Raw genomic sequence first — 72089 nt, forward strand, 5'->3', positions numbered from 1 at the left:
CAAGCGATGCTGAGTGTGCGACCGTGGAGATGCCGAATGTGAAACAAAAACATCTTTGCAAGCGATGACGATGCTGGGCACACAACACCGAAGATGCTGAACGTATGATCGGAATGATGTCAATCGGACGGATAGATGTCGGGCGGACGATGCCGAGCGTGCGATCGGGATGATGTCGATCGGACGGATAGATGCTGGGCGGACGATGCCGAGCGTGTGACCGGAACGATGGCGATCGATCGAATAAATGTCAGGCGGACGATGCCGCGCGTGTGACCGGAATGATGTCGATCGGTCGAATAGATGCCGGGCGGACGATGCCGCGCGTGCGATCGGGATGATGTCGATCGGACGGATAGATGCCGGGCGGACGATGCCACGCGATACCGGTCGGACGGCTATGAAAGTGCTGACTGCGCAGCCCATAGGATATCGAACGAACGATCGTGAAATGTCGACCTGGCAATTGCGTGGTACTGAATAGGACGATGCCGAGTGGATAGAATATCTGAAGCTGGTCCTCAACCAGTGCCGACCGCTCGACCCCGAACGGGGGAGATAGAATATCTAAAGCTGGTCCTCGACCCCGAACGGGGGAGATGAAATAACTGATGCGCTCAACCCCGAACGGGGGAGATAGAATATCTGATAAACTCGTCCATGTAGCGGTCTTCAAGCCGAGGTTTTATAGTCGCCGGTTCGACTCTCGATATTTAACGTCGGAGCTCGACAGTCTTCAAGCCGGGGTTTTTATAGTCGCCGGTTCGACTCTATGGTTTAACGTTTGGGCTAGACGGTCTTCAAGCCGGGGTTTTTATAGTCGTCGATTCGACTCTACGGTTTAACGTCTGGGCTAGACGGTCTTCAAGCCGGGGTTTTTATAGTCGCCGGTTCGACTCTACGGTTTAACGTCTGGGCTAGACGGCCCTAAGGGCTAATTCAAACCCGGCCGATCGGCTCGGGGGTCTTCACTATCGAGCCCGTGGCAGCCACGGGCTCGTATATAATCCTCCTGGCCGATCGGCTCGGGGGTCTTCTCCATCGAGCCTGTGGCTCGTATATAATCCGCCCGGCCGATCGGCTCGGGGGTCCTCTCCATCAAGCCTGTGGCTCGTATATAATCCGCCCGGCCGATCGGCTCGGGGGTCTTCGCTATCGAGCCTGCAGCTCGGATATAAACCTCCCGGCCGATCGGCTCGGGGGCCTTCGGCTTCGAGCCCTTGGCTCGGATATAAACCTCCCGGCCGATCGGCTCGGGGGCCTTCGGCTTCGAGCCCCTGGCTCGGATATAAACCTCCCGGCCGATCGGCTCGGGGGCCTTCGGCTTCGAGCCCCTGGCTCGGATATAAACCTCCCGGCCGATCGGCTCCGGGGCCTCGCTATTCGAGCGCTTGGTTCGGATAATTTATATGCCCCGGCCGAACGGCAAGGGGTCTTCACGCAGTAAGCCGTTCGGCGGAGAATGCTCAATGTGCATCTTTTTGCTTCCTGCATCACAAGTACATAGGCGACCCAAATGTATATAAATTTACATTTAGCGCACCTTTCACCCAGCCCGGATAACGTACTCCCGGCCGAACGGCTCGGGGTCTGCTTCGTCGAGCGCTTGGCTCGGATATTATACCTCCCCGATCGGCGCGGGGTCTGCCGATCAGCCTGGCTCTGATATAAATCTCAACTCCCGATTCCGGAGCCTGAGGTGGATAAACCTCCCGCGATCGGCTCGGGGGCCTTCGACTTCGAGCCCCTGGCTCGGATATAAACCTCCCGGCCGATCGGCTCGGGGGCCTTCGGCTTCGAGCCCCTGGCTCGGATATAAACCTCCCGGCCGATCGGCTCGGGGGCCTTCGGCTTCGAGCCCTTGGCTCGGATATAAACCTCCCGGCCGATCGGCTCGGGGGCCTTCGGGTTCGAGCCCTTGGCTCGGATATAAACCTCCCGGCCGATCGGCTCGGGGGCCTTCGGGACTAGTACAGATCATATAACTGACAGAACAAATAACAGAAAAACTGACCGTGGTCATGAGGATGGCAGAACTATCCGGCGTCGTTCATCTTCACGTTCCAGATCAGGCGCGTTCCCACAGACGACGCCAATTTGATCCTGTCTAGAAGCTAAGAAGACAAACCTGCCGGTGTGACGTGTCTGGAAGGTTGACCGCATCCCCATGACCCAGTTGATGATCTGTCCGCTGCGTTGACCAAGTCGTCTGAAGTCCTCCTCCGGTCAACTGTACCTGTATCCAGCGACCGGGTTCCCCCGGTCTCTGGTACCTCGGTGCTCGAGGCGAATCCCACAAATGTATGAGTAACCACATAATAGTATAGCAGAATAATTAACTAAATGCAGAAAAGGTACGAGAACGTACCCTGGCCCAGGGGGCGCCCTCGGATGGATGAATGAGTTGGTCGGGCTACCGATCGAGTCGTCGCGGCTCTGAATAGTAGATAAATGTCCGCTCGGTGAGTAGCTGGCTCCAGTGGCTCGGAGTCGGACGCGATATGGATCCGTAGGATGATGCACTGTCCGACTACCACCTCGGCTCGCAGGCCGAAATACGACAATGGCTCGCAAGCCGGAACACGACACGCAGGCCGGATAAACCCAATAACCCACCATGATGATAACGATGCAAAGAGTAAAATACCTCGGCGCGATGGCCAGAATTACCCAAATAGTACCGAGCTGCGGCTATCTGGAAGGTGACGATATCCACTAAAGATAGCAGCAGTAGATGCGAGAGGAGGAGGCTACGGCTGTCGGCAGCGGCTGTGGCCGCGGGAAAAGGCAGCGTTGGCTGCCGGTGGCGGCTATGGCCGCGGGGGAAGGCAGCAGTGGCTGCCGGCGGCGGCTGTGGCCGCGGGGGAAGGTAGCAGTGGCTGCCGGCGACGATGGTCGCAAGAGATGATGGCGGAGCCCGCTGGGGGCGGCGGCGCACGCTAGCGGCAGCGGTGGCGGTGCTCCTCGTCGCTGTCCGCCGGGAGACCGAAGGAGGAGAAGGTTCGACTCCGGTAAATCAACGTCCTTCTGCTCGCCAGCGGTTGAAAACTCAGTCACGAGGAAACACTTCCTCCTCATGACGGCGGCGGCGACGCTAAGAGGCTAGAGGAAAGGAATAGTGGAGAGGAGGAGGGCGGCGGCTGTCCGTCGGCGCCGGCGCCGGAAAGACACGCGAGAGGAAGGGGGAGAAGAAATGCAGTGGCGGCGGGCCCCAAAAAAACACGAACCGCAGAAAAAACCCCCTGCCCCTTTTTCACGAACCGGCTCCCAAATGTCCCCCTAACCCTCCACCTCCTAAATGACGCATATGCCCCCTCTCTTCTCCCTAATCCCATCTATGCCCTCTCTTGTGATCCGGATCAATAGTCAATACCATGAATCTGCTTGAAACATTTAGCTACCAAGCGACCCTTATAGATAAGTCCATCCATGTCAGTCTTTCTCTTAAAGACCCACTTACACCCTATGGGTTTTACCCCTTTAGGTGGATCAACCAAAGTCCATACTTGGTTGGTGTACATGGATTCCATTTCGGATCTCATGGCTTCTAGCCATTTCTCATAATCTGGTCTCATCATAGCTTCCTGATAGGTGGTAGGCTCATCCTCTATGAGCACAACGTCATCATGGTCAGACAAGAGAAATGAGTATCTCTCAGGCTGACGACGTACCCTATCAGACCTGCGAAGAGGTATGTCTACTTGAACTGGTTGTTGCTCCTCAACTCTTTGTGGAACAACATCATCCACAACACTTTGTGGTTCCAGTTCAACTTCCATCGAGGCTTCAGTGCTAGGATCCGCATCTTGAACTTCTTCAAGATCGAATGTACTCCCACTAGTCTTTCTAGAAACAAAGTCCCTTTCTAGAAAGACCCCAGTCTTTGCCACAACTACCTTGTGCTGACTGGGAATGTAGAAGTAATATCCCTTAGTTTCCTTGGGATATCCAATAAAGTAGCATTTGTCGGATTTGGGTCCTAATTTGTCTGAGACTTGACGTCTAACGTAAGCCTCACAACCCCAAATCCTCATAAAAGACACCTGGGCATCTCTCCCAGTCCATATCCTATATGGTGTCTTTATCACGGCCTTGGATGAAACTCGGTTGAGTATAAAAGCTGCCGTGTCTAGAGCATAGCCCCAAAGAAATGTAGGAAGATCAGTGTGACTCATCATAGATCGCACCATATCTAATAGGGTACGATTCCTCCTTTCGGATACACCATTCCATTGTGGCGTTCCAGGAGGAGTGAGTTGGGATAGGATCCCACACTCTTCTAGATAGTCACGAAACTCATGGCTAAGGTATTCTCCACCTCGATCTGATCGAAGTATCTTAATACTCTTGCTAAGCTGGTTCTGTACTTCATTCTTGAATTCTTTGAACTTTTCAAAGGATTCAGACTTATGTGTCATTAAGTACACATAACCATATCTACTGAAGTCATCAGTAAATGTGATGAAGTACCTATAATCGCCTCTAGCAGCGACATTGAAAGGGCCACATACATCACTATGTATGAGTCCTAACAAATCAATCGCTCTCTCACTGTGCCCACTAAAGGGAGTCTTGGTCATCTTGCCTAGTAGGCATGACTCACACGTCTCATAAGATTCAAAATCAAATGAGTTCAGCAAACATCCTTATGGAGCTGGGATAAGTGTTTGTTATTTATATGACCTAAGCGACAGTGCCAGAGATAGGTTTGGTTCAGGTCATTTGACTTGAACCTCTTGGTATTTATGTTATAAATAGGGTTTTCAAGATCTAGAATATAGAGTCCGTTTATCATAGGTGCACTACAATAGAACATATCGTTTAAATAGACGGAACAACATTTGTTCTTTATTGTAAACAAGAAACCTTTCTTGTCCAAAAAAGAAACTGATATAATGTTCTTAGTTAATGCAGGCACAAAACAATAATCATCTAATTCTAGTACAAGCCTAGAGGGCAAAGATAGATGATAAGTTCCTACAGCAACAGCAGCAACCCGTGCTCCATTGCCTACTCGTAGGTCTATCTCACCCTTCGTCAATGCCCTGCTATTTATCAGTGCTTGTACATTAGTACAAATGTGCGAAGCACATCCGGTATCTAATACCCACGATGAAGAAATAGAGAGGTTGACTTCTATAACATGTATACCTGAAGTAGAAATCTTATTTCTCTTCTTCTTAAGATCTTCCAGGTATTCTTTGGAGTTCCTCTTCCAATGCCTTGCTTGTCCTTGATATAGGTGACAAAGATGTTCAACCATATCATAAGCACTCATCAACTCATGTTGCTTCTGAAGCTCAGAGTTCATGGTCGCGAGCATAAGATAGGACACATCTAATGCGTCATCTTGATGTTTCTTATTAGCATCTTTGTCAGCTCGCGTGGCAGTGGTAGGAGGTGCCTCCGGAATGGGCTGCCTTGAGTGAGAACTATTCTCAGATTCCTGTACCAGTCCAGGAAATTTGCTTCGTTGAGCTTGTCCTTCTTAAGGAAAGAACGCAGAGAGAAGATGTTCGTGTTTGACGTCATGGCAATTCTACAACAGAAAAATACAGAAAATAAATATCATATTCTTTTAAATCATTTAATTAGGCCTTCAACTAAATGATGCTCCCACTGAACTCTATAATTCATGTGGGACAAGATCCACATCATACTAACCCTTGAGTTAGCTTTGGCTAATATGCCCAAGATTTAGTATGATCGGTAGGTAACGATTACCAATTACATCTCTATGCAACTCTTGTTTATAGGATCATTATCCGCAGTTATATTAAAACTTGAGTTAGCTTTGGCTAATATGCCCAAGAATTAATATAAATGTGATTTATGTCCTATCTTTCCAACCGTTGGAAGAATGCCTATAGTTGTACTCGATCCAACCGAGTTAACTAGTTACTCAATCTAATTGAGTTGTACTCACCCATGCGTTGATAGGCGGGACCAAGATTGTCCCTCCGTACCCTACCAAGATAATATGTGTTGCTCTGCTTTGGCAGATTCAACAACACATGTGATCGAGGTAGTGATAGGTATCACGGCACGGTAGGCATTAGAGTTGACGTGATTTAGATCTAATCTAAACGTCGATGTTGTATCATATACTCGATATAGATCTAATCTAATCGATAGGATGCATCTTGTACACGATGTAGATCTAATCTAATCGTAAGGGTGCATCTTGTGCACGATTTAGATCTAATCTTAATCGTTAGGCACTAATTAATTACTTAATTAAACATGCATCACATACACAAGTAATTAACTAAATTTTGTGATTATGTCATAGCCCTACTACGATATTCTCAAGCCAATGAGAAGATCGGATGGTCAACCTAAGGTCAACAATTTCTCAAGCTCCTTCCTTTGACCACCTCGTGTTGCTCGCGCCCTCCTCGTAACTTCGTCTCGAGTGGACCTTCCACCGCTTCAAAATTTACATTACAATTTTGAAACTCGAGTTACATTCGAGTCTAAATCTAATTTACAACCGGAATATAAATAGGGAGGCACGACGCGTAGGTCGCGTATCAAATACAGCACACACAAACACATGACGGCACGCAGACCGTATTATAAATTACAATACAAATCCAATCATAGTGGGTCTTTTTGGGCCATGACTATCACAAAAATAATAGATAATTCAAAATTACATATTTTCATAATTTTCTGTAATTTTTCATAATTTTTACAATTTTTATGAGTAAAATTTTCCGACGATCCCGTTTAAAGGTTTTCGGGCGCAATCGCGGAACGAATCCCCTTGCGGGGCCAGGGGCAGCGCCTCTACCCACGATCTAACCATCGCAAGGGTTCCTTTGTGATCCAAGAGCGCCTTAGCCCGCTGTCCCAAAAAGTTTTGGTGTGAAACTTTGCCGTTTTGGAAAATTCTTCTCGGTAGTCGAAGCCTACAAGTGTCGAAACACTTGTGCTTCGCTTCTACAAGAAAAATACTCATAAAAACCATTAAAAACTTAAAATTACAGAAATTCACAGAATGTTTATTTTTCATAAAAACCAAAATAAACTCGTATTCGTCTTCGCACGTGGCTCTGATACCACTGTTGGGATTTTCGGGCCGCGGAAACCCCGAAACTCCCTAGCCAACGGATCCGTGCAAAGAAATTTTTTTTTCGAAAAACAAAGAGTACGAGTTTACCTAGATCTACACTTAGATCTACAAGGGAAAAAGGTTATACCTTTGAAGCGAAGCCCTTCGCAATCCCGCAAGTCCAAGGTACGCCGGATCTCAAGATTGTCAACGTAGACAATCCTCTAGAAGTATCCACACGAGCAAGATGTGTTCTCTAACACACAAGGATGGAGAAGAGAGCACCACAAGTGTGCTAGCACTTTCTAGGGCTCTCGGATGGGAATGAAAAGGAAAAAGGATAGAGAAGAGAAATAGAATGGATCTTATGAACACTCTTCTTCTTCTTCTTCTATGTGACAATCACTCTACCTTTTTCTTTATGAAACTCAAAATCATTCACCTTCTTTCTTGCTTGAAAACTTTCGGCCAAGAGAAGAGGAGAGGGAGAGCTTGAGGAAAGCTTGAGGAAGAAGAAGATGCAATTAGCCTTGAATGAAAAATAATGAATCCCATTCATTTTGAGTGGCCGGCCACATCAAGAGTAACTCCTCTCATTAATGTGGCCGGCCACATTAAAGCAAAGGAGAAGATGTAACTTCCATTAGGTGGCACAATCATGTATTAACTATGATGATGTGGCACATCATCATTGGCCACTTAATGCCAAGTCACACATATGATGTGGCATAAAGTCAAGTCAAACTTGACTCTTCCTCTTCCTCTCAAGTCAAGTCAAACTTGACTTAATCTCTCTCATGGTTGATCTAATCCAATCATTTAATTCAAGCCAATTTAATATAATGAATCTAATTCATTTAATTAAATTGATTCAATGAGTCATAATCTAAATTAGACTCATTGAACACGTGAATCAACTTGAGTCCAACCCAATTAGCCCAATTAGGATTACTCTTAATCCAATTTGATTCATCAAATGAATCTAATCCTCTTGGTTCATCATATAAACCTAATCTCCATCCACTTGTTCTTTGTGTGTGACCCAATAGGTTCTTGTAACATTCATATGAACCTAATCATAGCCCTAGCACAGTCGGTGATTCTTCTTCTTCTCTTGATTCTTTCTAAACCATGCCCTAGGTTCGTTGCCAGTGCTTTGCATTCAGATCACTGCTTCGTGTGAGCAGATCTTCGATCAGGAAGGGGGTCCTAGCCCTATCCCTAGCCCTAGCCTCGAATCTCCTCTGTTCTTGATGTCGTGCCCTAGCTCCAAACTTCGCCTCCTCTTTAGAGCAATGGGGTTCCGACAGTGAGACAGCGAGGTAAGATTAAGGTGTTGATTGATTAGTGATCTCCATTCCTTGTTTGATTTGTGATCTCCTCATCTTGATCCAATCCAGTGAGGTGAGGTTCTGTGATCGTGAGGTGAATCCATCAATGAGGATCTGTTGAAGGTGATCTTGGTTCCTATGGTGTTTCCTTGCCGGCAGTACTCCAACCAGCAACCCCTTCCAGCATCAACAGTAGCTGGGAATTGAGGTATGGTGTAGGGATTTGATACGTGTTGTGGATAATAGATTGATTTAGGTATGATTTGATTACATGATCATGTGTAGTGTTGAATTAGGGTTATGTTTAGTTGTTTATGTGTAGAATTATTTAGTATAGAATTAATCTAATGGAATGATTAGGGTTAAGGTAATTAACCCTAGTCAACCGTTGGATTTCTAATCTAATGGGTGATTAGGGATTAGGTAACTAACCCCAATTGACCGTTAGATTTAATTAGGTAGGTTGTGATTGTGTTTGATTAGGGTTTTGCCCTAATTTAGTTTTGGAGATTTTATTTAGCTATTCATTTGGATTTAGCTAAATAAAATATATATATATTGTTTGACGCAGGATTCTGATTCGAGACAGGCGTCTCGACTTCGGATTGGATTGATACTACCTTCTATTTGAGGCGGGTACCCTTTGACTTATCTTTTTGATATTGTCTTATGATATGTGTAGTATATATATAACTAGTGGTAATTGGTAGATTTATCTCTTCCCTGGTTATAGTTTATTTGATACTTGATGCATGCTTCTTCTGTTATCTGCTTTACATTAGTCTGCTATGTGTTTTGTCTTGCCATGCGTATCTGTGTTCATAGAGATAGATGTATTTATAGTGCTTCTTTATACAGGATTAGTTGCTAGACATTCTTATTATGTGTTCTTGGATTTATGTTGCTTATATCATTGTTATATATGTGGATATCTTTCTGGAACATATATCTCGGCGAGGATATGTTCAGGTATGACATACTGTAGCATCATGCACCATTCCACATGATTGCATGCTTAGCGATTGACGACTCCATTATTTTTGAGCTCGTCGGCCGACTACATGGGCCTACATACAACGTGACCACTGCATGGGTAGTGGCACAGCACCCAGGGTGTGTATGGCAGTTGCTCTGTAGTGCTCCGCTGGTATGCTCATGGGTAGTGTGACTGCAACGTGGTAGGAGGCAGGGATCCCTCCCCATCATGGCGTACCGGGAGATGAGAGCATTGTACTCTCTCACTATGTTTGAGGTAGGAGGATATGTGTACTTCGACAGTATCCCGTCCACTCGGTCACTCTTCAGAGGTAGTGATTGTTGGTTAGTCCTAGGAAGATCGTACCGGTTTCACTGTACAAAAATTTTATACAAGTGTCGAACCTTTCCTAAATAACCTATTGTGTTCTTTAGAAGTTAAATTAGGAATCGCAGACGGAACTTAACATCATTGATTCTAAATTTAAATTATCTGTTCTTAATGGTTTAGATTTGGACCGCAAGCGGAACTTAACACTATTGATCCAAATCCACCTATGTTATAAATTCAATTAAATATTAATTTCTAAAATTGGCTTCCAGGTTAAACATGGCGAGGCACTAGGCCTTCTTGGATATGTGAGCAACCACCACTTCCTAGACAAAGCCTTTTAAGGAAAGCTAATATTTAATTTCCTTATATAACTCTAGGTTTAACCAAAAAGAACAATCGAATCACAAATTCGAAAAACAAAAAAAAACACAAGTTCGAAACAAATCCGAAAAACTAGAATCTAATGCCTCTTGTGTTTAGAATTCTTACAAAGAAAAATAACTAGTATGATGCGGAAAATAATTGCTAATTATACCTTCTCTTTGTATGCTAATAACCTCGAGATCTTCTGCCGTATTCCTTGCCTCGTCTTGGACGTCGTGTGGGTGACAATCCTCCAAGATGAACACCACCCAAAAGAGCTTCTCCTCCTTCTAGTATTCGGCCACCACCACCAAAGAGCAAAAGACAGCAAAGGGAAAAGAGAGGGAGAGAGGGTCGGCCACCAAAGAGATCACCAACAAGAGAATAAGAATTGTTATCTCATGTGGCCTCTCCTCCCCTTCTTTTATAATACTTGCCCAAGGCAAATAAGGAAAGACTTTTTACAAAAATTAAAATCTGCCTCTTGTTTTTCCTTTTCCCCTTTTATTTTTCCTTTTCTTTCCTCTTGATTGAATCAATCACCAAATCATGGATTGATTGGATAATGATTTGATTTAAACTTTGATTGGTCGGCCCCTTGCTTGGGCACCAAGCAAGGGTGGCCGGACACATCATCAAGGAGAGAAGAAAATAATTTTTATAAAATTTTACAAGAAGAAATCCTCTTATAAAATTTTACAAGCTCTCTTTCCTAAAGTGGATGTTAAAAAAGGAAAGTTTTAAAAAATTTAAAACTTCTCTTCTAAAAATTTCCTTTTTTAACATGGTTACAAAAATAGAAAATTTAATTTTAAAACTTCTCTTCCTTTTTTCTAAAACCATGAGGATAGTTAAAAAAGAAAAGTTTTAAAACTTTTAAAACTCTCTATTAAACTATGTGACCTAATTCAAATAAGGAAAGTTTTATATTTTAAAAACTCTCTTTTAAAACTTGTAGTTTTCTACAAAAGAGAAGATTTTAAAAATTCAAAACACCCCTCCTATTTGAATTAATCATGGCCGGCCCCTACTTGCTTGGTCACCAAGCAAAAGGGTCGGCCCCCATAGAGGATGATGTGGCAGGCCCTTGCTTGGTCACCAAGCATTGGACCGGCCCCTTCTTGGACACCAAGATGGGTTTATATTCGAATGGACTTGAGGCTTTAATGAGGCTACGACAGGGACCTAGAGGAGAAATTAGTTTTGGCCTTCCGATGAGCTTGAGTATCCCGTGTTCGCCCCGAACACACAACTCAAGTTCATCAACAATAACTCATTCCACTAGAGAGTTATTGTTGCACTACCGCACCAATCCCAAATTACATTTATGGGCTCCTTCTTATCATAAGTGTGTTATTCTCCCTGTGTTTAAGATAACGAATGTCCACTAATTAAGTAAGTTACTGACAGCTCACTTAATTAATATCTAAGTCCAAGAGTAGTACCACTCAACCTCATTGTCATGTCGGATTAAGTCCACCTGCAGGGTTTAACATGACAATCCTTATGAGCTCCTCTTGGGGACATTCTCAACCTAGATAACTAGGACACAAATTCCTTCTATAATCAACAACACACACTATAAGTAATATCATTTCCCAACTTATCGGACATATTGATTTATCGAACTAAATCTCACCCTTTGATAAGTTAAAGAAATAAATACTAAATATATGTGCTTGTTATTATATTAGGATTAAGAGCACACACTTCCATAATAACTAAGGTCTAGTTCTTTTATTAAGTCAATATAAAAAGAACTTACCTAAAATGGTCCTACTCAATACACTTAGAGTGTACTAGTGTAATTTATTAGTCAAGATAAACTAATACCTAATTACACTACGACTATTCCAATGGTTTGTTCCTTTCCATTTTAGTCGTGAGCAACTGTTTATAATTTATAAAGAACTGATAACATGATCTTCTGTGTGTGACACCACACACCATGTTATCTACAATATAAATTAATTGAACAACTACACTTAACAAATAAAATGTAGACATTTAACCAATGTGATTCTTTTATTTTCAAAAATAAATGTTTACAAAAGCTAGGCTTTTAGTATACACTCTAACAGTGATGGCAGAGTGCATGGTGTCATAGCCCTACCTACTCGGTCTCACCATCGCGTGTGAGATGGCTGACTGGCGTCAGGGGTGACCATATCATATTGTATCATATGCACAAATTGCATTTATTGTGATTGTTACATATTGGATGATGCATTTTGGTGACTGCATATGATTGACATGCATACAGGATACATACTTATTTGCTCTGACTATTTTTACCTATTGTATGTTCACAGTCATTTACTCAAGCCTCGCTGGTGAGTACAATTTATTTCAATTATACATTTCTTATTATTCTTGCTGTAAACTGTATTACATGCTTATTGTTAGTTACTACAGTTTATTCAGCTATGCATACCTGTTATATCGTTAGGAGACTGTACTATAGGTTATTGCTAGTAGTTATATGTTACTGTACATATCTATTGGTTACCTGCTGAGTTCTTTGAACTCACACCGTTACATTACTACTTTTTAGGTTGAGGTCGTCGGGTGATTCCAGTCGCTAGCCCCCATTGTCGCAAGGATTTTTGGTTATAGACTTTCGTATTCGATTTTATGTTTTTAGGCACTTATGATGTGGGTTCTTGTATTGTGGACTTTATATCGACTATCTGGGTTTACTACTTTTGTTTTTCTGTTGCAGGTGTTTCCATTACTTCGTGGATTTCATTTCTTCGTTGTAGTGGAGTAGGATTTACATATATCTGCGATGATTCTTTTATCATCTTTTCTTTTAGTAATTTTTGTTGACAGTCGGAGACTGTATATTAAACTACGTGGATTGTCTATATAAACTGCGTGGATTGTTTGTTATTTGTATTGTATTGTTCCAGTCGTGTGGGCCGAGGAGTGATATATGTATTCTTGGATTCATATTGTCACCCGTACAAGGGAGATGCTGCCGAAATTTCTTCTGGTGGGGACTACCGGGGGCATGAAAACCGCAAAACCTACAGTTAACCCAAGATGAATTGAGGCAAACCCAACTCATGATTAAAGAAGAACAAGAAGGAACGAGGTAGGCAGGGCGTCTCTGCCCTAGATGATGTGCTCGTGACGGGAGTTAAAAGAGAGATTCAATCATCCTAGCAACCTTTATATCTCTAATAATTATAGGTGCAATAGAGTTTGAAGGGATGCAGGAATGTGCTTCTGTACGCTAATCTTATCTTATATTAATGAAATTCAAAATAGGACGAATTCTAATTCTTATTCCCGCTCGATTATTTTTCCTTAAGGCTTTTTTCGTGTTCCTATTTGTGTATTGAGCATTTATTAAATTTTTAAGATGATCTGCTAACCGTCGAATTAGCTACTACAGCGTTGTAGCAGCTATTATTCTAAGTAGCTGCTACGGTGTTGTAGTAGCTATCATTCCAAGTAGCTACTATAGCGTTGCAGCAGCTAACCGTCAAATTAGCTGCTACTAACATCTATCATTCCAAGTAGCTGCTACAATGTTGTAGCAACTAACAGTCAAATTAGCTGATACAGCATTGTAGCTGCTATCATTCCAAGTAACCGCTACAATATTGTAATAGCTAGTCGTGGAATTAATTAATAGTGTAACAATCGAGACATCCAATAAAGATAATCACATATCAAAGGTCAATAATAGGAATAGAGGCAAGAAAATTACAATTTAAAATGAAACAACTTATCAAGTAGCTGTTACACGTTGTAGCAGTCACTTGGACAGTTAGCTGCTACACGTTGTAGTAGCTAATTGTCCAAGTGGTTGGAGCCTCCAGGCGTTTGTAGCAGGCGTTGACCTAGCACGTTGTAGCATAAATCCTTCCTTCTAATATATATTAGGATCACAGTAGGGAGTTATAACTTAAAATGAATCGAATTACCATTGGTTATGAAATGTGAGAATTGATGACTGGGCAGTTCCCTGCAAATGATATAAGCAAAAGCTGGTATGAAAGCAGCTAGGGCTTGTTCACTGTAGGATATTTCATTGTACAAGTTGAAAACCAGATAATACAGTGGAGAAAAACTTATGATCGAGATTGGAGAGAATTTGGCAAGAAAACCAACGTAGTGTATGTGTTCGGTGGTAGTTTCTCGAACTTCCAGCCAGCTCGACAACAAGCATACGATTGTAAGTTGTCCAAGTAGTTTGCGGCACCTTTGCTTTTGCTTGCCCGGCAGGAACACGCTACCAAGGAAGACGATGGCGAAGGAAGAGAGGCAAGACCGACGAGGGAAATTTAGAATTTGGTGAATTTCTCTGGCCGCCGATTTGAATAGAAGGCAGAAGGGGAGAGAGAATAAATGAAATATTTTTTTTATAAGGAAATAGAGTTGACAATGCCACATCTAAACGTCGCTCACGGTCGCGCACAAAACATCGCTTAGCATATCAAATCTGATATATATATATATATATATATATATATATAAACTTGAATTATTTAAATTGATTTATTTAATTGATTTTGATATATATTACCAGCTTTTTCACACTCCTAACCTTCCCTGTTCCATTGTGAATGGGACTTTAGTCCCACATTGGAAGTTTCAAGGTATTTTTTGTTGGTTTATATTGATTCACATACATTGAGGATGTGAACAAATGCATGGAGAGAAGCTCTATCTCTCACACGTGGGTGCGCAGGGGGGGTGCAAATCCAAGGCCCGGATTGCACTGAACTAAGTTGGCTCGTGTGCGAGCGCGACCTGTGCACACGAATGTCGGACCGGTCGGGGCAAAATTCGCCCAAGTGGAACAACCAACATTTTCCTCCTCCTCTGTCGTACAACTCCTGCACGGCAGAGTGCCCGTGGTAGCAATCGAGTGCCACTCAATTCGCCGTGACCACCAGTGCTTGGTCGAGTCCACGGTTAACCATTGTATCCTGGGAAACAAACGACCCTTGTAAGCCTCGAAGCACAGCCGGAGGTGGGCAAATATGTTTCAAGGAAACTGCGACTCTCGCAGGCCTCGGTCAGTTTTCCCGGTCGGTCTCTTCATCCGCCTGGTCGGCCAGTCTGCTCGCTAGATCTGGTCTGCAGACCTACCCTGTCGAACTGGTTTGTCGCTCTGGTCTACTGCCCTGCAGACCTACCCTACCGCTCTGGTCTACTGCCCTGCAGACCTACCCTGTCACTCTAGTCTACTGCCCTGCAGACCTACCCTGTCGCTCTGGTCTATTGCCCTGCCGCTCTGATCTATCGCCCTGCAGACCTACCCTGCCGCTCTGGTCCGTCGATCTGGTCTACCGCTCTGCATACCTGCCCTATTGATCTCGTCCGCCGCTCTGCAGACCTGCCCTGCTGCTCTACAGACCTGCCCTGCTGCTCTGCAGACCTGCCCTGCTGCTCTAGTCTGTCGATCTGGTATGTCGCTCTGCAGACCTGCCCTGTCGATCTGGACTGCCGCTCTACAGACCTGCCCTGTCGATCTGGTCTGCCCGCTCGGTGAATTAGTCTGATCTTCTGCACGTTACAGAAACCAGCCCCTGCTGGCAGCCTGAGATTATCCGCTTAGGTCATTTCGACTATAAGTTAAATTTAATTCAGTGTAGCTTAAATTCAACTAATATCCGTAAATCTCCGGCAACAGATTATTTGTGTCCAACAATCTTGAAACAGACTCACCTCTGTTGAGATGGTCACGGAACGAAATGTTGAGGTGCAAGAGACTCAACACGTGCAGGCCCCTCCGTCCCGATTGGAACTGTGTCAATCAACCACGGGGAAAAGCCAGAGAAGTTCAGTGGACTGAACTTCAAAAGGTGGCAGCAGAAGATGCTCTTCTACTTGACCACGCTCAATCTGGCTCGGTTCTTGACCGAGGACCCTCCCAAGCGAGCTGAGGATGCTGATGCGCAGACCATCAGTATAGTGGAGGCATGGACTCATTCTGAGTTCCTTTGCCGAAACTACATCCTCAACTGCCTTACCGACTCGTTGTATGCTGTGTATAGCATGAAGAGAACGGCTAAGGAGCTGTGGGAGTCCCTGAACAAGAAATACAAGATGGAGGATGAAGGGACAAAGAAGTTTATCGTGGGTCGATTCCTGGACTACAAGATGGTTGACTCCAAGACGGTGATCAGCCAAGTCCAGGAGCTTCAGGTGATCTTGCACGAGATCCACTCAGAAGGGATAGTTTTGAGTGAAACCTTCCAGGTGGTTGCTATCATTGAGAAGCTACCTCCCGGCTAGAAGGACTTCAAGAACTACCTGAATCACAAGCGGAAAGAGATGAATGTGGAGGAACTCATTGTTCGACTTCGCATCGAAGAAGACAACAAGAGTTCAGAGAGGAAACTATTCTCTCAGACTACTATGAAAGTCAACGTGGTCGAGCACGGTCAAAGCTCGAAACGAAATAACCCCAAGTCTTCCAAGATGGGACCCAGAGGAGGCATCAGCAAGAAGAAGTTCTCTGGGAAGTGCTTCAACTGTGACAAAGTGGGTCACAAATCTTCGGAGTGCAGAAAGCCGAAGAAGAAGCAAGAGGCCAACCTGAACGAGGGACCATAAATGGACGACCTATGCACTGTGGTCTCTGAGTTGAACCTGATCGGTTCAAACCCACAGCAATGGTGGATCGATACTGGAGCCACTAGACATGTGTGCTGCAATAAGGAGCTGCTCCACAACTTTGAAGAAGTCACTATAGACAAATTGTTCATGGGGAACTCATCAACCTCGGACATCAAGGGCCAAGGAAAGGTGGTGCTGAAGATGACCTCGAGCAAGGTTCTCACTCTGAACAATGTGTTGTATGTTCCGGAGATTCAAAAGAATCTAGTGTCCAAATCACTATTAAGCAAGCATGGCTTTCGCATTGTCTTTGAGTCGGACATAGTTGTATTGTCCAAGAATGGAGTGCTTGTAGGAAGTGACTATGTATCTGATGGGTTGTTTAAGCTCAATGTAATGGCGATTAGGCCTAAGATAAATAAAACTGAAAGCTCTTCCACTTATATGCTTGAGTCTTTGTGTTTGTGGCATGGTAGACTAGGGCATGTCAACTATGATGTATTTCGTAGATTAATTAATATGCAAAGCATACCTACATTCCACTTTGACCCAAAACACAAGTATGAGATTTGTGTTGAAGCAAAAATGGCAAGGTCATCCTTTCAACATATTGAAAGAAGTAATAAACCACTTGACCTAATCCACACTGATGTGTGCGACCTGAAAGGTACGCCAACACGTGGTGGTAATAAATACTTCATCACTTTTGTAGATGATAACACAAAATATTGTTATGTGTATCTTCTTAAAAGTAAGGATGAAGCTATAGAGAAATTTGCTCTCTATAAGAATGAGATTGAAAACCAACTTAATAGGAAAATTAAGGTGGTTCAAAGTGACCGAGGCGGTGAATATGTGTCACCATTCGCTGAGTTGTGTGCTGAACATGGGATCAGACACGAAACAACAGCTCCATATACTCCTCAACAAAACGGAGTTGCTGAGCGAAAGATTCGAACTCTAAAAGAGATGATGAATGATTTTCTATTAAGCTCTGGATTACCAGAGTCCATGTGAGTGGAAGCTGTGTTAACAGCTAATTACCTTTTAAATAAGGTGCCCCGAAAGAAAATAGATAAGAGTCATTATGAGTTGTGGAATGGAAGACAACCGTCCTATAAATATTTATGAATGTGGGGGTATCTTGCCAAAGTGTTGGTTCCTGATCCGAAAAGGATTAAGATAAGACCAAAGACTGTTGATTACATATTTATTGGATATGCACAAAACAGCACTGCGTATAGATTTTGTGTGTATGAGTCACACATACCGGAGATACACAAGAACTCGATAATAGAATCGAGAAATGTCTCGTTCTTCGAGCATGTGTTTCTGTATAAGACCCGAGAGGATTCTAGCTCCTCAAAACAAGAAAATGAAATACAAGGCGAAGAAGAAGATGATGATGACGAGGAACCCGTGGAGGTTGAGCCTAGACGGAGCAATAGAGCTCGGATAGAAAAATCCTATGGATCGGATTTTATCACTTTCATGTTTGAGAGTGAGCCCCAAAGTTACTCAGAAGCTGTAGGCTCTTCTGATGGACCTCACTAGAAAGAGGCAATTGCATCTGAGATAGAATCTATCTTGTAAAATCACACTTGGGAACTTGTGGATCTTCCTCCGGGAAGTAAACCACTAGGTTACAAGTGGATCTTCAAGAAGAAAATGAAATCAGATGACACAATAGATAAATATAAGACCAGATTGGTAATTAAAGGATACAAACAACGAGAAGGCCTTGATTACTTCGATACATACTCTCTAGTGTCGAGAATAACTTCCATTAGAGTATTGTTGGCTATTGCCGCTCTATGAAATCTCGAAATACATCAAATGGATGTAAAAACAGTCTTTCTAAATGGGGATTTAGAAGAAGAAATCTACATACACCAACCTAAGGGGTTTTCTGTGCCTAGATAGAAAAACAAGGTCTGTAGATTGGTGAAGTCATTATATGGCTTGAAACAAGCACCAAAGCAGTGGTATGAGAAATTCGATAATGCCATGAAGGAATATGGATTCAAGATCAATGAATGTGATAAATGTGTCTACATGAGAGCCACAAAGAGTGACTATGTCATCTTGTGCCTCTATGTAGATGACATACTTATCATTGACAATAATGATAAGATAATCAAATCCACTAAAGATATGTTGAACTCAAGATTTGACATGAAAGACATGGGTCTTGCTGATGTGATTCTAGAAATCAAAATTCTTAGAACGACAGAAGGACTTGTTCTTAGACAATCTCATTACGTGGACAAGATTCTTGAGAAATTCATCAAGGGTGATACTGCGTTGGCATGAACGCCGATAGATACGAGTCAACATCTATCAAAAAATCGAGATGAAAGTATCTCACAGATAGAGTGCTCTCGAGTGATTGGAAGTCTGATGTACTTGATGAGCTGTACACGACCAGACTTGGCCTACGCAATAAGCAAACTAAGTAGATACACGAGTAATCCCGGCGTTGAGCACTGAAAAGGAATAACAAGAGTACTGAGGTACTTGAGGTATACTCGTGAATATGGACTGCACTATACAAGATATCCTACTGTAATCGAAGAATACAGCGATGCAAGTTGGATATCTGATATAAAAGACTCTAAGTCTACGAGTGGATATGTCTTCACTCTAGTAGGTGCAACCATTTCCTGAAAAACTTCTAAGCAAACCGTAATAACCAGATCAACGATGGAATCTGAGTTTGTAGCTCTTGACAAATGTGGTGAAGAGGTTGAATGACTATGGCAATTCTTAGAAGATATTCCACGATGGTCGAAACCTACGCCGACGATTTGCATACATTGCGATAGTCAATCAGCAATATGTCGGGCACAAAGTCATTTGTATAATGGTAAGTCTAGACATATACGTCGTAGACATAATACCATTAGACAACTACTCTCAACGGGAGTTATCATTGTTGACTATGTGAAGTCAAAAGATAACCTAGCGTATCCGTCAACCAAGAGGTTAAATCGAGAGTTAATTGCAAGCTTATCAAGAGGAATGGACTTGACGTCGTTGTCAGCGATCAGTGCAGGGGACACTCAACCTATGTTGACTGGAGATCCCAAGAAATATGTTCAAAGGGACAACTAATCTACACTGACTAGACACACTATAAGGGGATAATCCAATGAAACAGTGACTAGATCCGGGTAAGTCGATGGGCTTTTAATGATCAAGAAGAGTAGATGGCAACTCTTGAGGGATCACCTATGTGAGAAAGAAGTGGGGTCGCTTCGAAAAAAATTGGAGGCACAATTCTTAAAGCTTCTCACAGAACCAGGTGTGTTCATGGCCAAGAACGAACACACTCATGAGAACTAAATTGTATCAGGGAGAGTCTTGGGTGAGATTTGTCACTGCTTACACAAACGGTCGTATAGTTCAAGGACATCGTGTCTACTATCAGCCAGTAAGTAACCAGATCTTCATAAGGGAAGGTTCAAAGGGTAAAACCTACCTATCCTATACTTGACTCAACTGCTGAATGTTATCACTTACCCTATCTCCATTGATGTGGGGGATTGTTGAATAAGTGAATGGAGAATAAATGAAAAAGGAAAGAGGTTCCATTGTGAATGAGACTTTAGTCCCACATTGAAAGTTTCAAAGCATTTTTTTTTGTTTATATTAATTTACATACATTGAGGATATGAACAAATGCATGAGGAGATGCTCTCTCTCACGCGTGGGTGCGCATCAGGAGGTGCAAATCCAGGGCTCGGATTGCACTGAACCAAGTTGACTCTTGTGCGAGCGCGACCTACGCACACGAATGTCGGACCGATCGGGGAAAAACTTGCTCAAGTGGGACAACCAATTTGCCCGGTCTAGGAAACAGATGACCCTTGTAAGCCTCGAAGCACACGAATGCCTGACCGGTCGGGGCAAAATTTGCTCAAGTGGGACAACCAATTTGCCCGATCTGGGAAACAGACGATCCTTGTAAGCCTCGAAGCACAGTCGGAGGTGGGCAAATCTGTTTCAAGGAAACTGCGACTCTCGCAGGCCTCGGTTAATTTTCCCGGTCGATCTCTTCATCCGCCCGGCCAGCCAATCTACTCGCTAGATCTGGTCTGCCACTCTACAGATCTGGTCTGTCGCTCTGGTCTACTGCCCTGCAGACCTGCCCTGTCGTTCTAGTCTATCGCCTTGCAGACTTGCCCCGCCGCTCTGGTCTACCGCCTTGCTGGCCTACCCTGCTGTTCTGGTCCGTCTATCGCTCTGGTCTACCGCCCTGCAGACCTACCCTGCTGCTCTGGTCTGTCGCTTTGGTCTACCGCTCTGCAGACCTGCCCTGTTGATCTGATCTGCCGTTCTACAAATCTACCCTGCCGATCTAGTCTGTCAATCTGGTCTGTCGCTCTGCATACCTACCCTGTCGATCTGAACTGCCCGCTTAATGAATTAGTTTGTTCTTCTACACGTTACAAAAATCAACCCCTACTGACGGTCTGAGATTATTCGTTCAGGTCATTTCGATTGTAAATTGAATTTAATTCAGTATAACTTAAATTCAACTAATATCTGTAAATTTCCGACGATATATTATTTGCGTCCAACAGTAAGATCAATGGAGTGGCCTTCATTTTTATCGAGTAAAAGATTAAAATTGTAAGGAATTGTGAGCTACGAAAAAGGGATTAGAATAACAGCAGCACAATGTCTATGTCTAGTAATCACTATTGCATTTGCATCGAACTCGCATCAGATGGATCCAGCACTACGATCTTCGGCTGCTTGTTCTGCTTGCGCTTCTTCTCCGATCCACTAGATGCTTCCTTCTCGTCGCTTGAGTCGTCGCCTGTGTCGGAGGAGGCGTCGCTAGCGGCAGGCAGCGACGGTGGCGTGGCGCCGCTCATGGCAGCCTCCGCCGCCGCCACGGCTTCGTCGTCGTGGAGATCGGCGACGCCCAGGAGCAGATCCATCTCGATGTACGTCTTCTCGTTGCCGCTGAGCACCTCGACGTCGTAGTCCGCGCGCGATCTCTCGCGGACGTCGAGCTCCAGTTTGTCGTTGGCTTTAGCGATCACGCCCAGGAAGTCCTTCACTTTGTCCATCACTTGGCTTCGAGGTGCCGCCGCGCCTTTCGCCGCTTTGGCGGTGCGTCCTCGCTTATGCGTCGTGCCGGACACGAGAAGCCTGCGCAGGAGTGGCGGCGCCGATGGCTGGTCCAGGAGCTCCCTGCTGCTCTCCGCCGCCATCGAGAAGAATGAAACGAACCGGTGGGGATCAAGTTCAAAACCTAATTACGAGGCGAATTTAAAGCGGCAGATCGTTTTGGTTTCCGCCTCGGTGAAGTATCAACCGGGCCGAGCGGGGCCCGTCTTTTGACCAGACCGGAACGTAAAAAAACCCATCCTTATATATCTTGACACGTATGAGAAATTTCGAATTACAATTTAAAATTTATGATTTAACACCTTCCTTTCCTTTGAAGGGGAGGTTTTATTGTAACGGTCAAATTTTTATGATCTTCAGATATCCATACTCGGATTTGAATCGTTGAAATAATCGCTCTTTTATGAGTTCGGATCTTGTCTTGAAATTATGTATCATCTCTGGCCCACTTATTTATAAGATAGATCAAATCATATCTTAAAAGATGTTGTACATATCTTAAGGATATCAGGACCGTCTGATCGATAAAAAAGACACGGAAAAATATGATTTTGAGACAAATTAAAGGATCCGAACTACTCTTTTATTTGACATTTTCCTTTAGTTTGCCTCCTGTTCTCATCCATGCTCATCTTCTTGGGCTAGAAGAGTGAGGCCAGCGTGACGATGAGGCTTAAACAGAAACTCCTCTGCTGCCATGATCAGCTGGTTCACCTGTTCATAATATGCTCTGAGCCTGGGCAGTCTGAGCATAATGATGTATTGGAAATTGAACATTAATCTTGAGACATTTTTTATTTATTCATGCATGCTCAGTTCCTAAGAGAAAATGATTTGCATAATTTACCTACTTCGTATTGACTAGAGACGAGTTGACAGGTGCACTGATGATGAACAAATCATCTTTTACCACATTAGGAGAGGATGACCTAGCTCAACTCGATAAGGCCCGAATAACAGCTCATCCATCATGACTAGTTGGTTCACTTGTTCGCCATGTGGTTTAAGCTCAAGTCTCACTCAATCTGCAAATACCGTGCATGATAACTCCAATGAAAAGAAAGAGAGGAACAAAAAGATGAGCTGAGCAAGAAGGGAAAATATAATATCAAGCAATATTGTGAACATGATGAATAAGAAGGAGATAGTAGCATGCTCATCTAAGGTATCTGTTATATGGAGAAAAATAAAACATAGAATCAATTAAAATAGTCATAGAACAATATATAGTATGTAGGGCATGAAAATATTAAATAATATTGTCCATACGGTGAACAAAACCAGAGTAGACAAAAGTGAATATACATATAGCTAGAAAATGCTTTACTAAAGTGCTTTGTAACTTATTTAACGCATTTGTCTTAGGGCATCAACAATGATATATCATTATAACACTCACTACCTCATCAAAAAATATGCGTCCACTATCACATACTCATTATAACAACATTCTTCTTTCACTCATATTCCATTTAATATTAACACTCATTATCTATGGGTCCTACAATCCACTCAATCATCTTAAAATTATATCATAATAAATAAATATATTTTAAATATATTTTAAAATATTTAAATTATCATTATTATTTTTAATAATAATCTTACTTTTAAATATATAATTTTATTATTTTTGAAAAATAATATTAATTTTTTTCATATGTAAAATTTAAAAAAAATATTCACATGGGGTGGGCGAGCCCTGGCCCACCCCATGCATATTTGAACACGCTGAAGGATGTTATAATACTCCTTCACAATGCCAAATTAATGTACAATGTCATTATAATGTCATATTAATGGACGCGTTGCACATGGCCTAAAGAACTTTCCGTTTGAATTTTTGAATTCTATAATAATTTTTACAACGCCCGAAAGTGTTGCAAAGTATATATTAAAATTATAACACTATTAACATAATTTCATATTATGACATAAAATATCAAATTTAGTATTGAACTAATATCTATAAAAAAAATAAAATATATAAATATAAAATTTTATATATTAATCATAGTTAGGCTATATTAACTAAAATATTTGATATTTATATTATAAAACAATATTAAATATTCTTGTTAAAGTTATTAAATTTAAATTTCATCTTAAACTAAACAACTATTGGATTAAATACTGTAATATTATTTAGATACTTATTTTATGAAATTTAAAACAAAGCCAAAATATATGTCATGTTTTACATTTTATTTTATGATTTTTTTTTACGTTTAGTATATTTTATAAAACAAAACAATTTAATTTTGAATAAAAAGTTTAAAGTATTACTTATATATTGTTAATTACTTATGAAAAAGTTGATTATGTTCTTTCAAAGCTAAAACCTTAAATATCATAACAAAATAATGTTTAACTTTGAGTTTATAATCTTTATAATGGTGCAAAGTTTTTCTTTGGCAATCTTTATTTAGATCGGTAAAATTTATTCATTCTTTCATTTTACATTCACCTTCTACACCATTACAATTGATCTCAATAAGACTAATAACATATTATAAATATATACAACTCTAAGAGTTTAACTTTCAAGTATCAAAATATATTGATCTAATAATAATAATAAGTTAACAATTAGTTGCACTCATTTTGCATAAGACTTCAATAGATACTTGATAGTATACCATGGTAAATTACATCTAATATATTATTCTTTAATATATTTAATTTGTTTATTTATTTAGGCATCAACATACTTATAGTCTTATACTACTAATTATTATCATATAGTAAATAATAATAATAATAATAATAATAATAATAATAATAATATATTGGTTATATCATAAAGTCAATTTATTATCTTATTTTAGAATTGTTTAGTATGACTAAAGAAAAGAAAATATTATGAGATTATATTTAATCTACAAGTTTATATAAAAAATAATAAAGAGCAAAAGAAAAAAATAAATAAGTTCATTATTTGATATATAATTATATTTATAGTAATTTTTGTAAGAACACCGCATCCAGCATATACCACGAATCCTCTTGCCCAGTTGCCCTCAAATCCACCAAGCCACACAACTTCTGCCCATGCCACCATTACATTTCTCCCATGATTGTTCGCAGGTCACCCAACACATTAAGTTTTGAACGGGGCTGAGACTCCCTCCCCGCTACAATTTATAAACCGACTTCTAGAATATTCATCCCAAATAAAATTCAAATTTTGATCCTCTTAAATGTTTCCTCTGAATGCTTTAATCAAAGCACAACACGAGATTCCACCGATTTCATTTGACTGTGACGTGAACTTGGTTGTCTGCTCGCTCCTTTCTTTCCTTTTCCACTCCATACTCAATGGTAAGCTTTACAACATATAATAGTCAATCTGCCATCCATTGTGGAACTAGTCATTACCTTAGTTGGGGTTAGAGTTCTTCATAAAATGAAGAAATTACAAGAATTAAAATCAACAATTATATCTTACACATTGCAGTCAGCAATCTTTCTCAAGTGTAAATTGAAATAGTATGGGTTTACATACATGATTGCAAAATTGCAAAAAAAAAAACAAAACAAAAAAGTCAGAGAGAACCTGTATGCAGACAAATTAAATAACGGCAGGTAAATTTTTGTACAGAAGGTACGTCAACTCGGGATAAGTAAAAAGCCCCACAAGGCGAAGTAGTGGGTACCTCTGTGAACCATTTCATTGTTTACCTAAACATCATACCCAGGCATGGCAAACTGTGAAGCAAAGGACTCCACTTGGCTGCGAAGCTCGATGACATCCCTACTGCTCTCGAGGCCCTTCAGGAACTCCTTTTGGATTTTCCCATGCTCCTTCTGAGTGTTATTTGCTATTTGTACAGCCCTCAGGAGAAACTCTGCAATCGTTTCGAAATCTCCCTCTAAGCAACCTCTTGTTGTCATGGCAGGAGTCCCTTCACGATACCAACATCAAGTAGTTACACACCGCATATGCTTAAAATAAATAAAAAAACATAGGATGTCGTAACTCACCTATCCTGACTCCTCCGGGAGAAATAGTACCATTGTCCCCGAATATTGGAGTTTTGTTCACAGAAATGTGGCATGCCTCACAGACCTTCTCAAAAATCTTACCTGCTCAAAAATTAGAATCACTTATCGTTACATGTTTCTAGTAAAGAATCCAATAGAATAAACTCTAAAAATACCATATGTTTGGCACACAGATAATATCTGAATAATTAATAAGTGTTATCTTCATAAATAACCTACTCATGGGGCTCTTTTCTAGAGTGTGATTTCCTCCAAATGAAGTGTGCAACCAAAGGATGCTGGGCCTTGGGTTACTTGCCACGCACGATTTCCTATTTACAATTTCCGTTGGACCGAGCCGATTACTCCACGGGCTAGTCAATAAGGCTAATTGGGTTTATCATTTTTTTTTTTCCTTCTTTTCTAGAGTGTGATGATACACCTAGTTAGCATTGACTAGCTCTGGGGTGACCGGCTCGGTAGGATATCTAGGTTGTCACCTAGGCACTCGCAGTTCGATCCATATTTGTAAGAATTTAGCGCACAACTAAAGGATGTTGGATTTCTAGGGTGCCCGCCGCACGCGCTTCCCGATTTATCCTGATGACCGGTGGAAAATTTCTGTAGGACCAGACCGATCACCCTAAGGGATAGAAGCTAACTGAGTTTATCTTTTTTTTTTTCCTAGAGTGTGATAACTTTGGTAATCATGGCTAAGATGCATGTCAGGAGCTAAACAAATATTAGCATCTAACAAGTATATCAGTCAGATAATGTAAAAATATACTGGGAAATACATCAAGTAGCTAAGTGCCACTGTGATTTCACTCTTAAGTATCCTATAACTGAGAGAACTAGTTACAACGGTGATTATCTGGCCAGGAAATTTCAGTGAAAATATGGCCAGCTGCAACAGTTGTAATCTGTTCTGAGTACAAAGGTGCTAGTTTTGTTACATCTATAAGCCCCTCGAACATTTTTCATTATTCCAATAATGCCCCGTTCTAATCAAGGGGCTTATGAAAAATGAGAAAAAATAGAAATTACAATGATGGAAAAAAAAACAATATAGTAGAACGATTTAGTTGTTAGTTTGCTCCATTAATTTAGAGCAAACGGAAGTAGATAAATGATTTTACAATGACCTTTATATTCAAATGAAGGGCTAGACCTAACTCTCTATCTCCTTATGTTATTAAAAAAAAAAAAAAGGCAGCCCGGTGCACGAAGCTCCCGCCATGCGGGGTCCCGGGAAAGGATCCATTGTACGCAGTCTTACCCTACTTTTTTTGCAAGAGGATATTTACAGGATTCGAACCCGTGACCTTTTTGTCACATGGCAACAATTTTACCGTTGTGCTAAGGCTCCCCCCCCCCCCCCTTCTTATCTTCTTATGTTATTATTAATGTAAATAGATGATATTGTGCTAATTGATTAGTGTAAATAGATTATATTTGAATCTTGAACAGTGAGGAAAAACCACTTGGAAATTAAAGATTTTCAAGTTAAATAACACTAAAACTGAATATATAAAATGTAATTTTAATAAGAAGTAAAGAATCCACTTAATGCAATAGTTAAGACATAATACCTAAGATGGAATAATATGAAATTCCTACAACTTCAGATATTCTAGATTTATCATTTAACAAAAAAACAGAGATTAAAGAAGAATATAATTAATAGGATGAAGAATGAGGATTGAAATAAAGTAGTCTTGAATCTCATATGATCTTTGCATGCCCTTAGGCTAAAAGGGAATTTGCATTAGACTATGGTGTGATGGGTCATACTTTATAGATCAATGTTTGGTTATTAGAAAGAAACATACACGACAAGTTAATAAAGTAGATATGAGAAGGATCTGTGGCCCTAATAAGGTATAGCTAAACAAGTTAAGAAAAAAATATCAGTATCCAAGAGCAATAGGGTCTGGCCCCAATAACTAATAAATAAAAGAAACTATATTGAAATGGCAAGGACATGTTAAAAGGCAACCATATTCTATAGTTAAAAAGAGTTGAATCGAGTAGAGTGAGAACTATAGTGAGTAGAGACAGATTGAAGAAACCATTAGTTAACAAAATGAAAAATAATTTAATTGAAATTGAATATTACTAATGATATAAGTTTGCATAGCACTAAATGGGGAATAAGATTCTTGTAGCTGACTCGAAATAGATAGTTTTTTTTTCAAAAAAAAATAACAAAATTTAAAAGACTATATATTTCCAAGGAATGTAAAAGCCTGTTCTTGTTGCATACCTGTTAAGCCCAAAGTCCTGAGATCCCAAAGGATTAAATGATTGTCTGTACCCCCACTAACCAATCTGCAGTTCCTTCTTAAAAAAGCTGATGCCAACGCTTGAGCATTTTTCTTGACCTGTTGAATATAGGCTTTGTATTCTGGTGTAGCTACTTGCTTTAGAGCTATGGCTAAAGCAGCTATATGGTTATTATGTGGACCCCCTTGAAGTGATGGGAAAACAGAAAAATTTATCCTGTCCTCGTAATCATATCTGTCATTTCCTTCTGTTTGACCAGGAAACAATCCTTGTCTTTTCTGTTTTTTACCTTTTCTGAAGAAAATTATACCACCTCTGGGACCTCTAAGGCCCTTGTGGGTTGTCGAAGTAACAATATCACAGTAATCAAATGGGCTCAAGCATTCCTGAATTCAATTGGGCACACAATGAGTAAAGCTTTTCCATGAATTTAAAGACCATTAAAAAATGATAGTTTCGCTTCAGAAAAAATAAATAGGTCTCAGACATAACAATAATATTGCCCTGTGAAAAAGGTTCAACTATAGATAGTAAAAGATATCAAGACAGTTGTTTCCCATCCAAAAAGAAAAAATGAATACAGTAGCCCAAAACAGAACTTCAAACAGTTATGAAGAGGCTAGAAAGTGCGTTAAATAATTCAGTATGCTAGTAAAATCGGCATTCACCTCTCTTCCTGTCTAAACATGGAAGAAGTCAACCTACACAAAATAAGTCCCATATATGTTTTGATCTATACAAAACCGCTTTTAGCACATCCCAGACTTAGTTGGCACTGTCTATAAAGGATGTCATGATGAGAAAAAGTATATAAATGTAGCACTGTGTATAAAGGATGTCATATGAGAAAAACGTATAAAATGGAGCACTGTGTATAAAGGATGTCATGATGAGAAAAAAGTATATAAATGCAAATTCCATAAATTTGGCCCAATAACTTGAAGAAATGGTAGGAGTCACTGTATCAAGCAAATAGCAATATATAATATATTATCAATTGTGCGAGTTTTGCAACCCAAATATCTATAAAACTAAAGAAATATGCAATAGCAAGTACAGGTAAAAGTAAAGTTGCACTGCACAGGCAAAATAAAAATAAAAAGGGTAATCCCACTACGTAACCACAAGAATGAAAGCTTAACTTTAAGCAATTAACGCACATTATATAACATCCAGTCAACATTGGGACTCATGTAAAACTACAATTCAGTAAAAAATAAATGGGACAAATGACGAGCCTAAATTCTATTCTTAAGAAAATGGCCCTTAAGTGACAATAGATTGAAGGAAAGGATTCACAGAATAATGAAATATCAAAAATTATATTTTTACCAAAATGGCTTACAATAGATTGGAGAAACCTTGTCGTGGAAAACTTGTTTGTGCTAAACTATGAGCAATTAGTTTAGACATGATATGGCATTCAATCATCATTAAGACTCAAAGTACAAGTAGAATTTAATGAAGAAAAAGATAGATACATGGTTTATCTAAAATTCTATTCTTAATAAAATGGCTCTCAAATGACAATAGATTGAAAAAACATTGTCATCTCAAGCCTTTGTGAGAAATAGTGAAGTAAAAGGTAGATGACTGAATTGATAAATCGCACCATATGCCACAAACTGAAAGTAAATTATAAAATAAAAAATAAAAAATAAAAAATAAAAAATAAAAAATAAAAATAAAAACAAAGGGAGAGAAAGAGAGAGGAGAGAACTCAAACCTTAGCAGCCACAAGTCCACTAATGTGAGCCATATCACACATCAAGACTGCTCCACACTTATCTGCAATTTGCCTAAATCGAGCATAATCCCACTCCCTCGGGTATGAGCTCCCACCACAGATCAATATCTTTGGACGGTAATCCATGGCCTTCTCCTCAACTTTATCATAGTCGATATATCCTGTGAGTGGATTTACCTTATATGGCAAACTCTCAAAAAAAATGGAAGCCCCTGATATCTTCTTTCCACTAGGTGCATAGTACCCATGACTAACATGTCCACCAGAAGGCGAATCCAAACCCATAATTCTATCTTTTGGAAGCAGTAGCCCTGTATAGACTGCAAAATTGGCTGAGGTGCACGAGTAAGGCTGGACATTCACCCCCCAGCACTCAGGATCAAGACCAAATGCTGTGAGTGCACGTTCATGGCATAACCGCTCTATCTGATCAATGTACTGGTTCCCGCCATAGTACCTGGCACCAGGGAACCCCTCAGAATACTTGTTGGTCAAATGGCTCCCAAGGGCATCAAGAACCCCGCGGCACACGAAGTTCTCTGATGCGATGAGCTCAATTCCCAGAACCTGCCGCTTCTTCTCCTTCTCCATGATATTGAATATATCCGGATCGGCAACAGACAAGGGCTGGTTCCCCCAAGCACGGACGGCAGCCCTTCTTGTCTCGAGATCGGGTTCCACCTTCGCTTTCTTGGCTGCAGGGAGCACAGAGGTAGAAGAACAAGAAGAGCTCGATTCCCCTCTCCTCGGCCTCTTGATGCACATGGCGTACCCCAAAATCCTGAACTCCTCCTCCTGTTGCTCCTCGTCGGATTCATCCGCTTCGTGCGTCCGCAGGGATCCGTCACGCGAGCTCTCAGGATGCTGGTCGAGGAGCTGCAAGGGGATCGATCGGGGATTGTGGGATGAATCCCGAAGGCCGGAGTCGATATGGAGCGAGATCGAGTCATCCAGGATCGGGCCACGCACCGGCGGCGAAGATGGAAGCGGAGGCGGAGCAGCGTGGAACCCCAGTGAGAGATTTGATTGAGGGTGGGTGAGATCCATGGAGAAACCTTCGGCACGCAGAACAAACGCAAAAAAACACGAACACCGATTTAACAGAAACAACAACAAGAACAGGAACAGGAACAGGAACAGAGGGAGGAGGAGGAGGAGGTGAACGTGGCGAGGAGGCGAGATTCCATCAATGTCGAAGGAGGAGAGCTGGATGCGAGAAGAACCCTAAAACAAGAGAAAAGGGGCGGAAGGAACGAAGGCAGGAGAAGACTGGGGTGATTGTCCTTCTTAATGACAATTACGGGGAGTGAACCTGGACGGGTTTTCGGTTTGGTTGTTGGCGTGAACATGAACTGCAAACACGATGATGTAATATCTCACGATCACGCGCAAATATATTAACCGATTTTGGAGGAGCTCAAAAAAAATCCTCATCGTTCAGAAAAATTTTCAAATTTTTTTTTTCATTTAGTTACTGTTTTTTTTTAAAAGGAATATTTCAGTTATTATATCCTTTGATCTATTATCAAATAACTTCGTCAATTATCTTTTTCTATCTCCAAAATGCTCTATAAATTTATTTTTTAAAATACATTTAAAGTTACAAATTGTAATTAAAATTAAAATTTTAAAATAATTCATAAATTTGTGTTGAAGCGATGACTCTAACAATCACTATTAAATTCTATGCTAACATTAACTATATGATCATTTTCTTATATTTTATCATCATTTATATTTAGTTAAATATACTATTACTCATCTAACTAGATAAATATACTATTACTCATCCAACTCACATGCAAAGGACTGCTACTCATCTAACTCACATGCAAAAACTCATTGTGCTAGATAAAACCTACCTATAATTTATTTCCATTTTAGATCGCATGAGACCATCATAGAGAGCCCCGAAGTGAAAGTAATCACTTTTTTTATTACAATTTATATTTAAATAAATTTTAAAACTATGAATCTTTTTTTAAAAAATCACTATAAGTGTTTTTTCTCTATTTTTCTAATTGTTATACTATATAAATATCTAACTATTCGAACCGATTAATCCTAAAAATGACTGACCCAATCTCATAAAAATTTCCCACTAATCATGAAAATAAAACGAAAAATGCTCACGGAGGCTTATCCACAGAAAAAAAAAAAAAATCTCTACAATATACTGCAACTGAAATTCAACCATTAAATATCTAATTAAACGCTTGAAAAGCCTAACCGCTATACCATTACCAGGGGTAAGTGTATTCCATTTGAGTATACACAACCTTGAAGAACTCTAAGCACCTTGAAGAACTCTAAGCACCATGATCTTCAATATTTTCAGAACTCTTGAAGAAGCTTTGGGACTGCGAACCAGACATGCCATAGCTATCTCTGTCCAACAAAATCAAGCTATGTCAACCAACCCAATGAAGTGATTCAAGACAAGACCAATCCATCAATTATTCAAGCCTTTTTATTTTAATCGGAGATCAAGTTAGTCAACTAAGCCTTGTCACAGATGAGCAGAATGCTAAAGCAGAGACCATAAAAGAGTCATAAAGATCTTTTTTATCACTTGTCACCAGTGTCCACATATTTGAATTTTAAACCCAAAATGCATTTTACTCGACCACTCGTTTGCAACTATAAGCTTTCGAAGAAAATTGTCCACATCATCCAGTTCTTTGCAAGCAGAGCGGACTTCATTAGAATATCATCATCTACAACAGAGGGCCTCAAGTTTGGTGCATCAGCAACTTTTAGGCACTCGGAACTCAAAGCTGGACTGTCCACCTAATCAGGAAATGAAGTGAACTACTAAACCACAGCATAAGATTATTGTCGTATGATAAAATGGTTATCTAAACCACACGAATCAAACAATCACTAAGAGGAAACTTAAAGCCTTTAGCAGATTGAAATTGCATCTTAACAGCACTGGTGAATGATAACCAAACCAAAATGTGTTTATACAAATACCAAATTTAGATAGGATAGAAAAATAGGAGCTTTCTTATGCAATGTGCAATGTGAATGTTTATCATAAATACATCAGAATGCACAACATCCATATCTCAAATTAGCTTGTCACATGAGCCAATTGGGATAAAAATTGTGTTCATGATAAACTGAATCCCCATAAGTATGTAAATGCTTGTTACTGCTAATTTAACTCCACGGGAGTAAAAGTGAAAATCAATTTAGTCATTTTGGCTGAGAGATGGCAGACATTTACCCTGATGATCAAAGAAGAATATGAGACCGAATAATGAGAGGATATGTGCAACACCATCCGCTGCTCCAGCACTGAAATCCACAGATTTAATATTAGTCTGCATATTGAGGAGTGAGATAATTGATTAACAAACAGAAATGTACTAAAATGGGGGAGGCTGCAATAACCTACCACAGACAGAATTGGCCCTTGCTTGAACTTGTGGAAAGCAAATGCAAGGGGCTTTGGCTTTTCACCTGGCCCTCTAATGAAGCCCCTGATTTGACAATTAATTTAAATTCATTAGAAGAGATTGGTGTAGAAATCATAGCAATAATGCTCAGAGTAGAGAGGACTAACACTAACGAAGCAGAGACAAGAGGTGTTGTCCTAGTGTCATATATAGCAATCAAACCATTGTACATTTCATCGCCATCTTTGAATGACAGTGCTAAGCGTTCTCCTGAAGCATCCCAGGCCATCTTCTCAATGCCTCTGCAAAAGAGCGCCAGCGGAGCATTAACAGATGATAGGCCATTTACAGTTAATGATGATACAATGCTATACCTAAACACCAAAGAAAAGAACCACAGGAGAAGAGGTTGTAGTATGAGCTACTTGGAAAATTGCAAATTTCACCAAGATTGTATCATGGATCGAAGATTTCCTGTCATAGGTAGTTATTAAAATGAAAATAGCAAGTATTACCTGGCAGACAAACTGGCTAATTCTGGCATCTCCAATGGAACAAGGTGTGCAGCTGAGATTAATGACACAAGAACAGAAAGTTTCACATTAATGCTTATCAATCCACTAAATAGGAGATTATTTATGAATTACTGTAGAATTATACAGCAGCTGTGCAGATAGTAAAGAATTCCTAAATGGATATATTATATAAAAAAATCCATTACTTTCAAAAGCTTTCCAAAAAGATACAGAATCTCCCTGGAATGTTTAACAATAAATTACAAATATTGCCAAACACGTTCTGCAGTTGGCTAATAACTTAGTAGCTAGGAGTATAGTGTGAAGGTTCTCCAAATTCATCCTTCACAGGTCTGAAATTTTCAGAAACTGCACACACCCTAACACTGGTCAATTTTCTAAATTCTATCTAGTTGTAAATATTGGCGTCAGTCTCACCTAGTACAGACAAGGCAGGCATCTATATTGCTCGAACAGCTACATCAATACTCGGACACTTCACATGTACTCATGTTGGTCATCTGACACTTTGGAACTAACACTATTTGTTGGATACGGACAATTCCATATGCATGCACTATTAGAAAATAGGGCATTGGATAACTAGAACCTTAGCTGTGAATACTCCTACCAAGTCAAAGTGACATAGATCAGACAATGGAAGGCTGGTTTTGAGAGCCATGAAAGTTTAAAAGATAAAGATAGGTATACTCTGCCTATGCCAACCTATTCGACCTCTTGTTCACTGTCGTAACAATGTGCATTGCCCGTATTCAGCAATATCTGTGATAATCTAAATCCATTGAGCCTTTTAATGAATTTTGAAAACAAACAGCCCATTTCTCATCATCTTCCTATTCTAGTCTTCTTTCTTTCTTTCTTTCTTTTTCTCTTCCTCTCCCTCTTCCTGAACTTCTGGCACAGCAGGTCAGTGCTGATTATATCGTAAATTAGTATGCATCAGAACTAAAGCAGTACCAGTTAGATAAGGGATGGCAACTAGTACAGGTATTTTAAACCTTGCATGAGTCATGAATCAGTGTTCCTCTTTGGGTACTTGAACAAGCCACCATATTCATTGTTTTGCTCCTAAGGTAAGTTTCACTGAATTACGGGTGAGTTTGCTGCAACAGAAAGATAGGAGGGGATGGGGTGGAGATGGGAAAGTTACACAAAATATGCATGAATGACGAAACTCCATGCATAATCTGTGAGCCTTTTCCTCTCCCTCCCCCCTAAATTCCCACCCTAGTATACCCAGCGTAAGAGCAATAACCCAAAGTAAACTTCTAATTAGAATTTAAGATGCCCTTCTACAAGCATCCAATGAAAATAATTTATTTACTGAAATAATGCTTTGCTTGAAATTTATTTATAAATAGAGTAATATTCTCAAAATGTACTCCAGTATGACATTATTTGGCTCTTGAATGAACACCAACGACAAAGAAATATCCCTCCATATCAATTAGATAAAGAAATTTCCAATGTGTCAGCGAAGTGAACTTCCTAATATTTTTAGCTTAAAGAAGAGCAACCTATTATTCCCAATACCCAGAAGATCAACAGCATAAACAGCAAGAGTAACAACCTAGATGAGCCATCTAAAGAGATGATAAGTTTTAATCTAGATAACACAACATAGTCTTGAATAGCTTAGTCAACCCATAAGAGGTATGTTGAATAAAAAACCTTACATCATATTGACTTATAAAACACAAGAACATACAAAAATAACCTAGTCAACAACAGAACTAATTCCACTAGTTGGTACAGCCAAGAAAGACTATAGATGTTGGCAATAAGCTAGGATTCAAATGAGAAGCAGGTAACGTACCCAAAGAAGGCGGCTTTGATGCAAAGTGAATTGCACCTAAGGTTACAGATTCAGAGAAGGAAATTAATATCATTCGTCCTTCAGGATCCCATGCAACTCCCTAAAGATTTAACAAACAACAGAGATGTAGGTTTGCTTAAGAATTGGTTTTTAGCCATCGGATGAAGGAGAATTATAAAGAAATAAAAAATAATCAGCTTATTTTTTTTCCAAAAAATTGAAGTGGCTATATGCAGAATGCATTTGGATAAAAAAAATGCCATCCCATAAAATCATACTACTTCTCTGCTACTTTCAGCAAGCTTTTCAAATAGGATAAATACAGTAGAATAATCAACAATCTGTTTAAAGACAGAGGACATTGTTAGTCAAATTACTTACTGTGACATATCCAGTGGTTGAAGACCAAGGTTCAGATGTCCAAGTAATCGTCTCCCAAAGGTAGAAAGTTCCATCACTGCATTGAGAGAACAAGTAAAAATACATTGATGCAAATGTCAATACTTAAAATAATATCATTATATCATCATTAGCTGTAAATGTCAACACTGAAAATCATATGTTTATATTTGATGTGCATATATGAATGCTACAAATTACAAAAGTCTTTTTGTTTTGAACTAAGAATAGTTTATATTATCAATAAAGCACAATTTTACAACATTTCTTTCTTTGATTTAGGATGAAAGGATTTGCACACTTTTTAAAGCCTTCAAGATTGATGCTGCTGCTACTTTTATGACAGACTAGTAAAATTTAACAGACTAGTAAAATTTAAATCACAGTTAATTAATCTAATCAATTTTAATTATTTAAACTAAATAATATTTTATACTATTAATTAAATAAATAATTGTTAGTAAAAATGGAAATAATTAAATACTTCTTAAAGTTATAAATAATTTAAATGCAATTAATTATTTTAATTAGATTACTGGGGTACAAGGATCAGGAGAACTGTTTCACGCCTCCTCCCATAGTAACGACCATAGCAACAATAAATGCCGTTTGTCTTCCTGCTCAAGAATGCCTAAAGAACATAAAGAAAAACTGAAGACGAAGAGAGAACGTCACTTGTCCTCCTTGAGAACTCCTAAGAGTGGGCACCAACATCAACCTATCCACCTTTGGTTTATCTGCACGACCACCAAATCCCTCATTGGAGTTCTCTTCCTCTCAAAATCACAAGCAAGGCTCCATTCTAGATCTAGATCTACACATTTGAACATCGATACTCCTGTCATTTGAGAAATAGGAGAAATCATCAAAACAAATTGATTCAACTCCAATTCTACATCATCTCAACCAACTACTATCAATTAATCAAGATTTTTCTCCAATTTGACATTGACTGATCAACATTTCAGAAATTCAGGGGGGGTATCTAATTTCTAGCTCAAAATCAGATCAGCATTGATCAATCCAGATCATGATTCACCAAATTTGCCAACCATGAATGTAAAGTGGAAGCATTCTCGTTAGCCAAAGGCTTGGCCATAGGTTGCCAATTGAAGTGCCAACTAGTAAAATGTTGAGGTCACTCGAGAGGGAGGGGTGCCGACTCATGGGGGTAAAGGGAAGTAGATCAAGTTATGGGGGGTTTTCTCTTCTTAACTATTTTGTTTATTAATTTGTTTCAAGTATTGCTGATGGACAACTGATCAGAAATAAAATTATCATGCTTAACATAGCATGTCATGTCATCACTTAACAGGAAATGGATGATAAATCCAACAGTAGGAATTAGAGACATAAGCTTAAAAATAAAAAGGTGGGATAAAATTGGTAAAAAGTTTGTAGCTGTTAGGATATTTATAACAATTAACTCTAGATTATTAGGGAAAAATGACAAGGATGCATCTGGGCATACAGCTTAGCAGTTAGAAAATAGTCTCCACTTGGTGACCACTTCAGCATTGATAGTGGACCTAATCCACGTCGAATAGCAGTTCCTACACCTACACATGTGGATTTCAGAAACAGCAGAAATTAATTTAACTAAGACTGCAGCTATTATCAAGACAGATAACATCAAGAAAATAAAACTTGCTCAGCACACTGTGTATGACAAGCCTAAATTCACATTAGAAACACCGATCTAAGTCCTTTATGATAATATGATAACTGAAATTCCCATGAGAAAAAAAAGTAGTTGTGCCTAGCAGGAGAATGAAAATAGTTCGGACAAGCAATAACATCAATATTACTTGAATCACACGGAAAAAAAAACTAGTATTTGCAATACGTTCAAGAATTTATGCTAATACCAGTATACTACACCACTCAAAATAGACTGCAGCTGAGCATGCCACATGGTTACCAAGATCGCAGCTCAGCATGGATAATGCACCAAAATAAGTCTACACTATTAAATATCTAGTTCAGCTAAACCTGCATGCCAGTTTCCACTTAAAAGGCTAAGGACAGCACTCCATGAACCTGACGAAGTGTCATATTATTAGATTTTAAAATACAAATATCATTCAAAAAAGGTTTTGAAATTTCATTCTCAGCAAGATTTTGCCAGACCAGTAAGAAACCAGACTGGCTACGTACCAGATTGGCACAGCACCATACAATACTGTAAAAATGAACCAAGCAGAACACTCATGAGCAAGGCATTCCCAATGTAAAACAAAACATAGTGGTCCCCCTGTCTACAGTCAGTCATCTATTGGACCATTAAATATCATTTAAACCAAGGTCAAACAATTTTGTAAACTCTTGATTCATGGCCAAAATAAGTATTGTAAAAAGTGGAGAAAAAATTGAAGCTAGCATTAAATAAAGAAAGAAGTCCAGACACAAATTAGATTATGTAGATACTCATTGGATAGTTGCCCTGGCGATAGAACGGAAAATCCAATTATTATACAATTAATTTAAAACAAATGCATATCGTGCGATTCTTATATGCTCAACGATCATAAAAATAATGAAGACATGGTGCAATTTGCATGTAAGACTCAATCAGGTGGATTTAAACAATATAAATACATAATCACAAAAAAACAATAGACTGATAAGGTTTACCTTGAGAAACATCCCATACTGTGAATGATGAACTACCATATGAGGAAGAGGCCAGATATGTTCTATGATGTCAAGAATAAACCATCCAAAGATTACTATACTCAGGCAACTAAGTCAACCATTAAATGGTTGTACCATAGATGTAGATAGATGTAGTGTCAAGTACATTACAGAATCTTTGAATAGTTCTACATAAGTTGAAGTCTCAAATAGAACAGTTCTTATAATGAAGGAAATCTAATAAACAACAACATCAGTCAATGTTAGGTTCGAGTTTCGATAGTATAGAAAAGGATATCTCCCATTAGGGCTCCAAGAAAGTATGCTTGTTAGTTCACTGTTAGAGCTTTGGAGAAAATCTACCAGGATCCATCGAACTCCAGGACCTCCAGAAACACTGTTAACAGAAGAGGTAATTTCATATCGAACAGATGCTGAATTGCCAGGGAAAGAGGCAGACCAAATGCAGATTCCACCCCTGGAGAAGAAATGTTTGTACAAATTTAAATCTAATGGAGTAGGCAAATGGATTAAATGAAAATGCATTAGGAAACAAGAATGCGATACCTGCAACCAACAGCGAGCATCATGCCGCTGTTTGGCCTCCATTCAAGTGTTTTGATATCTCTTTGAAATTCACTGGTTAAAAAGCATGGATCTTTACCATCTGGTCACAAGAAGGTCATCTTTATGGAAGCATACAGATCAACCAATAGTAACATTTTAAAAAAAAAATAACTCTTGATTCTCAAATAATGGTCTCTAGAACTTGCCTGAATGTTCATAATCCTTTACAGTTACTTGATTTTGCCCAGAAACAAATGCTAGACAATGCCTTTTTGGATGCCAACTTACTCTTTGTGTATCAATGTCTGCCAGCATATTTAACTAATAACCAATAGAAAAAAGAAAACAAAGCAATATCAATTTTTGAAATAATTATATTTCACAGAGGATGTATTTGTATGGTAGAATAAAATTGTTTAGGATATATTCTATAATTGTCAAACAGCAAGATACACACAACTAATATTCATTTTTTTCTCCATATTTCTTGAAGGCCTTAGTTTATTATCTTAAAAACTACAATCAAAGTTCTATCAAAGAAAGAAACTATATTTTTGTAAGGGTTAATTGCAAGATCCCTGTCTAGTAAGGGCTCTAATGCCTCAGTGGATTAAAAATCACAAGGACACCACATGAACTGTAAATAAAATATGTTTGCATTGACATTATTTGATATTTCTATTTTGTCAGAAAAAAAAACTGAATCATCTGAGCCCCCTTATTCCCAAATAAAACAGAAAATGAATATGAGCTTCCCTTTGAATATATAGTTGCACGTGATTGTTTACCAAATTATACTAAATATTGCCCTGACAAAAAATGTTCATTTTGCAGATAAAGAAAATTATACAAATCAGAGATACGGGCTAGATCACAAGGTGGGTTCAGACGAGTGGTTTCATCTAATAAAGACATATTAAACTACCAAAATACATTTTTGAGCAAGTTCAGAAGGTCATCCTATCTCTCTAGCTGAATTAAAACAACTTAGGATTTGTGAACACTGGACACAACTAACAGTAATAAAAGAAGAATCAAGAGTGTGAAAAAATTATCACTAAGTTGATGTATTATAAGAAAAGAATGAGAGCATTCCCTGAAGTTACTTTTCATGAGATTCTCACTTAACAATAAGACAGCATATGCTTGGTCTTGTTCTGATCCTTGCTTATTTAGTTTAAGTGGATGTTCATGTTTGTTCTTTGTATTGATCACATATCTGTGATTGGATTGCTAATAAGAAATTCAGAAAGAGGTAGTACCATTGTTGAGTATCTAACTTCATTTGGGAAGAAAATACGATTAGTGTACCCAGCCACAATTTCCTTCAAACGAGCAAAACCCCCTGTTGGAGCAGCATCACTTGGTTCCTGTCCTGCTACTTGCTCTACATTGGAGGCTTCGGGTTGGAAAGGAACCGGACTAAATATCACTCCCTAGCGAAAAGGAGGTTACAAAAGGTTACCAAATTCAGCCTCGTATAGCATCTAAACTTCATCAGAGTTGCAAAATGGTAAAGATAAGAGAGGGGAAAAAAAGAAAACTAATCAAGGATACTTCTATGATCTTAATCTTTTTCAGTGGCATATTTAACTTCAATCTTATGAGGTTGTTCCAAAAAACATGCAAAGAAAAATATCTATGTCATTAATATCCATAAGTTCTTATCAGCAAGTGAATCGGTAGTTTGAAAACAAAGGGAAAATAACTATATATTGAGGGTTGTTACTAGGAAAACTCACCAAAATTTTGCCATAAGTGTCCTTGGCCAGTTCATCCGAAAGACTCTCAGCAGTTACTATGAGAAGAAAAATAATAATAAAACGACCATAAAGCAGTTTCTATGAACAAAATTAAGTAGGCAAATAGAAATAAACGAAACCCCAAATCGAGAGAGGAGCGATGCGGGTTCCGTACTGATATCGCGGTTAATCTCACAGACAGTGACCACTCCTGGCTGCGGAAAACTCGGCATTCCGTGATTCGCTTGGGAATATATACACGCTAGAACGAGAAGGAAAATTTAAACGAAGAAAGCTCCCGCTCGAATTAGGGATCCGCTGAGGCCGCGACTGCTCCGTCGTAAGGCGTCGCGAGCAGAAGGAACCTAAGTAGGATCCTTCGGGAACAGCAACCGCCACCAGTGACCGGCTACGGTGGAGTTGGTCTGCTGAAGGTGTGCAGGAGGAGGAGGCGGCGGCTGATGGGTAGAACTCATCGCGGAGTAACACTCCGTCGAATAAATAGAGCGTCAAAAGAACAGCGTTCGAACGGCGAGCCAGACAGAGGTCGAGCCCGACTAATTTCTGAAAAGTTTATTAGTGAATTATTTTCAATTTTCTTTTTTTTATTTATTTTTAAATATATACATGGGTATATTTATTATCATTCACCTTTGACAAATCAACAGGTGTTGAAAAAACCTAAGTATTTATTATTTTTTGCTTAAATTTTTAAGATTTATTCATTGAAGAGTTTTCAGTTTTAATTTCTATTTTTTATATTTAGAAAAAATAAATAAAAAACTGCAACCAACATGATTAGTGAATTTAAAATTTATATTGAATTAATATTATTACACCTAATGACTTTTTAACAGAAATTTAATAGTTAAAATATTATTTTAATTAGATTATTATACAAATAAATAAAATCAAAATAATATAAAATTATTGTTATAGAAGATTCTATAATGTGTAGAAGATAACATCTAACTTCTGCATCGTATATACGATCATACACTATCGAATGATTATTGTAAAAATTAATAATTAATTTTTAGATGGTCGAATAATCAGGTAATATAAAAAATATTTTGGATAGATCATTTTATATGAGATACACATTTGACTTTAATAAAACATGAGATGTTCATCTGACGAAAACGTAAAGGGTGACGCTCATTTAACTTTTGCCCGACAAAATTACATCTTTTACCTTCCTTTTTAAATTAATTTATCCATCAATCTATTATTTTATCTATTTTATTTTTTTAAATATAAGTATTTAGCTCTTAGAATCCAATTAATTCTTGAAATGACTAATCTGATCCTATAAAAAAATTTTATCAATCATCAAAATAAATCGAGTAGACATAGGTTTAGATTATACTACTACTATTATTATTAGGCTTTTCTATTTATTAACTATTAAGGGCATATTAATCTTTTTCTTGTTCTTCCTATTTAACCTAACTATATAAACTTCTTATTGTGTAACATTGTATTATTAATGTATATAATAAAGCAAGCCCTAGTTTTCTCTCTTTTGATTTCTACATGGTATTAAAGCATTCATCTTCATGATTTTGATAGTTTGATTGAAGGACTGTTAATCACATCCACAACATTTGCAGATTGAACTGAGCCTTTTGATGTGTCCGTACAATTTTTCATCTGTACAGTTTTTTTTGTTCTGAGCCTTTTGATTGGGTTTCTTTTATTTTCACATCAACTTGGTTTTGTTTACTATTTGGTTATTCGTAAACATTGTTCATTCTGTCACTATTACTGATCATACAGACTATTCGCTTTAATTGATTAGTGTTCAACTAGATGGAAAAAAATTATTCGTATTAGGGATATGTTATAAAAAAATTCTTTTGGGAAAAATCTATATGAGGATATGTTTTAGGTGAGCAAGTTAAACCAACAGACAACAAAGCTACTGATTATACAAAATCGTTGGATGTTTGGGAGGTCAATAATGCAAAGATTATTATATGTATCAATAATTCTATTACACATTCCATTGATGCTTAGTTGGCCAAGTGTGAGACTACCAAAAAGGTTTTGAGATCAATTGATAAGATTATACACACGGTTTAACTTAATCAAACAATATCAATTAGAAACAGATATCTGTGCACTTCGGTAGAAATTTATGAATATCCAAGTTTTTTATTCTATCATGTCAAAACTATGAGACCAGTTGACACTCACAGAATCTTCAGAATTGCGAGCATTCCTAACTTATATCACTTATAGAGAAGAACAACGTTGGTCCAATTCTTGATGACTCTTCGTGATGATTTTAAAGGTTGCATGAGATAATTTTACATCATAGTCCTCTCTCTTCCGTTTATTCAATAGTACATGAATTGCTAGCTGAGGAGATTCACTTTAAGTCTCAGGTTGATAAGGGGACTATTGCACCATCTACGACATCTATTTTTGTCGCACCATATCGACCTCCACCTCATAACCAACATAAGTCTACTTCGAAGATTTCTAATGATGAGTGTTCTTATTGCAAAGACAATGGACGTTGGAAATCTCAATATCCGTTATTATTGAACAAAGGTAAATCACTACGACAGCAGAAATGACCACCGTAACAATAGTATCAGCAACAACAATCTCAACAGTCACCATTGTTGCATCAAAATGCTTCATGAAAATCTTGTAATCAACCACTTTACAAACACTACAATAAAAAATATCATAATTTTTAAAAGGTCATAATATTCCTATAGAAGTTAAAAATTATAAACGAGATGTTGAAACATGACCTAAATAAAAATGTCACAAATAAAAATTAGAAGATGAATGCCTTAAACGAAAAGATAATAAATTCACATTCAAAGGTACAACATATGATATTTTAAGTTGATCCAAAATATAGAGTCCTTCTTATCTACGGCTTGTCCTAATCAGCTTCTGAGATCGCAAGTTCTGAACATAACAAATTTTCTACCTTACCGTTTAATAAAAGTCTTTTTTTCCTTACTCTCCATTTGATCTTATACATCCTAATGTGTGAGGACCCACTTATATTTCTGCAAAAGGGGGTTAAGGTATTATGTTTCATTTATTAATAATTGCACTCGCTACTATTTAGTTTATTTTATAGAACGCGGGTATAATTATCTTACCATTTTTAATAACCTTAGAGTTCTTATGAAAACTCAACATTCTAATATCATAAATGCTTTCATTATGATTTGGGAGGTGAATACATTTTCAATGATTTTTCATGTTTACTTGCTTGTGATGATTCTATTCATCAAACCTCATGTACAAATACTCCTGAATAGAACGGTATAGTTGAATAAAAATATAGACATCTTGTTGAAACAACCGTTCATTTTTATTGTTTATCGATGTTTCTAGTGTCTCTTGGGGGAAAAGCAATTCTTACCGCTGTTCACATGATTAATAAAATTTTAACCTTACACAATTCAGGCTTATTATCTTTTAAAAAAATTGTATGAGCATGCTCCTGTCTATTCCTTTTTCTTTATTTTTAGTTGTACTTGTTGTTGGTGTAAGTTACACTAATAATCGAGTTTTGATATATAACAAATATGTTCAAGTTAGATGTATTGTTATCTAATCTCTTTACCGAGTATGTAGGAATTGATGAGTCTAGAGGACTTGACACTAGGTTGAAGTCCAAATGTGCGATTATAGTAGGAAGTCCATCTGGGTTTATGGGACCTGATAGTTGGCTAAAGCCCAATCGGGATGTTCGATTCCAGACCATTGGCTGAAGTCCAAATGTGTGATTCCGGTAGGAAAACTTGGTGGGTCAATAGGCAAGTTAAGAGACTGCAAATGGTAAGTGAGGTAAGTCACTAGAGGAGAGAGATCCAGTGAGGACGAGTTCCAGTAGAATTGTAGGTACTGGTTCAGCTTAGATCCATTTTGGAAGTCTAAGATGAGTCCATGATTAGATCTTGGTCCTGGTAAGAAAGGATCTAACTCATAAATAAACTGTTTGTGCATTTATTTTTCTAACTCTATGTTGTAAATACATACACAAATCTTCAAAAATAGATCTTTAAATTATACACGTGTGGCCACTCACAAAGTCTAATTCCGAGTCCGGAGTCAAAAGATATGGCCTCCGAAAGATTGCTGTGTCGAATCAATGATTGGAAGTGCCTCAAGTGGATAGAGTGAATCCAACTAGATCAAACAGGATCGGATCGAACCTAACCGAACCAAATCAGATCGAACCGAAACAATGGATAAGATCTGAATTATTTAATTAGTTTCCTTTATAGAATTATCCATAAGATCCAAAGTCAGAAAGTTTATCCCGAATTCAATGAATATAGTAAAAGCAGGTCAATCTATAAAAGGAGGTTAAATATCCAAGAAAAATATATCAATACTTCTATGTGATGCTTTCATCATTCGACTACCTTGACTACGTGCATATTGTTGTGCTGTAGCCACGTGACTGTTCTTCTACATTCAACTATTGCCGACAAACCAACACCAACATACGGATGCTTCAACTTCTACATCATTGTGTTGGTAAATTTTAATTTACAATTATTTGCTTTATTGCTTAGGAAAGTATAGGGTGTTACACTTTTCTCATAATATTCTTTGTACTCGATTACTCTACTGGAAGTTTACCGATAGAGGATTTTAGTGGATTACCTATCATAGGTCCGAGAGACTTGGGTCTTGGAGTAGAAGTCACCGAAGGCTTCGAACTAAGTAACTGATCATGTACTTTTGTTTTCTTACTTTGTTTTAATTCCGCTTTGTACTCATTTTTAAAATTGAAAAAAAATATTTAAAATACACGTGATTCCCCCCCCCCCCCCCCCTCTCATGTGCAATCGATCCTAACACTTGCTTCGTCCTTTATCCACATGTTGAGCATAATAAATTAGTCTCTCGATCTGCTCTGTGTGTCTTTTTGGGTTATAGTGTTGGTCAAAAAAGATATTGTTACTTTAATTCTATTGGTCAAAAATTATATATCTCTCGTCATGTTATATTTCTTGAGCATATTCCATTATTTTCTATTATGGCTAGTTCACATAATAGGATCAAGTCAAACATGTTTTGCATTAATCCTTTCAATATCGACACTGAGGAAGCTTCACCCACAACCTCTACCGGGGGCTTAACTGAATCTGGTACTTTGGTTCTGATATACCTACTCCACGTGCTCCTTCTTTTGCCACTACCTAGTCATCTCCTGAGATTGTGAATGATCATTCTCTCCATTGTTGTCAATCTACTTATGTTCATAAGTCTACTAAACTACCAGATTTTGCTTACTTTTGTTATTCTTGTTCTTTTGCTTTATTTGTTGCATCTATTTATTATCTTTCTGAGCTTGTATCCTATAAATAAGTTGTTCATAACCCACTTTGGCAGAATGCTATGGCTGAAGAACTAACTGCTCTATATCAAACTTATACATGACATTTGGTACCGTTACCACCAGGAAAACGCACCATTGGTTCTCATTGGATATATAAGATCAAAACTAAATCTGATGAATCTATCAAATGATACAAAACTCATCTTGTTACTAAAGGATATTCTCAAGAGTATGGCATAGCTTATGAAGAAATATTTGCCCCTATTACAACAATGACGATTATTCATACTTTGATTATTATTGCTTCTGTTTATAGATAGAGAATATCTCAAATGGATATCAAGAATGCATTTCTAAATAGTGATCTTCATGAAGAAGTTTATATTGGGACCTTGATACTCGACTAGAGGGGGAGAATAGTCGATCATCTAAATTGTCACTTCCTACATTCATCAGTATGCAGTAGAAATATAAAACAAAATACTAACAAAGAAGCTAAACCTTAAACAATACAAAGACAAGAAACAACACAATGACATGTTTATGCGATATGGTTCAGAGATTAGGGCTCCTACTCCACGGTTGTCCGTAAGATAGACGATCATGATCCATCAATGGATGACTCCTCAGAAAACTCTAGCTAGCTCAAGTAACTCCTTATGGGTAGAGAAATCTCACCATAATCTCGCACAAGGATGCTTGATCACACGAGAGCTTGGAAGACTCTAATAGGGGTTAATAATCGCTATTTTCGTCAACCTTAGCCAAGCACCCCAAGCTTTCTTAAATAGAGCTCTGGAGAAAACACCTAATTATGTTTCTCGTCACCAGATGACTGATAAAATCACCAGTCGACTGGTCCTTTGTAGAATTCGACCGTTACATGCCAACGACTCGATATCAGTCTATTGATGGAAGTATTAGTCGACTGCTACAGTAACTGCTATAGTGTCATTTTTATTATTTTCATAGTCGTCGGATACAGAAATATTCTGTGTCTTAGCCCAGTCAACTGATCCAGTTGTTAGCTGACTGGTCCAGTTGCTAGTCAACTAGTAAAACCCTAATCCTAGGGTTTTGACCAAGGTTCTAAAATTCGCTAGGCGCTAGTCGAGCGACAGACCAGCGCCTAGCGCCTAGGCCGCCTAGGCGGGGACTAGGCGCCGTTAGGCGGATTCCTCGGTATCGCTTGTTTTATGTGGATTGTGGACAATATCATATGCAAATCTAAATGTTGTCTTAAACAATTTCATAGCAATAGAGATCTAACTATATATGATGAAATAAATGCATACTTTCCAATACCAAAAAATGAAAAACTATAAAAGAAAACTAATAGTTTTGTGCAAAGAAAATATACTAGACTCAGTAAATACGAGTAAAAGAAACAGTTGAATAGTAGAACATGCAGTAAGTTATCATAATCATGTAGTAAACAGTAGAATAATTTTAAAACCTTGCTATAAGGTAAAACAACTTTAGTGGTGGAAAACATTATAAAATAGTAGCAATAGTTCAATTCAAGATTACATCATTATGAACCAGTAACCACTAAATAAAATATAATTGTTGAATAACATAAATCGTGTCTTAACAAAATGAGTTCAAAATTACACAACTAATAATATCTCATAGACTCATATTTATTCTACTTCTTCTTCTCCATACTTTTCAATAACTTGTTCTTCATCGGACACAAACTCAATATCATTATTGTGATCCTCCTCCTCTTCTTCAGATGCAAAATCATCTTCATGAAGTTCTCTCACTCTAGAGCTTCTTCAGGGTTGTAGATTTTCATCTGCTCCACTTGCTTCATCAACCATTTGCCAAGTGAGCTCGGAACCTAGTTCAACTTCATCATCTTCCCCACCATCCACAATCCAACATTGTGCATTTGAAGCATCTTTTGCAAGAAGGACATCAACATTTCTTTCTTTTTCTCTTTTTTGTTTATTCAACAATCTAACATTAAATTGGACAAATACTAGATTGTTCAACCTGTTGGCATCCAACCTATTTATTTTCTTTGTATGAATCTAAAAAAAATAAAGAAAGTAAATATTATAGTTAATACCTAAATATAGAGTATAGATGTTAAAAATTATAGCTACTTTAATTAAAGACTGAAAGTTTAAAACTTACTCCTTCAAATGTACTCCAATTTCTTTCACACCCAGATGAACTTGTAGTTAATTAAAGTATCCTCAATGTCACCCTTAGCAAGTTGGGTGTGTGAGCACCGTATGTACTCCACCATGCACATGGATCAAATATATCATCATTTTTTTCACATGCTTTTGCAGCCAATGTTTTTCTAAATAACCCAGTCTTATATTTGTATTTTGCAAATTCCTTATTAATAATTATATCTTGTAGATCTAACTCATTGGTATGCAAAATTTTCATGCATTCAAAAATCCTCATCGCGACCTCCTTATAAAGAGCAATAGAACGATCTTTATAGTAAAAATAGGGATTCAACAAAAAGGCAGTGGTATGCAATGGTGTATCAAGTCTATCTTTCATTTTTTGACTCAATAATGACTATGATAAGCTGATAATTTGATTCCACGTTATTCAGAGCCACCTTGATATCTTCTTTAGTTTGAAGAAGTTCTCCATATAGAAACCCCATTGATGGCTTTCTATCTCCATCTACCAATCGAAGAACTCTTACCAAAGGAGCAAATATTTTCAAATAAAGTGTCACACCATTCCAAAAACTCATGTTCATCACTGTAGAGTAAGCCAATTTTCCTTTATTTGTTTTCGACCATTTACATTTCTCCCACATATCACTTGTAAACATGACCCTTAAACTAGCTTTTTTCAATCAAACTTTGCAATGTGAGGAAATTTGATGCAAATCTGGTAACTCCTGGTCGGACTATATCTCTCTTCTTCGTGAAACTTCTCATCAATGATAAAGTCTTATGGTGAGTATGGAAGAAAATGATAAAAGATTTGGCTTGCTCAATAACCTGTTTATATCGTGGAAGTTTGCCAATACTTTCAAACATGAGATTAACCGTATGAGTTGCATATGAACTCCAAAAAATCCTAGGTCGCTTTTCTCTCATCAATTTAGCTGCAGCCATATTGTTGGTGGCATTGTCTGTTATAATTTGAACAATATTCTGAGCTCCTACTTGTTCAACACACTTGTCAACATGCTCAAAAATAAGTTCAGCTATATGTGTTTTGTCTGAAGACTCTTTAGACTTTAAAAATGTAGTACCCTCCTTGCAATTAACATACAAATTTAATATACTTCTTCTTTTTCTATCACTCCATGCATCTGTCATGATCGAGCACCCATTCTTTGCTCATTCTTCTTCATGTTTCTTTAGTAATTGTTTTGTTCTTTCAACTTCGGCTTTCAACAGTGGCTCCCTAAGTTGATATTGAGTTGGAGGCTTGAATCCTGCTCCAAATTAACCCACTGCCTTCATTAGTTGCTTAAAGCTATCATTATCAACAACATTGAATGAGATTCCATTTTCATAAACCTATCTCCCAACATATTGTTGAACTTGTTGAGCTCTCTCTTTGAAAAGAGCTTCATTTATATTTTTTTGGCGAATCACTTTACTCCCACTTGAAGTTACATTTTCTAGAGCAATTACTGATGCATATCTATCCATGGGGTCAAGTGGAAGAGGTTTTTTAATTCCATCCATCCCTTCAATTTCAAGATTTTCTTCTTCGTCTAGAAAAATAGTCATCTCTGCTCTACAACTTTGTTCTTCCATTATTTTGTTCTTCTTTCTATTTCTCCCGTCTAAAATAGCATGTTTGCACTTATTTTTGTCTTCTTGAGATGATTTTCGACAACCAGATACATTTTCAGGTATATTTCCAATGTACTCCTTGATCCTATACACTCCCCCCGACATTGTTTTTCCACATAACTTGCATTTAATTTTGTCGAGGTTCTTAGAATCAATCAATATCTCAAACTCTCATCCGATGTCATTTAACTTTCTTCTAAGAATCCCGGATTCAGGTTGAGTGGCAGACGCTGTCGAAGATTGATTGCTTGCCATTATAATAATAGATAACCTAAAAAAATGATATATAACAACATAATATGATAATAAAATTAAATTATACCATACGATACAAAATATAATATTAATAAGTCTGAGATTTTTTTTATACATTTTAATCTAATTAATAAAATTTATTAGATATTTATTTAAAAAATATATATTTTAAATATATTTTTTTACATTTTTAAATCTGTTTTATATAAATTAATAATATTTATTAGAATTTTTAAAATTAATATAAATCTGATTATTATAAATTAATAATATTTATATAAATCTGATTAATATAAATTAATAATATTTATTAGAATTTTTTAAATTTTAATATAATTTTAATATTTATAAATCTGATTAATATAAATTAATAATATATATATATTTAAAAATCTGATTTATATAAATTAATAATATTAATATGTATTAGAATTTTTAAAATTTTAAATATAATTTTTATATTTTTTAAATATGATAAATGATAATATTTATTAGAAATTTTTAAATTTTAAATATAATTTTTAAATCTGTTATCTAAATTAATAATATTTATTAAAAATTTAATTTTAAATATATTATTTATACATTTAAATCTGATTATATAAATTAATTATGTTTATTAGAATTTTATATATTTAAATTTATTTTATATAAATTAATAATATTTATTATAAAAATTAAAAAATTTAAATATGTATAATTGTGATAATTTAATTAGGCTTTATGAACCTTATTATTGAAATTATCCCGGTTAGAAATTGTTTTATTTTATTAATCCTAAAAAATAATTATGTACAGTAAAAACATGAGAAAACTCGCGGCGACGGTGCGGGCGCCTTGCAGGAGGCATCCAGCCCTGCCGGAAACGTCTCTGGCGCATCCGGCGAAGTCCGGCATTGCTTCCAACGGCACCGGTAGCATCGTGGAAAGCTTCCGGCGACGTTGGAAGCATCGCGATGCTACCAGCGCCCTGGAAGCAACGCCGGACTTCACCAGACACGTCGGACGCGTCCGTCGACGCTTCTAGCGGCGCTGGACACCCCGCGACACGTTTGGCGCCACCGGAGAGTTGCCGCGATGACGAAGTATGAGGAGAAACAAAAAAAAAATAATAGAAACAAAACAAGTTAAGAGAAACAAAATAAAAACTTACCGGAAGTGACGAAGCCGAAGCCGAAGCCGCGATGAGAGAAGACGAAAGTCGGCGATGAGAGAAGTCGAAGAGCCTTGTGCAAATTAGGATTTAGTATCAAAAGCCTAAAACTATGCCAAAAATATCGTGGTCTGCCAAACCCACCTAAGCCCGTGAGGGTCGCTGAAGCCCAGTGAGGGTCGCCGAGGACCGCCTTGGCGGCCCAGCCGCCTAGGTCAGCCGCTTGGCTGGTTTCCAGCACAGTTTGCCGTCGCACATTGCCTAGGCGGCCGCGTAGGGCGATATTTTGAACATTGGTTTTGACCCCTCGAGTACATTCACTCAGCACTCGTTCTTCCCCGACCAACCTAGCCTCCTCCATCAACGTTACGTCCCTTAGATGTCTCCCCATCCTTCAAGCCTTGTCTTTTGGAGCTTCCTTTGGCCTTGTCCTAGTTGTCAGGTCTTTCTTTGCCAAGGGGCTCCTCACTGTCGAGACTTTGACCATTGCTAAGTCACACTTGAACTTACGTTACCAAGACTACATACTTGGACTTACACTGTCAAGACTCCTCTTGGACTTTTCTCTTTTGCCAAGATTACACTTGGACCTTTCTTGTTGTACCCGTATCCTGCACACTCACAATGCATATGAAATATAGAAATAAACCTAACTTAAACCTTTTCCCAAACATCAACACCTAGGGAACCTATATTGCTCGAACAATCTCCCTTTTTTTGATGTTTAACAACCCGTTTAAGTTAGGGAAATATAAATGTAATAACAATGTAAATAAACATGCATATCTACTCATGCATAAGTCATGGAACCAAACCCTAAGCTCTCCCTTCACCTAAGATCCCCTTCGAGTTAGAATTTCCAACAAAGTTAAACTTCTCCCTATTTGCCAATAAGTGAGCAATTGCTACCCTTTCACCTAAGTTCCCCCTTGAGCTAGGTTTTCTTGTAAGGGTGTGTAGGTTTCCCACTTAAACTCAACACTTTTCTCCCTTTTCCATACATAAAAAAGAGATCCAACAATATCTCAATTATTGGACTCTTTTATCTCTAATAATCATAAACATCATGTATCTCATCATCCTTTTGGTCGTTTCCTATTGCTAAAACACATTTTTAGACTATATCAGTCGACTGCCATTAACCCCAGTCGACTACCCTCTTCAAAACAAGCTCACAGAGATATTCTATGCTCATGGACAGTGTTACCAGTTGACTGGTAATTGTATCAGTTGATTGATACACTATTTTAGCCAAAAATAGTATTTTTGACCAAACTTCTACACTAGAAATTTCACATACCTCTAAAAATTCTTAAATTTTATGGAGAGGTCTATTTTATCACTATCTACTTGGAAAAATATATATAAAAATATATTTATCATAGGTCTAAAATTGACACAAAATCCAAAACTATCTAATGGTTTAAATGAACTTTGACCTAAAGTTCTAATTTTAACTTCCTTTTGATATATTTGTCCATACTAAACCATAATGCATTCCTAGCATTAGTTTATATGACATCTATATATCAAAAATTAATTTTCATGTAATATGAAGTCAAATCATATTTTCATGCATGAAACTCAACCGAATTGTACCAATTCCTTGAATTTGAGACTCAAGTCCGTTTCCAAATCACTTTGGCATATTGCATGACCCATCTTAAGTCCCAAGCATGGTCCACTTGAGATTCATTACCATATGTCCCAAAGACTCTTTGAACTTACCCTAGAGCTTTTATCCTTAGTCACCTCCCTAGGTGACTCATTCACTCGGTGCACCTCGGGTGACATTTGGCCTACAAACTTAACTTTCTTAACCTTAGATAATTTATCCTTAGTTAAATTATTTTTGTCCTTAACCTTGGACACCTCATCCTTTCTATAATTATATACAACCCTAACATATTTCTTCTTATTGGCCTTGGATGATTCTCCTTTGCTATTAGTCACTTATCCTTGTCATTGTCATGTGTCACCCTATCACTTGGCCTCTTTTTGGCCTTGGAGGGACTCAATTTGTCATTTTTGGACCTTTGACCATCCAAACACATATCAAATCCTCTAGGTCCAATAATGAACCTATCTAGGGCTTTTTCAAACTCCTCAAGCATTGACTTTAAGACTTGATTTTTCAATTCTAAGGTTCTAACCTTAAAATCACCATGTCCACCTTGGACATTCCTAGACTTATCCACTTTTCTAGGCATATGTCTCCTCTTCTTGGGATTAATGTTTTGATCATTTACTACCTTCTTCCCCTTAAACATGGTAGTTTGAGTTTTGTTAGGTCTAACCTTAGATTTTGATATCCTAGAGTTATTTGTCGTGTTAACTCTATTCTTATCATTATACCTAAATTCATAATCATGCATGAGTACATAATTTTCATTATTCCTAATAAGCATGAATAAATTTGAACTTGGATTAAACTTTAAATTAAGAATTAACTTCCCTTTTACCTTTAGAGCTCCCCCTTGACTTAAACTTCTCTTCTTCTCCATTTTTTCAAGTGTGCCAATTTCTTAAGCTCTCTTCTCCTTGGGCACTTTGTATGGTAGTGATCTATCTCACCACACGTGAAGCACACTATGCGCTTCTTCTCCTTAATTTCATCCCTACAACCCATATTAGTTTTTAAAGTAACTTTACCGGGTTTAAAGTTTACCTTCTTTACCTTTTTGAGCGAAGGACATTACTCTTGTAGTGTCCCATCTCCCCACACTCAAAGTACTTGATGTGAGCTTTAGTGCTCTTCTCAGTGGGTGTGGTTGAAGGTTGAGCTTCTAAGATCTCCTTTTCCTTAGATTGCTCTTCTTCTTCTTCCGTCGAAGATGTGAACGATTCCACATCCTCCTCCCTTGAAGATGTGGATGACACTTCCTCATCTTCCTCCTCCTCCTTGAATGTTGAACACGTGTCAACATCCGATTGATCCTTCTCCTCTTAGATCAATGAGTCATTCTCCTTGAGCTCCTCCACATCTTGGAGTTTTGTAGGATTTTCATGGAATCCAATAATCTTTTTCCAAAGATTACTTGTGTTCTTGTAACTACCTACACTTAACAAAACATTAGGAGGCAATAAATTCAATAGAATTTTCGTTGCCTCCTTATCCACTTCCGATTACCTCCTTTGCTCCTTGGTCCAATACTGAGGCTAGAGGCATTTCCCTTTTTTGTCTATTGGAACTTCAAAAGGATCTTCCAATGTACTCCAATGGTCTCAATCCATTTGGAACCATGTCTCCAAGCACGACCTCCAATATTCGAAGTCTTCCTTCTCATATAGAGGTGGGATCTGGATATCCCATCCTAATGGTCCTTCTGACTTCATCTTCCTCTAGCGCTTTGCTCCCTCGATGATTAGTCCAATGAAGAGCGACCAAGTTCTGATACCAGTTGTTGGGACCTTGATGCATGCCCGACTAGAGGGGGTGAATAGCCGATTACCCAAATCGTTGCTTCCTACACTCGTTAGTATGCAACGAAAATATAAAATAAAATACTAACAAGGAAGCTAAACCCTAAACAATACAAAGACAAGAAACACAAACCCAATGATACGTTTATATAACGTGGTTCGGAGATTAGGGCTCATACTCCACGGTTGTTCGTAAGGTAGACGATCTTGATCCATCCGTAGATGACTCCCTGGAAAACTCTGGCTAGCTTAAGTAGCTCCTTATGGGTGGAGAAACCTCGCCACAACATCGCATAAGGACGCTTGATCACACAAGAGCTTGGAAGACTCTAATAAGAGTTAACTGCCTCTATTTTCATCAACTTTAGCTAAACACCCCGAGCTTTCTTAAATAGAGCTCGAGAGGAAACATCTAGCTATTTTTTTTGCAATCAGATGACTTGTAAAATCACCAGTCGACTGATCCTCTGTGGAATTTGACCGTTACATGTCAACGACTCAATACCAATCAGCTGATGGAAGTATCAGTCGATTGCTATGGTAACTACTTCAGTAACTGCTACAGTAATTACTACAGTGTTGTTTTACTATTTTCACAGTCGTTTGACACAAAATATTCTGTGCCCTGGCCCAATCAACCGGTCAAGTTGCCAATCAATTGGTAAAACACTAACCCTAGGGTTTTGACCTCCCGAGTTCATTCAATCAACACTCGTCCTTGCCCGACCAACCTAGACCTAACTTTTTAGCCTCCTCCATCATCCTCACATCCCTCGGATGCCTCCCCATCCTTCACGCCTTGCCTTCTGGAGCTTCTTTCAACCTTGTCTTAGTTGTCGAGTCATCCTTTGCTAAGAGACTCCTCACCTCCGAGACTTCAATCATTGTCAAGTCACACTTAGACTTATGTTGCCAAGACTACATACTTGGATTTACACCGCCAAGACTCCTTTTAGACTTTTCTCCTTTGCCAATATTACACTTGGACTTTTCATATTGTACCTGTATTCTGCACACTCACAATGCATATTGATGCGGCGATAAGGGAGAGTCCACCTGTCACGGGTCAGTTGACACAGTGTCAGTCAAAGTCAAGGCAGTTAACGTCGGAGCTTACGGAGAGAGACTCATGTTAGAGTGTATACTAAAAGCCTAGTTTTTTGTAAACATTTATTTTGAAATAAAGAATTACATTGGTCAAATGTCTACATTTATATACTAAGTGTAATTGTTTAATTAATTTATATTGTAGATAACATGGTGTGTGGTGCCACACACAGAAGATCATGTTATCGATTCCTTATAAATTATAAACAGTAGCTCACGACTAAGATGGAAAGGAACAAACCATTGGAATAGTCGTAGTGTAATTTGGTATTAGTTTATCTTAACTATAAAATTACACTAGTATACTCTGAGTATATTGAGCATGATCATTTAAGATAAGTTCTTTTTATACTGATTGCATAAAAGAACAAGACATTTGTTATTATGGAAGTGTGTGGTCTTAATCCTGATATAATAACAAGCACATATATCTAGTATTTATTTCTTTGACTTATCAAAGGGTGCGATTTAGTTCGATAAATCAATAGGCTCGATAAGTTGGAAAATGATATTATTTATAGTGTATGTTGTTGATTATAGAAGGAAACTGTGTCCTAGTAATCTAGGTAAATGATGTCCCCAAGAGGAGCTTATAGGGATTGTCATGTAAACCCTGCAGGTGGACTTAGTCTGACATGACGATAAGGTTGAGTGATACTACTCTTGGAGCTAGATATTAATTAAGTGAGTTGTCAGTAACTCATTTAATTAGTGGACATTCTATATCTTAAACATACGGGGACTAACACACTCATGATAAGAAGGAGCCAAAATATAATTTGGGATTGGTGCGGTAGTTCAATAATAATTATTTAGTGGTATGAATTATTATTGATGAAATTAAGTTGGATGTTCAGGGCTAACACGGAAAGCTTAATTTCATCGGGAGACCAAAAATAATTGCTCCTCTTGGTCCCTATCGTAGCCTCTTATTTATAAAGTATTATACCCACCTTCTTACCCACCTTAAGGTGGTCGGCCAAGCCTAGCTTGGAGCCCAAGCTAGGGTCGGCCAAACCAAGGTGAGTTGGTTTACTTAGGTGGTTGACCCTAGTTTGAACCCAAGCTAAGGTGGTGGCCGGCCACAATAAAAAATAAAAGGATTTTATTTTTAAAATCTTTTCTTATGTGGAAGCATGTTTTAAAAGAGAGTTTAAAATTTAAATCTTTCCTTTTATAGTTTTCTACAAAGGATTAAGAGAAAAGTTTGATATCTTTGCTTATTTGTAGTTAAAAGGAATATTTTAATTTTTGATAAAACTTTCCTTTTTTAACCATGCTCATGATTTAAAAGAGAGTTTTAAAAATTATAAATCTTTCCTTTTATAGCTTTCTACAAAAGATTAAGAGAAAGATTTGACATCATTCCTTATTTGTAGATTGAAAGAAAGATTTTAATTTTGGAGAAAACTTTCTTTTTTGTAATCATCCACATGTTTTAATAGAGAGATTTAATTTATAAAAGTTTCCTTTTATAACCAACCATGAAGGGAATTTTTAAAGAGAAATTTTATTTTAAAAATTTTCGGAAACAAATTAGGAAGTTTTAATTTTGTATTTACAACTTTCCTTATTTGGAGCTCAAGGTGGTGGCCGACCATTGAAGTTTAAAAAGGAAATTATTGTTTAAATTTTCCTTTTGTTGGCAAGGAGAATAAGGAAGTTTTTATTAAAACTTTTCTTATATGTCAAGACCAAGGAATATAAAAGAGAGGGTAGAGGTGTCTCACCTCATAACCTAACATCTATTATTCCCTCTCTTCTCTTCCTTGGTGTGGCTGACCCCTAGTCTTCCTTTTCTCTTTTTCTTTAGTGGCCGTTGGCACCCTCTCTTGGAGCTCTTGTGGTGGCCAGATTTTGTTTGGAGAAGAAGGAGAGAAAGGAGACTTTGTTCTAGAATCCCTTGGAGCTTGAAGGTTGGTGGTCGAAACTTGCAAGGAGAAAGGTGGTGGTGGTTCTCGTCTTGGTAGATCGTCGCTCACACGACGTCCAAGATAAGAAGAGGAATACGATAGAAGATCAAGAGGTTGTTGCTTACAAAGAAAGGTATAACTAGTAATTCTATTCCGTATCATACTAGTTTTCTTTGTATAGATTTTGAAATACCAAACACAAGAGGCATATGATTCTAGGTTTTGAATTTGTGATTCAAGTTTGCATTTTTTTTTTATTTTTTCGAACTTGTGATTCGATTGTTCCTTTTGGTTAAACCTAGGGTTACTATAAGGAAATTAAATATTAAATTTCGTTGAAAGGCTTTATCTAGGAAGTGGTGGATGCTCTCATACCCAAGAAGGCCTAGTGCCTCGCCATGTTTAACCTGGAAGCCAATCTCTGAAATTAATATTTAATTGAATTTGTAACATGGGTGGATTTGGATCAATAATGTTAAGTATCATTTGCGATCCAAGTATAAACTTCTAAGAACAGATAAATTAAATTTGGAATCGATAATGTTAAGTTCCACTTATGATTCCTAATTTAATTTCTAAAGAACACAATAGGTTGTTAGGAATGGTTCAGGACTTGTACAAAATTTTTTTACAGGGGAACCGGTACGATATTCCGAGTATTAACCAACAACTCAGTCAAAGGTGGTTGTCTGGCTAACCCGGTCGGCAAAGGAGTGGCCAAGCGGATCACCCTGCTAGTCAGACGAATGGGCATCATGGGCCAGACGGACGAATGGACAAACCCGTAGCTGATTATTTCAATCGGCAGGAAAATGGACCGCTCGGACAGTCCGTCTGGCGCAAGGAATGACATTACACAGGAGGAGACGAGAAAACAAAAGAGAACAATCATTAATTATGAAGAAGCCAAGGCAAAGAAAAACACTCCAGCTATCATTAATACACATAAGTCAAAACAAAGAAGCCTTTCTCTAGCAGTTAATATCATTAAATAAGGGCAAATGAACGATCACAAAGAAAGGTATAAAAGGGTATGTTAGGTATAAGGAAAGGCAAGATTTATCTATTTCTGGATTACTCATTCTCTCTTCCTGATTCTAACTTGAGTGTCGGAGGGCCAACGCCAAGGACCCCTTCCTTGATTTGGTTTTGTTTTGTAGGATTGAGGTCTTCATCCCGTTAGTAGTTACCCCATCCCCGGCTTTCTAGCTTCCCTCATTCAGACATGATCATTTTGGTGTCATTTGTGGAAACATAGCCGACATCCAAATAAGAAGATAGAAGATGCTGGATGACTCATAACAGTAACGCTGACGCAAGAGAATCTCGATGCACTAATACAAGTGTTGGTTAGTCCTAGGAAGATCGTACCGGTTCCACTGTACAAAAATTTTGTACAAATGTCAAACCTTTCCTAATAACCTATTGTGTTCTTTAGAAGTTAAATTAGGAATCGCAAATGGAACTTAACATTATTGATTCCAAATTTAACTTTTCTGTTCTTAATGGTTTAGACTTGGATCGCAAACGGAACTTAACACTATTGATCCAAATCCACCTATGTTATAAATTCAATTAAATATTAATTTCTAAAATTGGCTTCCAGGACTACATGGCGAGGCACATGGCCTTCTTGGGTATGGCAGCATCCACCACCGCCTAGACAAAGCCTTTTAAGGAAAGCTAATATTTAATTTCCTTATATAACTCTAAGTTTAACCAAAAGGAACAATCGAATCACAAATTCGAAAAATAAAAAAAAACACAATTTCAAAACAAATCCGAAAAACCAGAATCTAATGCCTCTTGTGTTTGGAATTCTTACAAAGATAAATAACTAGCATGATGCGAAAAATAATTACTAGTTATACCTTTCCTTTGTATGCTAATAACCTCGAGATCTTCTGCCGTATTCCTCACCTCGCCTTGGACGTCGTGTGGGCGATGATCCTCCAAGACGAACACCACCCGAAAAGCTTCTCCTCCTTCTAGTATTCGGCCACCAACACCACCAAGGAACCAAAATGAGAGCAAGGGGAAAGGGAAGGGAAGAGGTCCGACCACAAGAGAGAGCACAATCAATAGAATAAGAATAGATGCAATCCCTACTTCTCTTCTTCTTCTCCTTCTCTTTGTATCCGGCCACACAAAGTATCCACAAGAGGTGGCCGACCCTAGCATGAAGAGAAGCAAGGGTCGGCCCTTAGGAGAAGACTAAAGAGAAGAGAGAAAATAATAGAATTAATTCATGAGGTCTCTCCTCCCCTTCTTTTATATTACTTGCCCAAGGCAAATAAGGAAAGACTTTTTACAAAAATTAAAATCTTCCTCTTGTTTTTTTCCCCTTTTATTTTTCCTTTTCTTTTCCTTTGATTAATTCAATCATCAAATCATTGATTGGATGATTTATTGATTTGGTCGGCCCCTTGCTTGGGCACCAAGCAAGGGTGGCCAACCCCTTAAAAGGAAAGAAATAACCTTGTAAAAATTTTTATAAGCAAAAAAAAAAACTCTTATAAAATTTTACAAGCTCTCTTTTGATTTCCTAATGTGGATGTTAAAAAAGGAAAGTTTTAAAAATTAAAAATATATTTTAAAATTTAAAACTTCTCTTCTAAAATTTCCTTTTTTAAACATGGTTACAAAATTAAAAATTAAAAATTAAAAACTTCTCTTCTTTTTTTCTAAAACCATGAGGATGGTTAAAAAAGGAAAGTTTTTTAAAATTTTTAAACTTTCTTTTAAACCATATGTCCTAATTCAAATAAGGAAAGTTTTATATTTTAAAATCTCTCTTTTAAAAATTATAGATTTCTACAAAGAAAAAATTTTAAAAATTCAAAACACCCCTCCTAGTTTGAATTATTGTGGTCGACCCCTTCTTACTTGGGCACCAAGCAAGAGGCCGACCCTATTGAGGAGGAAGTGGTTGGCCACATGGCTTGGTCACCAAGCCATGGGTCGACCCTCTATTGGACACCAAGATGAGCTTTTCCATGAGTGGATTTAAGATATTAATGAGGCTACGACGGGGACCTAGAGGAGAAATTGATTTTGACCTTCCGATGAGTTTGAGTATCCCGTGTTCGCCCCGAACACACAACTCAAGTTCATCAACAATAACTCATTCCACTAGAGAGTTATTATTGCACTACCGCACTAATCCCAAATTACATTATGGGCTCCTTCTTATCATGAGTGTGTTAGTCTCCCTGTGTTTAAGATATCGAATGTCCATTAATTTAATTGAGTTACTGACAACTCACTTTAATTAATGTCTTAGTCCAAAAGTAGTACCACTCAACCTTATTGTCATGTCGGACTAAATCCACCTGCAGAGTTTAACATAACAATCCTTATGAGCTCCTCTTGGGGACATTCTCAACCTAGATGACTAGGACACAGTTTCCTTCTATAATCAACAACACACACTATAAGTAATATCATTTCCCAACTTATTGGGCTTATTGATTTATCGAGCTAAATCTCACCCATTGATAAGTCAAAGAAATAAATACTAAATATATGTCCTTGTTATTATATTAGGATTAAGAGCACACACTTCCATAATAACTAAGGTCTTGTTCTTTTATTAAATTAGTATAAAAAGAACTTACCTTAAATGGTCCTACTCAATACACTTGGAGTGTACTTAGTGTAATTTATTAGTCAAAATAAACTAATACCTAATTACACTGCGACTATTCCAATGGTTTGTTCCTTTCTATCTTAGTCGTGAGCTACTGTTTATAATTTACAAAGAACCGATAACACGATCTTCTGTGTGTGACATTATACACCATGTTATCTACAATATAAATTAATTGAACAACTACACTTAGCAGTAAATGTAGATAATTTGACCAATGTGATTCTTAAATGTTTATACAAAAGCTAGATTTTTAGTATACACTCTAACAACAAGCTCAAGTAACAAAGATATTGGAGCAACAGTAACAAGCGTTGGCCAATCGACCCACGCATGAGTCTGTTGCCTCTGAAGTAGGATGACGGGCTGAAAGAGGAGATCGAGCATATCAACTTTCCGCTCGGGAGCCAAATAGGAGATCGATCGACTCCTATGGGGATGCCCGTAATACATTAGTCCTCTTCAACCGAGCGCTATCGTGGGCTCCTCCAGAAGAAAGGGGCCGAGTGGATAGAGACCGGGGATCTTCATCAGATGAGGCACCCGTACGAGATGCACAAAAAGGAAAAGCATCGAGAGAGGACAACTCGCTCAAGTGGGTCAATCAACAATTTTCGGAGGAGATCCTAAATGACCCTTTGCCAAAGCATTACACACCACTGACGATCGGGGAGTACAATGGAGCAACCGATCCCGATGACCATTTGACCAAGTTTGACAACGCAACCACCTTTCATCAGTACACGGACGGGGTGAAATGCCGAGTCTTTCTTACCACTCTATCTGGATCGGTGCAATGATGGTTCAAACGATTGTCGAACAGCTCGATCCACAGCTTCAAGGACTTCCGAGCGATATTCCTACATCACTTTGCTAGTAGTCGCCACCACCAAAAGATGAGCGTGGATCTGTTATCACTGGAGCAAGGACCCCGAGAGGTCCTGAGGGCATATTCCAACGCTTCAATCAGGTGGCAATAGACATTTCAACGATCTCCTCAAATGTGTTAGTTAACGTCTTCACCCAAGGGCTCACCGAGAGAGAGTTCTTCTGATCTCTCATTCGGCGACCGTCGAAGGACTTTGATCATCTCCAAAAAAAGGCTAATGAATACATTAATGTGGAAGAAACACAGGCGAAAAGGAAGAAGGAGACGACCGCCGAGCCCGCTGGAGCATCCGAACGGCGTCAACTGAGCAATCATCAACCACCTAAAGGGCCTCGATCGGGAGCCCCTCTACACCAGGAGACTAGGTCACATGTCGTATAGCAGGTGGCGACCGCTCGTCCAAAAGGAAAGAGGTGGGCATCGATGTTTTGCACCTTCCACCAGTCGATGACACACAATACCAGAGACTGCTACGAGTTAGCAGCTAGTAGGTCCGTTTAGCACGGATATCACCGCCAATCACTACTTCTAGACTGGTGTCACCAAAGCTGATTTGCAGAACGAAGGAGGGAGGAAAGGGCAACCGAGCCACGCCACCACCAATTACAAAGGGACTGAATCTCTGCCCGAGCCTCTTCCGAACAAACTAGACCATCCACAAGGGAAGAAGAGAACTAGAGTAACACCGCTCAGGGGGAGATAGGAATGATCGCGGTAGGTCAACTGACGGAGATTCAAACTGAGCAAGGAAGTTGCATGCGCAGCGGCTCGAGATCCACGTTGTTGGCTGCAGCAAGGAGAAAGTTGAGGGACCTAAGATTAGCTTTTGTCCTAAGGATTTGGAGGGAATGGAGGTCCCCCACGACGATGCATTAATCATCTGAGCGGTTATTTCCAATTACACAATCCATCAAACTTTTATTGATACAGGGAGCTCAGTAAATATCATATATAGGAAGGCATTCAATCAATTACAAATTGACCGAAGTGAATTGCTGCCAATGATGACTCCACTCTACGGCTTCATGGGTAACGAAGTACTGTCTATCGGCCAGATCATGTTGGCCATCTCACTTGGAGAAGAACCCTTGAAGCGGACAAGAACCACAAATTTCATAGTGGTAGATGCGCCCTCGGCCTACAACGTCATTTTGAGTCGACCAGCACTCAATGAGTTCCGAGCGGTGGCATCCACCTACTGACAGAAGATCAAATTCCCGGTGGATGGTAAGGTAGGAGAAGTCAAAGGAGATCAGTTAGCCTCTCGCCGATGCTACGTCGAGATGGTCAAATCTGAAGTAAGAGCCGCTCGGAAAAATCCGCATTTGGAGGTAAACGCTATCATTGAAAAACCCTCCACACTGGTTTACAAAGAAAAAGAAGAAGTTCAGATCCACCCAAACTGCCCAGAAGTAATTACCTTCATCGTTGCTAATTTAGAGGGCGAGAAAAAGGCGGAACTGGTAGCCTGCCTTAGACAAAATCATGATGTGTTCGCTTGGGCGACACATGAGCTTTCCGGCATTTCGCCAAGTGTGGCTCAGCATGAGCTACACGTCCGACTAGATGCTCGGCCAGTAAAACAAAAGCAAAGAGACTTCAGCATGGAATAAAACTTGGTCATCCGAGCAAAGATAGAGAAATTGCTAGAGGCAAGCCACATACGGGAGGTGCAATTTCTGAGCTGGGTTGCTAACATCGTACTGGTCCCCAAGCTGGGCAACAAATGGAGAGTCTACATAGACTTTCGTGACTTGAATAGAGTATGCCCAAAGGATTTCTATCCATTGCCCTGGATAGACCAGATGGTGGATTCTATGGCAGGCTGCGAACTGATTTGCATGCTCAACACATATCAAGGTTATCACCAAGTGTCACTCGTCCAAGAAGATCAAGAAAAGGTCAACTTTATCACGACCGATGGAACATTCTGCTACAACATCATGTCGTTCGGACTAAAGAACACCAGCGCCACCTACCAGAGGCTCATGAATAAGGTGTTTCGGCAGTAGATCGGCCACAACATAGAGGTATATGTCGATGACATATTAATAAAATCACCAAGAGCTATTGATCTTTGCACATACATCAAGGAGACCTATCAAACTCTGAGGGCTTATGGAATAAAGATGAACCCGAACAAGTGTCTGTTCGGCACCAAGAGTGGCAGATTCCTGGGATACATTGTCACCGAGCGAGGGATTGAGGCAAATCCGAGCAAGGTCAAGGCTCTACAAGATATGCCACCGCCACACAACTTGAAGGAAGCTTAACGGGTGACCATACATATTACCTCTTTGTCCAGATTCATATCTAAATCATCCGATCGGAGCCTATCATTCTTCAAGGTGTTGCGTTGGGCGACAAAATTCCAGTGGGATGCGGAGTGCGACTGGGCGTTCGAAGAGCTCAAAGATTATCTCAACTCCTTACTTATATTAGCTAAACCGAGCGCAGGAGAGCTGCTTTAGATCTATCTATCATCCACCGAGAATGCGATCGGCTCGACATTAGTTAAGAAAAATGGGCAAGTGCAATAGCCCATGTATTTTTTAAGTCATATATTGAAAGACGCTGAATCCCGCTACAATGGTTTTGAAAAGTTAGCATACGCTTTGGTACTAGTCGCTCGGAGACTCCGCTCGTACTTCCTCTCCCATCCAATCGTCGTGATCACCAACACTACCTTGGGAAGAGCCCTCCTCAATCTAGAAGCATCCGGTCGGCTGATCAAGTGGACAACTGAACTAAGTGAGTTTGATATCCAATACCAACCCCGAACAACGATAAAAGCTTAGGCCTTGGCTAATTTCATCACAGAAATCGAAAACGACGAGCTAGAAGCAACTTGGAGAATATATGTTGATGACTCTTCCACTCGACAAGGCAGCGGGATCAGCATCCTGCTCATTTCCCCAAGGGAAGACCGAATGCAACTTTTCGTTCGGCTGGATTATCGCGCTACCAACAATGAGGTTGAGTATAAAGCCTTGATAGCCAGCTTGCAAGCAACGTGGCATGTCAGAGCCATAAAGGTCCTCATTCACTCGGACTCTCAGTTGACCGCCCAACAGCTGACGAGGGTATTCAAGATTAGCAGCCCCCGACTCAAGTTATATGCAGAAGCCTTCAAGAATCTAAAGATAAATTTTCAAAAAGTTATTGTACATAAGATCCCTCGATCGGATAATCAAGTAGTAGATGAACTAGCTAAGTTAGCTAGTTCATTATCACCGGTCATGATCAGCTAGTCGATCAAACAAGTTTTTTTGGTGGCGCATATTGACCGGATAGAGGGAGTTATCTTTCCGAGCGACTAGAGAACACCGTTAATTGAATTTCTCCGATCGGGTAGTATGCCAGCCTACTAGGAGGCGGCACGTCTATTAAAGAAGAGGGTTGGACGGTTCACCTTGGTCGGAGATCAATTGTACAAAAGAGTCTTCTCTAGGCCCTTGCTCAAGTGTGTTAGACCAGAGGACGCAGCGTACATCTTGCAAGAAGTGCACAAAGACTCCTGCGGAAGCCATCCAGGTAGTCGTTCGCTAACTCAAAAGATTCTCCTGGCCGGATACTTCTGGCCAACTCTTCAAGAGGATGTCGCTCGGACGATAGCCACATACCTGTCCTGTCAAAAGTATCACAATTTTTCACACCGACAGATCAAAGAGATGAAGTCATCCACTGTATTTTGCCCGTTTGACCAATGGGGCATGGACATCATGTGACCATTTCCCATGGCGACGGGTTAGCGAAGGTTTCTGCTCATTACTATGGACTACTTTTCAAAATGGGTGGAGGCTGAGCTCTTGACAAAGATAAGTGAATAGATCGTCATCAAGTTCATATGACAAAATATCCTCTGTCGGTTCTGCATCCCTTGCCAGCTCATCTCGGATAACGGGAGGCAGTTCGTGGGTCAGAAGCTCAGGGAGTGGTAGAAGGCTATGACATCCAGCAGGCGGAGGTTAACAAACTGGGAGATCCTCAGAGGCTTACGAACTCGGCTCGACCACGCAGGAGGTAGTTGGGTTGACGAGCTCTCAAGTGTCTTGTGGGCACTTTGCATGACTCCAAATGAGGCGACCGACGTAACACCATTCCAGCTAGTGTACGGAGGAGAAGCAGTGGTTCCTATAGAGGTTAGAGTAGAATTCAACCGGGTGCGACTCTACGATGAGGGAAATGGAAAGCGAATGTTAATGGAGCTCGACTTGGTGGATGAAGCGCGGGATAAAGCGGTCGTTCAGGTAATGGCTTACCGACAGCAGATGAGGCAGAACTATAATAGGAGGGTGATCCCGAGGTCCTTCTAGGTCAGTGATCTGATGTGGAAGAAAATCAAACCGGTCGACGACGTCACCAAACTCGAGGCACCATGGGTGGGACCTTACAAGGTCGTACAGCAACTCCGCTCGGGGGCCTATTACTTGGAAGACGAAAATGGGAGACGACTCAAGCAAACGTGGAGCACAAATCATCTCTAATCCTAAAGGCTTGGGTGAGAGGTGCGTGAGCAAATATAAATCTACTTCTGTGTATGCCTTTTGGATGCAGGGGAGACATGAATAAAAACCAAAGCTTTCAAGACTCTTGGGTCGACCAGGCCAAGTTAAAAGTCGAGCGGCGACTATAAACCCTTGTCTCCATCAGTGGTCGAACAATGACCTTAAACCCTTGTCTCTATCAACGGTCGAGTGGCGATCTTAAACCCTTATCTCCATCAGCGGTCGATCGACGACCTTAAACCCTTATCTCCATCAGCGGTCAAGCGACGACTTTAAACCCTTGTCTCCACCAGCGGGCGAGCGGCGACCTTAAACCCTTGCCTCCATCAACAGTCGAGCGGTGACTATAAACCCTTATCTCCATTAGTGGTCGAGCGACGACCTTAAACTTTTGTCTCCATCAATAGTCGAGCGACGACTATAAACCCTTATCTCCATCAGCGGTCGAGCGATGACCTTAGACCCTGATCTCTATTAGCAGTCGAGTGGTGACTATAAACCCTTGTCTCCATTAGCGATCGAGCGCCACCTTAAACCCTGGTCTCCATCAGCAATCGAGCGATGACTATAAACCCTTGTCTTCATCAGCACTCGAGCGGCGACCTTAAACCCTTGCCTCGATAAGCGATCGAGCGTCGATCTTAAACCATTGCCTCGATAAGTGGTCGAGCGTCGATCTTACTTAGGCCCGATGAAGAATAGTATCGACTAAAAATGGCTGGCCGGGAACACGCGCTACTCAAAAGCTCCAAGTTTCCAAAATACGGTGATCGTTCAATAATCATGAGCGGATAAATCTACTATGACTGCTCGTCATCGATTGGGGGCTCATAAAGCCACACTTAAAAAGTATAAACAACTCACAATTTCGCTTGGTCTGCGCGGCAACACGTGAACGACTAAAATGCAAGTCAAATTGAAAGATGATGAATGCCAATGAGGGGATGAACGAACAAGAAAAGATCGTCGGACGAGCGATCATTCATTAACACTTTGCATGAAGATTACAAACATGAAGGGAAAATACAAAATCATTCGCTCGAGCAAGATTCACTCCAGATAATCCAAGGCATCGCCAGGCAACGACTCAGTTAGCTTGTCTCAACTAATAACCTTGCTTGTCAAAGCGACGGGGAGGTAATCGCCTTCCTAGAGTTGGTTGAGCCTCCCGTCAATCGCAAGGTCGAACAGACGAAGGGCCCGATCAGCGACCTCATTATTAAAAGCATCCGAGCGGACGTAGGATCGCTTCATGAGCTCGAACCTACTTGGCTCGGCCTCCTAATAAGTCTCTAAGGCCGTTCGGGAGGCTTTCAACTCTGCCTTCAGTGCCGCTAGCTCCTCATGTTTTACAGCGAGCTGGCTTTTTGCGGTAGTCTGCTCGGCCAACCGTCTGTCCCGCTCTGCCTTCAGGGTAGCCTCAGCTTCCTTCAAGTTATAGGCCAACACCTAAAACTCCTTATTTTTGATTTCCAGATCTTCAATGACCCTGAGTTTCCTAGTGTTGGCCGAATGAATTTTAGATTTAAAGGTGTTGGCATGTTTATTAAGTTGAGCTAATTGGGTAGCCTGCTCAGCATTTTTTCCCTTCTCCGCCTCCAGCTGCTCAGCGCTCTTAGCCAGATTGGCTTTTAGTTGAGTCATATCAGCATTCATCTACTCTAACTACGCCTGAGAAGCAGATGATTGGTCGTTCGGCGCCCTCAGCTGCTTAACTTCTTGCTCTAAAAAAGTAAGTCTTTGACACATGGTCAGACTCCCTACCCAATACTGTGAGGACCAGGAAAATATAAGAGTGGATCGGAGATAAATTAAGAACATACAAAAAAAACTTACCCCAGTGGACATCCGGGTATACCTGTCCGCGAGTGCCCTTGGAGGCATGACCGCTGCATGAGCTTGGGTGTAGGGATGGCAATTTTCCCCGCGGGTTTGGGGCCCCGCGGGAAAACCCGAAATGGGGATGGGGATCCCCGATTTTTCGGGGATGGGACGGGTTTGGGGCGGGTATGGGAATACTATCCCCATCCCCGAACCCGCCCCGAATATTATTATTATTAATATTAATAAATATTAATATGATTTTTTAAAAAAATATTAATAATAGTGTTAATATTAATATTAATTTTTTTGAAAATATTATTAATAATAATATTATTGATATTGATATTAATATTAATATTATCATTAATAATTACTATTAAATAATAATAATAATAATATAAATTAATTTAGAAATGGGGCGGGGATGGGGAATCCCCGAACCCGTGGGTTTGGGTTCGGGGAATCCCCGAACCCGAAAAAATGAAAACGGGGCGGGGATGGGAATGGCAAACCCGGCCCCGCCCCGCCCCGTTGCCATCCCTACTTGGGTGTATGCTCATATTTGTGCGAACAACCCCTGAATGATTATCTGGTGCTTGGGGTCTCAGGATTCAGCGTCGTCCAACTCACGCCATTCCTCAGTCGGAAGATGGATAATAACCGTTATGTGGCATCAGCCACTCAGGACTGATTAGTCCGAGGTCGCTCTACCGGATGGTCGAGACGTTGACGTCAGCCATATGCCAGACTTTTGAATCTTCGGCGGTGGTGACATGAAAGGAACTGGCGGCGCATAAATAGTTCCTTGTGGCAGATCGGATTGGGATGGTGTATGATCATATGATGTAGGGGGAACAGTCGTCATAGTAGGAGTTGGCGTCGAGGTTTTAACCCGCTCAGTGGAAGGAAGGCGCGAGCTAGTTCTGGTGGGGGTCCGCACCATAAAGGAAGCGGATCACGATGTAGTCTCCGCTCGGCGCCTCTTGCGGCTTATCAGTGGTTCCCCATAAGTGGCCGAGTCCAACGCCCCCTCAACTGGAATCATCGACAGCCTTGCAGAGGGAGGATTCGAAGCACCAACTACTCCATTGCTGGGCGTTCAGCTGGCTATATATCCCTTCGCTCACTAGGGCTGGTGCTCCCTCGGCCTCCCCAAGCGAGTCTTCTTGTGAGTCGATCGGCTGCAAACCTCGGCTCTCCAACTTAGCCATAGCCGCAACATTAATCTCTGTGTCTGCGACTTTTGCTTTGTCGGCTAGACGAGTAGGCAACATGATTTGGGCTGTAAAAGAAAAGGAGAAATCAGTTAGATTTAAAAGTTAGACCAAGAAGGAGCGTACCTGGGTTGGACGGAAGCCTTGTGTGGATTAGGCTCAAGTCGAACACATAGAGGACTCCCTCATGCAACAATTTGTGGATATCATATTTTTGCCCAGCCAATTGTGAAGTTACGTGGAGGTAGTCCGATCGGCTCTTGCATGTCTTAAGTTCTGGTGGGTTCGCCACTTCTAGCCACTAGCCGGTTGGGAAATTGGGACGATCAGGGAATTTGACAAAAAAGTAGTATTCCTTCAAATGTTTATTGGAGGACGACATCTTATTGAAAAAGACTAAGCCCACTCGAAAAAAACTAAGTCCACTTGGGCTTGGAATAAGAATGTCCTCGACTTAGACAATTTGGGATAATAAAAATAATGGAAGAGCCGAGTAGTAAGGGGAATACCGTGTAGGCGAAACAAAACGACGACCCTGCACAATAGTCAAAAGGAGTTCGATACTAGTTGGTGGAGAGAAACACGAAAATATTTACAAACAGTAGAAAAGAAAGGGTGGATCGGTAACTGCAGACCGACGATAAATTGGTCCCTAAAAAATATTACGAAATCGGACGGTGATTTGTCCAAACAGTCAAAGGTAGAGGGAAGACTAATTTGATAGTTAGGCGGAATCTCATATGCAACCCTCAAACTCTCTGCATCACCGACGTCGAACCTAGACTCAATGGAGGTGTATCAGAGTCCAGGGATGACGACAGAAGGTTGAGATGAGCTTGCCATTGAGAGAATGAAAGACCAAGATCAAAGATGAACGATAAACAAACACTAAACCGAATTGATAGAAGAACCTTACAAGGAAGATCACACAGAATTGATAAAAAAAGCTTATAGGGAGGCCACCGGAGTACAAGGAGACAACCGACGAAGAAGCGGAATGCTACAGCGGTGAAGCTCGAAGACGAAGGCACGAAGTGGAGAAGATGATAACACACGCGAGGCTTATAAACCTCACAGTCGGTCGCTCTCAACCGTTTGATCCAAAGTTTCGAAAACCCAGAAGAAGATTTGACCGTGGAATTCAAAAATGCGCTAATCACGTCAACAGAGGATATCCGCCTATCTTGTCAGGTGTGCGGCGTCAGAAAAAAGGACACGTGGCATGTGATTACCGGATAGCATTTAATGAACTTAATTAAAAGGGATGATCGGATAACGTGCTTGGCCATAATTGTCAAGGATTTGCATGAGCTTCGAGAAATATGGATGACGTCGGTGACGACCGCGCTTGCTCGAAGAAGTACATTTGGAGAATTCTTAAAGTATTGTCGCTCATCATCCCGCTCTGCATAGAGAATGAGTTACCGGACTGATCGCCCATTTGTCATGGTTAGACAACGACCGAGCGACGTTGGTTGATGCATCGACCAGATACTAGGGACCGAACACTCCAATCGGACGTAGAAATCGCCAAGGAAACCAGTTGTCCAGTTAGTTGGACCTGTAGCCTCCTTTGACTATACTTGAGGGGGAGACTTGTGTGATGCGGCGATAAGGGAGAGCCCACCTGTCACGGGTCAGTTGACACGGTGTCGGTCAAAGTCAAGGAGGTAAACACTGGAGCTTACGGAAAGTGCCTTGGCCAAAGGTGGTTGTTTGGTTATCCCGGTCGCCAAAGGAGTAGCCGAGCGGATCACCTGGCTGGTTAGACGAATGGACAGGAAAATGGGCCGATTATTTCAGTCGACAGGAAAACGGGTCGCTTGGACTGCCCGTCTGACGCAAGGAATAACATTGCACAAGAGGAGACGAGAAAACAAAAGAGAACAATCATTAAATATGAAGAAGCCAAGGTAAAGAAAAATACTCCATCTATCATTAATACCCAAAAGTCAAAATAAAAGAGATCTTCCTCTAGCAATTAATATAATTAAATAAGGGCAGATGAACGATCACAAAGAAAGGTATAAAAGGGTATATCAGGTATGAGGAAAGACAATATTTATCTATTTCTGGATTATTCATTCTCTCTTCCTGATTCTAACTTGAGCATCGGAGGGCCAACACCAAGGACC

At 39.4% G+C, this 72089-nt stretch overlaps 4 protein-coding genes across 4 annotated transcripts; 1 reads left to right on the plus strand and 3 right to left on the minus strand.

The window, feature by feature from the left end:
* Positions 1-21225: 21225 nt before the first annotated feature.
* Positions 21226-21913, minus strand: LOC122049264. Its single transcript, XM_042610672.1, has one exon. The coding sequence runs from the start codon at positions 21862-21864 to the stop codon at positions 21343-21345; it is 522 nt and encodes a 173-aa protein (XP_042466606.1). The 5' UTR covers positions 21865-21913; the 3' UTR covers positions 21226-21342.
* A 3292-nt stretch (positions 21914-25205) lies between these two features.
* LOC122046214 (serine hydroxymethyltransferase 7-like) lies at positions 25206-31076 on the minus strand. Its single transcript, XM_042606792.1, has 4 exons — positions 29778-31076; positions 28032-28437; positions 25766-25867; positions 25206-25686 (listed from the first exon to the last, which is right to left on the minus strand). The coding sequence occupies exons 1-4, from the start codon at positions 30843-30845 to the stop codon at positions 25463-25465; spliced, it is 1800 nt and encodes a 599-aa protein (XP_042462726.1). The 5' UTR covers positions 30846-31076; the 3' UTR covers positions 25206-25462.
* Positions 31077-32244: 1168 nt separating this feature from the next.
* On the minus strand, positions 32245-41421 carry LOC122046215 (aladin-like). Its single transcript, XM_042606794.1, has 15 exons — positions 41072-41421; positions 40897-40952; positions 40417-40590; positions 39361-39475; positions 39155-39254; positions 38886-39065; positions 38588-38646; positions 37425-37512; positions 35936-36011; positions 35555-35654; positions 33718-33769; positions 33370-33504; positions 33202-33286; positions 33031-33101; positions 32245-32588 (listed from the first exon to the last, which is right to left on the minus strand). Exons 1-14 carry the CDS (start codon positions 41127-41129, stop codon positions 33039-33041), a joined length of 1341 nt encoding a protein of 446 aa, XP_042462728.1. The 5' UTR covers positions 41130-41421; the 3' UTR covers positions 32245-32588; positions 33031-33038.
* A 24934-nt stretch (positions 41422-66355) lies between these two features.
* LOC122048425 lies at positions 66356-66724 on the plus strand. The gene has a single exon (XM_042609993.1). It carries the CDS (start codon positions 66356-66358, stop codon positions 66722-66724), a length of 369 nt encoding a protein of 122 aa, XP_042465927.1.
* Positions 66725-72089: the final 5365 nt, after the last annotated feature.

The sequence above is a fragment of the Zingiber officinale genome, chromosome 2B (assembly GCF_018446385.1).
Source record: "Zingiber officinale cultivar Zhangliang chromosome 2B, Zo_v1.1, whole genome shotgun sequence".
Lineage (NCBI taxonomy): Eukaryota > Viridiplantae > Streptophyta > Magnoliopsida > Zingiberales > Zingiberaceae > Zingiber > Zingiber officinale.

What these genes read in the sequence shown, in the direction of transcription:
- LOC122049264 (XM_042610672.1), bottom strand. Translation starts at nt 21,864, where the DNA reads ATGGCGGCGGAGAGCAGCAGGGAGCTCCTGGACCAGCCATCGGCGCCG.
- LOC122046215 (XM_042606794.1), bottom strand. Translation starts at nt 41,129, where the DNA reads ATGCCGAGTTTTCCGCAGCCAGGAGTGGTCACTGTCTGTGAGATTAAC. An exon ending in TTAGCCAGTTTGTCTGCCAG is followed by an intron (nt 33,505 to 33,717) that starts GTAATACTTGCT and finishes GCTCTTTTGCAG; the next exon opens with AGGCATTGAGAAGATGGCCT. An exon ending in AAGGGCCAATTCTGTCTGTG is followed by an intron (nt 33,102 to 33,201) that starts GTAGGTTATTGC and finishes TGTGGATTTCAG; the next exon opens with TGCTGGAGCAGCGGATGGTG.
- LOC122046214 (XM_042606792.1), bottom strand. Translation starts at nt 30,845, where the DNA reads ATGGATCTCACCCACCCTCAATCAAATCTCTCACTGGGGTTCCACGCT. An exon ending in GTGGACTTGTGGCTGCTAAG is followed by an intron (nt 28,438 to 29,777) that starts GTTTGAGTTCTC and finishes AATTGAATTCAG; the next exon opens with GAATGCTTGAGCCCATTTGA. An exon ending in CAGGACTTTGGGCTTAACAG is followed by an intron (nt 25,868 to 28,031) that starts GTATGCAACAAG and finishes ATTTTTGAGCAG; the next exon opens with GTAAGATTTTTGAGAAGGTC.
- LOC122048425 (XM_042609993.1), top strand. Translation starts at nt 66,356, where the DNA reads ATGACATCCAGCAGGCGGAGGTTAACAAACTGGGAGATCCTCAGAGGC.